This window comes from Eriocheir sinensis, unplaced genomic scaffold (assembly GCF_024679095.1).
Source record: "Eriocheir sinensis breed Jianghai 21 unplaced genomic scaffold, ASM2467909v1 Scaffold273, whole genome shotgun sequence".
In the NCBI taxonomy this organism is placed as follows: Eukaryota; Metazoa; Arthropoda; class Malacostraca; order Decapoda; family Varunidae; genus Eriocheir; species Eriocheir sinensis.
In genome coordinates, this window is record NW_026111580.1 from 1 (window position 1) to 72,089 (window position 72,089).

General features: G+C 44.8%; 1 protein-coding gene and 2 long non-coding RNA genes across 7 annotated transcripts; 2 read left to right on the top strand and 1 right to left on the bottom strand.

Annotated features, from left to right (window-relative positions):
* Positions 1–10,921: 10,921 nt before the first annotated feature.
* On the top strand, positions 10,922–24,931 carry LOC126991395 (uncharacterized). 5 transcript variants are annotated; one of them, XR_007745471.1, is made up of 3 exons: positions 10,922–11,505; positions 23,056–23,228; positions 24,547–24,931. It is a non-coding gene; the product is annotated as an uncharacterized LOC126991395 (long non-coding RNA). The 5 variants fall into 5 exon arrangements; XR_007745470.1 differs by lacking the exon at positions 24,547–24,931 and adding an exon at positions 19,081–19,223 and having other exon boundaries at positions 23,056–24,524; XR_007745473.1 differs by lacking the exon at positions 24,547–24,931 and adding an exon at positions 24,102–24,524 and having other exon boundaries at positions 23,056–23,396.
* A 1,020-nt stretch (positions 24,932–25,951) lies between these two features.
* On the bottom strand, positions 25,952–35,121 carry LOC126991396 (uncharacterized). Its single transcript, XR_007745474.1, has 3 exons — positions 34,987–35,121; positions 26,768–29,418; positions 25,952–26,277 (listed from the first exon to the last, which is right to left on the bottom strand). It is a non-coding gene; the product is annotated as an uncharacterized LOC126991396 (long non-coding RNA).
* Positions 35,122–35,649: 528 nt separating this feature from the next.
* LOC126991394 (uncharacterized) lies at positions 35,650–44,685 on the top strand. Its single transcript, XM_050850137.1, has 2 exons — positions 35,650–35,785; positions 40,655–44,685. Exons 1-2 carry the CDS (start codon positions 35,732–35,734, stop codon positions 41,843–41,845), a joined length of 1,245 nt encoding a protein of 414 aa, XP_050706094.1. The 5' UTR covers positions 35,650–35,731; the 3' UTR covers positions 41,846–44,685.
* The last annotated feature ends 27,404 nt before the right edge of the window (positions 44,686–72,089 follow it).

Here is a 72,089-nt window from a genome sequence, read left to right on the forward strand (position 1 = left end):
CTACTCAATTAACTGCTGGCTGCTAACACTGCTTGGAGGGGAACTCATGAAGGTACTGGTAGGTAAGTTTTCCTAATCTGAGGTATTTTCTGGTGTTTCCTTCCGACCATTTCCATGACTCTTCGTCTGCCCGGCCCAGCCTTTTCCCCTTGTGGCATTCATGAACCATGTCCACTGCGTTTGTTTACCGTTTACCGTTGATGAGGTTTCAGGCCCAGCTCCGCCGCTGATGCAGCGCTCGACTGTCTACTGTCTCTGCGTCACTACTGGACGCTAAGATCAGTGCCATTGCACTTTTTACAAGTGTCTGTGCTTTTGGCCTCGGGTTCATCATTCCTTTTTCTCTTCCTTGGTTCATCACCCACACCCACGCCAACACTTGCACCACAGAGGCGAGCACTGTTCCTTGCACCTGCTCTGCAATGTGTAAAGAAGATAAGCATGACCTCTATACCAGACAAGTTGCCACTCTGTAGTTGTTGTCCATTTCTACTCCTGCAAATCCCCTATCAGTTGCTGCCCTCGAGGTTTCTTTCATATAGTTAACTATTTCCACACCTTTCTGGTAATCTTCTCGACTTTCGTCACCTGAGTCTAAGGCTGGGAGTGGTGTGGACTCAACAGTGGCTGGCTGAGGGGCATTCTTCAGACACAAAATGAGGGTCATTACATCGGCTACAGTTGATGCAGTCACTCATTTGCTTGGTAGTAAATCATGGACCCCGCTGAGTGTTGTCCAAGAATAGGGGATAGGTGTTTGGAAGATTGTGTTGTGTATAACAGCAACAATAAACTATCAATCCATCAGTAATGAACAACATAAAGAGTGGGAGATAGCCCAGAGCCCTGCGGAACACCACTGTTTATAGGCGTAGGGGAAGAGAAGTGACCGTCTGTTAGTTAAGTAACACAAGGCCTCACTGTTGTGATTGTTTCTTGAAGTGACCACGTGGGCCAAGCGGAAAGCCATCTCTCTCTCTCTCTCTCTCTCTCTCTCTCTCTCTCTCTCAGGATAATCAAAATCGTTGTGTAAGGCAGAAATATATTATACAAACTTACACACACACATATATACACTCAGTGAAAAGAATGACGAAGTGGCTGAGAGATGTGGTGTGAAGGAGACACAGAGGAGAGAGAGGCAGAGAAGGCTGCAATGGTTGGGACATGTGAGGAAAGAGACAGGTGGCAGGGAAGGGAATAAGGAAGTGGCTGAGAGATGTGGTGTGAAGGAGACACAGAGGAGAGACAGAGAAGGCTGCAATGGTTGGGACATGTGAGGAGAGAGACAGGCGGCAGGGAAAGGAATAAGGAAGTGGCTGAGAGATGTGGTGTGAAGGAGACAGAGAGGAGAGAGAGACAGAGAAGGCTGCAATGGTTGGGACATGTGAGGAGAGAGACAGAGGGCGGAGTGCTGGGGGCGGTGGAGGGAATGGAGGAGCCCGGGAGGAGACCACTTGTAAGACCAAGGAGAGCATGGAGAGGAAGAGTGACACAAGACTTGGGAGTGTTGGAAATAGAGGAAGGATTAGCACCGGACCAGCAAGATGGAGGAGGACCATGGCAAGTCCCACCCCAGGAAAGGGAGAAGATGGACCTTAAGCCAAGAAGATGCTGATGACCTTTTCTAACTATCCCTGTCTTGATGCTGCTCCTCTTCCTCCTTTTCTTCCAGGCTTCCTTCTATTCTCTTCCTCTTCTTTCATAATTTCTTCCTTTCCTCCATTCCTTTTCTTTCTGTTCGTGCTTTTTCGTAATATTTTCTTGTTCATCTTTCTCTTCTTCCTTTCACTAGTCTTTTCATTCCTTTCTTTCTTTTCTGTTCTTGTTGTTCCTCCATCACTCTGTCTGTATCTATATCTTTGTATTCTATTTCTACTTTTTCTTCAGCCAGGGTGGGGTTGCCAAACACTGTCCTCCACCGCCACCGAATACAGCAGCACCACACAACACCTCAGGGGAAGTGGATCTTCATGTGCCTGGCAATAATCTGCTTGGTCTTGAAATGTTTTAGACAAACATCACACTTGAACTCTCTCAGATCAGAATGTGTGACAACGTGGCTGTTCAAAGTAGACTTAGAAAAGAACCTTCTGTCACACTCAAGGCATTCATGAGGTCTTTCACCAGTGTGTGTAGGTATGTGTCTATTTAGTTCACTCTTCACACTGAACCTTCTGTCACACTCAGGGCATTCATGAGGTCTTTCACCAGTGTGTGTAAGGGTGTGTGTGTTAAGGTGACTCTTCTGAGTGAACACTTTGCCACACTCTTGGCATTCATGAGGTCTTTCACCAGTGTGTGTAAGGGTGTGTTTTTTAAGGTCACTCTTCGTACTGAACACTTTGCCACACTCTTGGCATTCATGAGGTCTTTTACCAGTGTGTGTAAGGGTGTGTAATTTGAGGCTACTCTTCCTACTGAACACGTTGCCACACTCTTGGCATTCATGAGGTCTTTCACCAGTGTGTGTAAGGGTGTGTGTGTTAAGGTGACTCTTCCTACTGAACACTTTGCCACATTCTTGGCATTCATGAGGTCTTTCACCAGTGTGTGTAAGGGTGTGTGTATTAAGGCTACACTTCCTACTGAACACTTTGCCACACTCTTGGCATTCATGAGGTCTTTCACCAGTGTGTGTAAGGGTGTGTCTGTTAAGGCTACTCTTCGTACTGAACACTTTGCCACACTCTTGGCACTCATGAGGTCTTCCTCCAGAGTGTGTAAGGGTGTGTGTGTTAAGGTTACTCTTCTGAGTGAACACTTTGTCAAACTCTTGGCATTCATGAGGTCTTTCATTAGTGTGTGTAAGGGTGTGTATGTTAAGGTGACTCTTCTGATAGAACACTTTGCCACACTCTTGGCATTCATGAGGTCTTCCACCAGAATATGTGGGTGTGTTTGTTGAGGTCACCCTTCCCAGGGAGTCTTTTCCCACACTCTTGGCACTCATGCTTCCCTTCAGCAGTGTGTGCAAGGCTGTGTCTGGTGAACTTGCTCTTGGTTTCAAACCTTCTCTCACTCAAACTCTCCCTTTCCTTTATGACTGGAGATGCCAGCAGCAAGGTGGTGGTGGTGGTAGTGGTTCTCCTGAGCACCCTTGATCAGAGCATGCGAGGTGTTGTTTAAAGTTACGGCACTGAATTTTTTCTTTGGCACAAATATGATGAAGGAATTGCACTGTACTGTAGTGCATGGTCTGGCATTGATCCTCACAGGAGTGACAGGCTGCTCCTGCTGGTCCTGGCCCCTCAAGCTGCTGCTCAGGCTGCTGCAATACCCTACTATAACACTGCCCAGCCCTGCAGCCTCCACTGCAACAGAAGTCAGCGGCAGTGAGGACGCAGCACGGCACCCACCTCAGACCCTTGCTGCTGCACCAGCACCAGGGGTGGCTGTTGGGACAAAGATCACAGCCTCATAGAAACATGCTTCAAACTGAATACCAAAAGCATCTACAAATTCCATAAAATGTAGCAGAGCACAACACAGTTACTGGTTTTCAACCCCAATATTGTGACAACTGCATCAAAGAAACTGAGGCAAAATAGACCCAGAGCAGTGAACTAGCTGCCATTGACAACCTGGAGGCAACCATGCAGCAGGCAGCTGAAAAGCACCTTGTGGATATGGGAAGTGGAAAACAGAGACAGAACAATGCTGCAGAACAGCCACCACAGAAAAGGGCATCAAGGAAGGGAAAGAACAGAGCAGGGAAGTGTGCAGAGCGTCGCCGCTTTGAGAGAAAGAACAACAAGATAACGTGGATCAAAAACAAACAAAAAAAGAGAAAAATGAAATAAAACCAGACATTTAAACATGAAAGAATCAAATTGTCACCAACAAGATTAAAGGAGACAAAAACTCCGGAAACAAACAACCACGGAGACAAATAAACACTCTCGGAGGCCAAGAAGTAAAGAAGAAAGCTCCCTCTTGCTCTCCGTGAAGACGCAGCAAAGGTGCCGGACAAGGGGACCAGACCCAGGCTGTCCACTGCCTGGGATGCTGTGACCTCCATGACTACTAGAAGGCCTCTGGCTCAATAAAGAGACAAAATAATGCAAGCCCTTGTGCTGTACAAAGTCCACAGCAAAACAATGGATGCAACAAACACTTGCCAAAACAACAAGACATTAACAAATATTGGGGAGAATTCTGTAGAAAATTAGACCACACAGACCCCAAGGTCCAGACAAGGGTGTCTGTCCTTAAAATAAGTGATTCTACATTGATCAGATGGCTCCAAAACTTTGCATTTCCCTCTAGTTAACATTAAGTTCAAGGAAGTGACAGTCGAAGTTGTTGTTAAATTAGTCAATCGTGTTACACTGGACCACTGACGGTGGGAGCTTATTCCATTCTCGCACTACAATGTTGGTGAAGAAATATTTGGTGCAATCTGAATTTACTTGTCTACATTTGAGTTTTGTGCCATTCTTCCTCGTTCGCAAAGTGTCATTAATCATGAACAATTTTGATTTGTTCACATTCATGAAACCATTAAGTATTTTAAAACATTCGATCACTTTTCCTCGGAGGCGACGTTTCTCAAGAGAGAACATGTTAAGGGTGGAAAGCCTTTCTTTGTAGGATTTGTTGCGCAAGGAAGGGATCATTTTTGTTGCTCGACGCTGAACACCTTCTAGTTTAGCAATGTCCTTTGCATGGTGGGGAGACCAAAACTGTACCGCATATTCCAAATGGGGTCTGACTAAACTATTGTAGAGCGGAAGTATTACATCTTTATTCTTGAATAAAAAGTTTCTTTTAATGAAGCCCAACGTTCTGTTCGCTTTATTTGCTACATCAATGCATTGCTGTGAGAATTTGAGGTTTGACGTGATTTTGACCCCCAGGTCCTTGACGCATTGAACGCTTTTGAGTTTGACGCCGTGCATTTCATAATTGAACTTCTTATTTCTTGTTCCAACATGAAGGACCTGGCACTTGTCTACGTTAAAGGGCATCTCCCATCTATCAGACCAAGCTAAAATTTTGTGCAAATCCTCTTGGAGGCTTTGTCTGTCTTCGTCAGTGAGAACCGAGTTACCCATCTTTGTGTCGTCTGCAAATTTATTAATGCGATTATTGAGTCCAACATCCACAGCGGTGATGTAAATAATGAAGAGCACTGGGCCAAGAACTGAGCGCTGAGGGACACCACTAGTGACTGGCGCCCACTCTGAGTTAAATCCGTCAATCACCACTCTTTGTTGTCTGTTGCTCAACCAATTCGCGATTCATTGGTTTACTTGACCGTCAATACCTATTTGCTTTAATTTATAAAGTAATTTATGATGTGGGACTTTATCAACGCTTTCTAGAAATCAAGATAGACTATGTCCAGTGATTTGGTTACGTCATAAACTGAGAAGAGGTCGTTATAAAAGGTTAATAGGTTTGATAGGCAGGATCTTTTGTTATGGAAACCATGTTGTGAATCCCCAATTAATGAGTGGCTTTCAAGGTAACTCACAATTTTGTCTCTAATTATGCTCTTGAGCAGCTTACCTACAACTGAAGTTAGACTAATGGGCCTGTAATTACCTGGTATTTTTCTGTCTCCCTTCTTAAAAATCGGTGTCACGTTAGCCTTTTTCAAATCCGAAGGGACCATGCCTTGTCGCAAGGACATATAAAAAGTTGTGAGGGAGGAGAATTTCAATCTTTGTTTCTTTAAGCAGTATAGGATATATCCATTGGGTCTGGGACTTTTATTTGATTTAAGGGATTCGAGACCTTTAATGACTTCATCGGTAGTTATTACAAAGTTTGGCAATGCATGCTCGAGATTTACGTTAGCACTGTTGTCGTCACTGGTGTTGGTGGTAGTGGTGGGAGACTGCTTGTATTAAACATCCTAGAAAAGTAATTGTTTAAAAGGTTTGCAATGTGTTGGCTGTCAGACACTTGTGCACCATCACTGTTTGTTAAAGGTCCAATTCCACTTCTGATCGCCTTCCTATTTTTTATATAACTGAAGAAGGGTTTTGGATTATTTTTACAGTTGACTTCATATATACACTTTGCCTGACATACTAATCTTTTCACTCGCCGCCTGGCTTCATGGTAAAGTCTAATGTTTTTGGGCGTGCTTTGTTCTTTAGCCTGCAAAGCAATTTTCTCCTTAATCGAGTGTTTAATTTCGCTATTATTCCAAGGTGTGCTTTTATTAGTGTTACTTCGCTTCTCACACATTGGGACAAAAGTGTTCTGCTGAGTGAGTAAATAATCCTTAAAGTTTAGCCAGGCTTCCTTTACGCTGTCGTCACCTGTATTATTTGTCGGATTTCTACGAAATTATCTCTTGAAATTTAGCACCTTTTCTTTATTTTCAGTCACTGTTGATTGAGCTCTGATATCGACGCACACTGATCTATGATCGCAAGAACCAAGGTGTTCTCCTACCGTGACATTACTGACTAGGTTATCTTGGGTCGCTATAACAAGGTCAAGTATGTTATTTTGTTGAGTTGGTTCAGAAACCATTTGGCTTCAGTAATTTTCTTCTAAAAATTCGGTCATTTTATATGACTCGCCTCCTGTGCCTGACAGTGTCACCCAGTCGATATGGGGGAGATTAAAGTGTCCTAATGTCAGTGAGTCGCTGTTATTAAGTGACTGCATTAAAATGCTGTACATTTCATCATCTTCTTTGAGTGATTGCCCCGGAGGCCTGTAGGTGATAGATATGTTTAGATTGAATTTTGCAATGTTTACTCGCACGCACAAATGTTCAACGTTAGTCTCTTGGTGTTCCGTCAGTGGGTTGCAGAAAGTTTTTGATATAAGGGCGATGCCACCACCTCTACAGTTAACACAATCTTTTTTGAAGAGTGTAGCCATGTAGTAATTCACTTTATTATGGCCTTCCTAATATCTGCTGAAGAAATTACAACTTGTCAATATATATATATATATATATATATATATATATATATATATATATACATATATATATATATATATATATATATATATATATATACATATATATATATATATATATATATATATATATATATATGTCTATATATATATATATATACACACACACACACACACACACACACACATATATATATATATAGATATATATATATATATATATATATATATATATATATAGATATATATATATATATATATATATATATATATATATATGTATATATATATATATATATATATATGGTTATGTATATATATCTATATATATATATATATATACATATGCTGCTCCTAATAAAGAATCAAAAGAGCAGTTCAAAAGAGCAGCGTGCTCCATCTTTACTTCTCTGGTTGGTCCCAGTAGGGCAGGTAACTGTTTTATAGTGGTGCCATCCTGCTTGGCTAATCTCCTCCCCACCCGAGCTTCACTTGGTTCTCTTTAGAGTTTTGCTGGAGTCCGGTTGATGGGCAATCATGAGGGCAGCTTGTGGGTAGTCTTGGGCCCTCCAAACACTTAAATGAACTAAAGAAAAGCTAACATAAGGGACAAAAAACAGCAAGTGGCAGTAAAGAAGATAGCTGAAATATATACCCATTTTTCAAAGAACCACTTCACACACATACATAGATCATCCTCAGCCTTTTCTGATACAGTCAAGCCTCGGTTTACGAGTTTAATTTGTTCGGGAATATTCCTCGCACACCAAAACACTCATAAACCAAAACCAGTTTTCCCATTGATTTTAATGTAAATCCCATTAATGTGTCCCATACCTTAAAAATTATTTATATAAAAATCATTTTACATGTTATTCAATACAGAATTAGTTATTTTACTAACAAATAGCAATGATTAATAATATAAAACAAATCAATGTGTTACGGTTGTTCCGGAGACTCCCACAACCGCTGGCTACTCTCGAGGGGAAGGTTTAGGGTTTAGGAGCAGCAGTTTCCCTATTTTCGAGGCAGCGGAACTACGTTCGACCACCACCGTGAAGCTAACCCAACGTATCGTCCGAGATGGAGGGTGAGCGGGAGTCAGTCACATCCAGGAGGGCATACATACGCCTATGGCGATGACCATTTCCTGAGCTTCCTGTGGGTAACCCTGCCAGGTGGGGGTGGACATGGAGTTCACGAGGTCACTGTTGTGTTACTGTTGCACCACAGACCATTTTAGAACATCACTGTATGATAAGCAAGAACTTCCCGGAATGAAAACATCATCGTCATTGTTAGAAACAATTGAAACGATGCCATTTGTCAATATTTTGTAGAGGAAAAGGATGTCTTAACCATGTAGCAGCAAAGGGCCAAATTTGTGCCATGATATAACCCCCCCCATAACAGATGATACATAATCTGATCACAAATGCTTTGATATATACAGGTAGCTCTTGATTTACGTGAGTTTGGTTTACGCGTTTTTTAAATAATGCGGGGTCCAAAATCCACGTTTTTTTCACTTATACGCGATATTTTATGGAGTGTCAACCAGATGTCTCACGCAACTGGACTCACACGGCGCCGCAGCCACACAGCTGAGCTCAGTTCTTCCTGCGCGCCACTTGAATAACAATACAGTACCCACGCTACTCAACAACAACAATAACACCCTCGCTGCTGTGCTACCACGAGGGGAAGGGCAGCCAGAGGAGGAACCATGAGAGGGAGAGGAGTCAGTGATACAGTAGGCAATAAAGGTACAAATCTACCTCGTATTGGATTTACTACATTGTCTTGGAATTATGCGTCCTTTTCACGGACACAATACTCGCGTAAATCGAGAGTTCAGTAAGTTGTAGTTAATGTGCTGCTGTCTGCTGCCGAATGAAGGGAGGAGAGATGTGCTGACTTGCCGCTTGCCGAGCCGAGACTGGCCGAGTGACAAATGAGCTGCCAACTCATACTTTCCGGAACAACCCCAAAACCTTCTATTCGAGCCCGTTTGCATTATCAGTAATACTTAATTTTTGCTGTCGGACTACCAATAATTCCTAAACAACCCTTAACCTAACAATGCGTGACAGAGTGAGAAATAGTGTTGGTTCATCAATCATATGGACAAGATAGAGCGCTTTGGCGGATTACGGGAGGGAGGTGGAAAACAGTCTCCAGAATGGGGGGGCATTCAAGAACACCATACATCGCCAGATGACGCCTGAGGGTTGCAAACTCTCCACATTTTCCTAAAAATACGGAATGCCATTTGTTCTGTATTTGGCTGTCTGGATGGTAAAGCAGATAAAATTCAGTGTTTTCAAAATGTAAGGAGCGCATTTTTCGGTGAACCACAAAACCAGTCTATAAAATTATGTTTGCCAAGGATCATCCAGAAATAGGCGTAAAATTTGCATCGTAACATCTCTCCCCCCTTTCCTTTGCCTTCACCAGCAGCGGGTGTCAGTCATTGCCATCCGTTCCTTTAAATATGGATTGGTTCTGTACTGGAGGATGGGATGCTACATTCTTTAGTTGTTTTAGATCAAGGTGGCTGCAGCCCTAAGTGAGGCTCTCTTCCCATTGTTTTCTGCTCTGAGCACTCTCGTCCTGCAGCGAACAAAGGGAACCCACGCCCACGTCTTCCACTGGTACAAAGACATGCCAGTCCTCGTCCAAAGACCAACTTGGTTGGCAAGGCATTCTCCCCTCCCCTCTACGAGCCGTCACTTCAAGGACATAAGTGCTTGACCCTGATGGCCTCCATATAGCCAGTGTCCCCACCTTGGGGTGTGGCAACAAAAAAAAAAAAACATACCCGGCCTAAACCTTCACAAAACCCTTTGGGTAAAGGTGCGTTCTAAAAAAAATAATAATAACCACGCGTGGTGGACCTGGTCTAGCATGCGTGGGCTAATCGCTAACTAAACATACCATCACTAACCGTATCGTTGGCAACATTGCTCACCAACCAATGCTGCCGCCGCTGCCGACACCAAAACAGCGCGCATATGTATAATATGCCTTTCCACTACCTTTACCACTTTTTCTTTACCTTTAAGTTTTTCTGCCTTCATATTATGGTTAAGGGACATGTATTTCGTCCCTTAAGTATAATATGGAGGCATAATATCGTATTCTGGAGGCGCGTAGTGAATCTCTATAATTACCCGTGTATTTCGTCCCTTAAGTATAATATGGAGGCGAATATCGATTCTGGAGGCGCGTATTGAATCTCTATAATTACCCATGTATTTCGTTCCTTAAGTATAATATGGAGGCGTAATATCGCATTCTGGAGGCGCGTAGTGAATCTCTATAATTACCCGTGTATTTCGTCCCTTAAGTATAATATGGAGGCGTAATATCGTATTCTGGAGGCGCGTAGTGAATCTCTATAATTACCCGTGTATTTCGTCCCTTAAGTATAATATGGAGGCGTAATATCGTATTCTGGAGGCGCGTAGTGAATCTCTATAATTACCACATGTATTTCGTCCCTTAAGTATAATAAGGAGGCGTAATATCGTATTCTGGAGGCGCGTAGTGAATCTCTATAATTACCCGTGTATTTCGTCCCTTAAGTATAATAAGGAGGCGTAATGTCGTATTCTGGAGGCGCGTAGTGATTAATTACCAGCTCAGCCTTGCCCGCACACTCCTTCCTGATGGCCAGACACTCACCCTTGAGACGCGTCACACTCTCCCGCTGCCTCAACACAGCATTCTCCTCTTCTCGTGGAGCGTGTGTGTGTGTGTGTGTGTGTCAGGGTCACAGCAGCAGCAGGTCATCATCGGCACTGAGGAAGGTGTGAGGATCGGGGCGGCAGGAGAAGGTTAGAGGGGCTTTGTTTACACCAGCTCACAGATTTGGGTGTATAGAGTGCGCGGCGAGAAGCTCCAGTGACGCTGCTGAGCCTGCCACGGCGGCCATGTTGCAACGGGTTTACTGGGTTGGGGAAGGGATTGGGGTGGGAAGGAGGTGGGGTGGGTGGGTAGGAGGCAGGGGTGGACAGTGCCAGTGTTAAGTTACATCCAAGGTGCCAAGTCCTTTCCCTGTCCTAAGCAATGTTACGTAAATCTATCTACCTATCTATCTATATATCTATCTGTCTACCAATCTAATAATTTTTGCTTGAACTTGTTTACCATTCATAATTATTTTAGCATTCTTTTTCACATTCAATTCCCAGCCTCTATGAATCCCACTCTTTAAGGCCACACAAAACCCACAGCCTCCCTTCACAGGACTCCTGTGACATCAAGATCAAGGTCAAGATCAACGGAAGTAAACAGCAACGCTGCGGAGTCTGCCACGCCACCCACGCCCACACAGTGCCCCCACGCCTCCACGCCCACACAGTGCCCCCACGCCTCCACGCCCACACAGTGCCCCCACGCCTCCACGCCCACACAGTGCCCCCACGCCCACACAGTGCCTCCACGCCCACACAGTGCCTTCACGCCTCTACGCCCACACAGTGCCTCCACGCCTCCACGCCCACACAGTGCCCCCACCCCTCCACGCCCACACAGTGCCCCCACGCCTCCACGCCCACACAGTGCCCCCACGCCCACCCAGTGCCCCCACGCCTCCACGCCCACACAGTGCGTATTACAAGGTTATCTATTTCAAGCTTTTTGGGGGAGGTTCAGGTGATGGGTCAGTAATATTCCAGAATCACACCCAAGCTTACCCATGTCAAGTTTACCTGTTTCAAGCTTTTTGTTGCTGAGGTGACGGCTTGGTATTATTCCAGAATCACACCCAAGCTTACCCATGTCAAGTTTATATATATATATATATATATACATATACATATACATATATATATATATATATATATATATATATATATATATATATATATATATATATGTATATGTATATGTATATATATATATATATATATCAGGGTTGGTGATTTTTTTGATTTTTTTTAAAAAATCAAAAAAATAAAAAAATCATTGATTTTTTTGATTTATTTGATTTATTTGATTTTTTTGATTTTTTTGATTTTTTTATTAAAAAAAAAAATATATATATATATATATATATATATATATAAATATATAAATATATATATATATATATATATATATATATATATATATATACTGAGTGATTTGAAAATCTCCATAGGTTACTTTAAGTTTGAGTTTAGCGGTAAGTGTGAGCACAGTCAAGGATCCTGATACATACGTGTTCAATACTTGTTTGTAGTTGGTACAGGACCAGGTTTAGGACAGACAGAGTTGCCTGAAGTTATTTTCATGACAGCATTTTATATTATTACCACACAGAAGAATATCGAATTTTATTTGTTACGGTTTGTTGCTAACCTTATTATTATGATACATTGAATCCCAAGTTAGTAAAGACTAAAGGAGGCTGATTTTACCATCTTTGGAGCACATCATTTAACTTATGGAATACTTTTAGTAAAAAAAAAAAAAAAATCATGATTTTTTACTAAAAAAATCAATGATTTAATCAATTAATTAAATCAATTTGATTTAATCATTGCCAACCCTGATATATATATATATATATATATATATATATATATATATATATATATATATATATATATATATATATATATATATATATATATATATATATATATATATGGTAAAATTCTAGTGTTTGCCCATACCCTTTCCCCATACAAGCCTGGGGACCTGGTGGGAATGCGGGGTTTGGTGGGGGATATGAAATCTGTCGTGATTCAGTATTTTTTAGTGTGTGTGTGGGGATAAAACTCCCTTGATCTAGGATATTCCCTAAATTTAGGAATTTTTCCTCACACCACCACTAAAATAAGTGCTTACACAATTTAGTGTTTCCTATACGAAAACCACGCACTCAGTGGATCCCTGCTTGTTTTGGGAGAGAAGCGTCGTGAACCCACCAAACGATGCTCACCTCACCATCTGTCGTGGCACCGGCGCCATCAGTGCTCACATAAACCACCTCCACCACACTCATGCCCTCTCTAGTAGGTTGTCACCTCATCACAAGGTTTCTTTCTCCAAGTAGAGTCCGGCACCAAACACAGTGTATCTTCATTGTTTATCACTGACACAAGTAAAAACCACCAGCTAGCAGGATCCATCCAACGCCGCCTTAAACAGTATACTGCGCTTGTGCAGGAAGTGCAGGCTCAACCTCCTGCCTGAGCTGTTTGAGCACGTAAACTTACTGACCGATTTTGAATCTGCTTCACGGGCTCATATTCCCGGCATACAAGGTGATTGTGATATTGACTCAAGGCCCAGAATACGATAATATGCCTCCATATATCATAGTTAAAAAAACAAAGTACTTAAAAGTAAAGAAGCCGAATTAATCCCTTCCCCCAACGATCTTGGGGACCTGAACTCGGGTATTTGGTTGTGGAGCATATTTAAACTCATCCAACCGAACTTTATGACCCCTTTATAACGTATGGGCCAGCCCCTGACCCCCCTCTTCTTAAAGGTGCATGTTCTAAAAAAATAACGACTTGCGTGATGGACCTGGTCTCACATGCGCGGTAATACTAACTAAGTGTACCATCGCTAACCTAGCGCATCGTCGGTAATAGTATTAGGTAAAGGTGCGTGTTCTAAAAAAATAACCACGTGGTGGACCTGGTCTCACATGCGGGCTAATGGCCAACTAAGCGCACCATCGCTAACCCAGCCGCATCATCGGAAATAGTATTAGGAAAGGTGCGGTTCTAAAAAAAATAACCACGCGGTACACCTGGTCTCATGCGTGGGCTAACCGCTAACTAAACGTATTATCGCTAACCTAGCGCACCATTGCCAACCGGATTGTTGCAACGCTGCTCATATTGCAATGACATCGCCATGTAAACACATCGTCCGTATGTATAATATGCCCTTAAGTACAATATGGAGGCGTAATATCGTATTTTCGAGGTGGAGGATTTTCAATAATTACCTTATGTGGTTTCCGTACGTTGTAAAAAAAACGGAATGTATGAAATTTCCTCACATCTAAGTAATTGTAAAGAATTTCCCACATCTAGGGTATTTTTCAACCTCATAACTAAAAAACTATGCATTTGACGATTTCATGTTTACCGTATTCAAAGTCTCAATGGCCCCCTAGCCAATTTTAAGTTGCAAGGTGAGTATGGGCAAACACTAGAATTATATATATATATATATATATATATATATATATATATATATATATATATATATATATATATATATATATATATATATATATATATATATATATATATATATATATATATATATATATATATATATATATATATATATATATATATATATATATATATATATATATGTGTGTGTGTGTGTGTGTGTGTGTATATTCATTCATTCATTCATTCATCTATCTATCTATCTATATATATATATATATATATATATATATATATATATATATATATATATATATATATATATATATATATATATATATTCCTTGTTACTGGGGGTCATTTTGAAGGGATTTAGCCAATTAAAAAAATTATCTCAGTGTAATTGGGGCCACTTTGTATCATATAGGCGGTATCAGACCCGCACCTCCATGGTGATCGCTTCTGGAGTTGTATATAGGGATGCACGCTTTACGACACATCCCTACGCCACGGGTAACTTGCAACTCATTATAGAGCTGCTGGGCACTCTCTTCTCAAATGCTCTGAAACCCAGTTCCAGGTTGACCTTGGCTCATGGAGTCTGTGCTGTTCTGCACTGTGTCTCACTGACACGCTTCAGTGTCCAATGAAAATCCTGTAGTAAAGTTCTCATATATCCAGGTTTACCAAGTCGCTTGTTTGGTAAGTCAAGACACATATTTTGTAGACTATTCGTGCCTTAATGGGTAGCCAATGCAAGTCTATAAGCAAGTGTTATTCTCTCACGGGGGGGGCAGAGCCTTTATTAGCCTTTGCAGCTCTGTTCATGACAGAGTTGTAATTTCTTCAGCAGATATTAGGGAAGGCCATACTAAAGTGAATTACTCTGGCTACACACTTCAAAAAAGATTGTGTTAATCAGAGGTGGTGTTGCCCTTTACATCAAAAAAAACTATTTGCAAAACCCACTGACAGAACACCAAGAGACTAACGTTGAACATTTGTGCTATGGTAAACATTGCAAAATTCAATCTAAATATATCTATCACCTACAGGCCTCCGGGCAATCACTCAAAGAAGATGTTGAATGTACAGTGTTATAATGCAGTCACTTAATAACAGCGACCACTGACATTAGGACACTTTAATCTCCCCATATCGACTGTAATGGCGACACTGTCAGGCACAGAAGGCGCGAGTCACATAGAATGATTGGAATTTTTAGAAGAAAATTACTGAAGCCAAATGGTTTAACCAACTCAACAAATAACATACTTGACCTTGTTATAGCGACCCAAGATAACCTAGTCAGTAATGTCACGGTAGGAGAACACCTTTGGTTCTTAAGCGATCATCATAGATTAGTAAAAAGGCCGATATCAGAGCCCAATCAACAGTGACTGAAAATAAAGAAAAGATGCTAAATTTCAAGAGGTAATTTTCGTAGAAAATCCGACAACAATACAGGTGACGACAATCGTAGAGGAAGTTTGCTAGTTAAACTTAAGGATTATTTACTCACTCAGCAGAACACTTTGTCCCAATGTGTGAGGAGAAGTGAAGTAACACTAATAAAAAGCACACCTTTTGGAATAATAGTACAAATTAAACACCTTTCGATTAAGGAGAGAAAAATTGCTTTGCAGGGCTAAAAGAAAGAACAAAGCACGCCCGGAAACATTAGACTTTATCATGAAGCCAGGCGTGCGAGTGAAAAGATTAGTATGTCAGGCAAAGTAGATATGAAGAAAAACATTGCAGCCAACTGTAAAATAATACAAAACCCTTCTTCAGTTATATAAAAAATAGGAAAGGCGTATCAGAAGTGGAATTGACCTTTAACAAACAGTGATGGTGCACAAGTGTCTGACAGCCAACACATTGCAAACCTCTTAAACAATTACTTTTCTAGGATGTTTAACCCCTTCAACACGTAGGATAGCGCCAGTATGCTATCTGTGTTCTTAAGCGTCTGCCCATACCACATATCCAAGGATGTGCTGTACTCGCGCCCGTGCTAGCTTCGCAGAAATAGTAATACTTGAAGTTATTTTATCTCTATATTTATGCTTACATCTCTCAAATTATCAAATAAGTTATGTTCCTTTATGTGCAATTACATTTAATTTCTTCATGTTTTCATATATAACATGGCATGATGATTATATTTGAGTTTATGGTTGAAAACATTGTTATGTTCAATAAGCGACATTTGAAATTTTACACTTTTCAGTGATCTCGGATACAGTGGGGCGCTGTTTGGCCCGGCTTTAGTAGTAGAAGAGGAGTTAACACAAGCAGTCTCCCACCACCACTACTCAACACTATGATGACAACAGTGCTAACCCCAATCTCGCGGCATGCATTGCCAAATCTTTGCCAATAACTACCGATGAAGTTATGTAAAGGTCTGAACTTTCATAAAACAAATAAAAGTCCCGGACCCGATATCTACTGCTGCACACATTAGCTACAGGGGCGTCGGTGATGCGATGGTGTGGAATGTGGAGGGAGTGGACAGTGCTTGATTGGAAACAAGATATGAAAGACCAAAATTGTGTTTTAACTAAGCTAGAGTGAGGGAGGCCGCTGTGAGGGACGCGCAAGTTTGGCGTCCTGTCCGGTGTCCGGGTCCTATGTAAGGGGTCCTGGCTTGTAACTCCCAAGAAAAAGCTAAGATAATACGCATTTGAAAGATGTGTAAGTCTTAAAAGTGTTGAAATAATGCAACGTGTGCGTGTGTCTACCATTCCAGTGCTTGAACAGTGCCATACAGCGAAGGTGATGTGAGGACGAGTGGGATGACGTGCTAAATCCTTCTCGTGTCAGACCTTATAATGCCGAAAATATAGATACGCATACGCTGAACTACCATGTAATTTAAATTGATACATACTGTAAACTGAACATACTTAATTACAGAAACAGAGCAAAGTGTATAGAAAAGTGAGTATGATTGATGGTTTTTTGGTTTAAACCAGCGGTGTCAAACTCATGGCCCGTGGGATAGTCATAAATGGCCCGCGGTATCACGGTAACTTCAATCTTGTCAATGTATTTTCTACCCTTGTTGGCCCCCATGACGGCACTTCAGAGCATGAATGGGCCCTCCAAGGGTTTTGAGTTTGACACCCCTGGTTTAAACCGCCAACCCTGCTGTACATAATTAAAATCTTACATATAGTTAAAACCACAATACTGATAAAACTAACAAAGATACACACAAAAGAAAAAAAAAGGTTTTATTAGTTGGTTTAAACCACTGTTTTTTTTTATTATTGGTTTAAACCATTTGGTTTAAACCACCAACCCTATATAGTTTATCTATCTATCTATCTATCTATATCTATTTATATCTATCTATCTATCTATCTATCTATCTATCTATCTATCTATCTATCTATCTATCTATCTCCTTCAAATTGGAACAAGAAATACTAGATATTCAAATTACAGAAATGGGTGGCGTTAAACTCAAAAGCGTTTGATGCGTTTAGGACCTGGGGTCAAAATCGCGTCAAACCTCAAATTCTCACGCCAATGCATCGATGCAGCATAACAAAGTGAACAGATATGTTGGGTTTCGATAAAAGAAACTTTTTATTCAGAATAAAAGATGTAATACTTCCGCTCTACAATAGTTTGAATGGACCCATTGCGCCGGAATGCTCCAATTTACGGTTTTGTTAGCCAGACCCTGATTGGAATATGCGGGTGCATGTTTGGTCCTCCCCACCATGGTTAGACATTGATAGAATTAGAAGGTGTTCAGCGTCAGGTAACAAAAACGATCCCTTCCTTGTGCAACACCATACAAAGGACATTCCACCCTAACACTGTTCTGAGAACGTGGTGTAAAACAAATCTTACGAAAGGCTTTCCACCCTTAACATGTTCTCTTGAGAAACGTTGCCTCCGAGGAAAACTGATCGAATGTTTTAAAATACTAATGGGTTTGAATGTAGACAGAACAAAATTGTTTATGATCGATGACACTTTGCGAACGAGGAAGAAATGGCATAAAACTCAAATGTAGATTAGGCAAATTCAGATTGCACCAAATATTTCTTCACCAGCATTGTAGTGCGAGAATGGAATAAGCTCCCACCGTCAGTGGTCCAGTGTAACACGACTGACTAATTTAAGAACAAGCTCAACTGTCACTTCCTTGAGCTTAATGTTAACTAGAGGGAAATGCAAAGTTTTGGAGCCATCTGATCAATGAAAAATCACTTATTTTTAAGGACAGACACCCTAGTCTGGACCTTGGGGTCTGTGTGGTCTGATTTCCTACATAATTCTCCCCAATATTTGTTAATGTCTTGTTGTTTTGGCAAGTGTTTGTTGCATCCATTGTTTTGCTGTGGACTTTGTACAGCACAAGTGCTTGCATTATTTTGTCTCTTTATTGAGCCAGAGGCCTTCTAGTAGTCATGGAGGTCACAGCATCCCAGTCAGTGAACAGCCTGGGTCTGGTCCCTGTCCGCACCTGTGCTGCGTCTTCATGGAGAGCAAGAGGGAGCTTTCTTCTTTACTTCTTGGCCTCCGAGAGTGTTTATTTGTCTCCGTGGTTGTTTGTTTCCGGAGTTTTTGTCTCCTTTAATCTTGTTGGTGACAATTTGATTCTTTCATGTTTAAATGTCTGGTTTTATTTCATTTTTCTCTTTTTTTGTTTGTTTTTGATCCACGTTATCTTGTTGTTTTTTCTCTCAAAGCGACAGCGCTCTGCACACTTCCCTGCTCTGTTCTTTCCCTTCCTTGATGCCCTTTGTTGTGCTGCCTGTTCTGCAGCATTGTTCTGTCTCTGTTTTCCGCTTCCCATATCCACAAGGTGCTTTTCAGCTGCCTGCTGCATGGATGCCTCCAGGTTGTCAAGGGCAGCTAGTTCACTGCTCTGGGTCTATTTTGCCTCAGTTTCTTTGATGCAGTTGTCACAATATTGGGGTTGAAAACCAGTAACTGTGTTGTGCTCTGCTACATTTTATGGAACTTGTAGATGCTTTTGGTTTTCAGTTTGAAGCATGTTTCTATGAGGCTGTGATCTTTGTCCCAACAGTCACCCCTGGTGCTGGTGCAGCAGCGAGGGTCTGAGGGTGCCGTGCTGCGTCCTCTCTGCCGCTGACTTCTGTTGCAGTGGAGGCTGCAGGGCCGGGCATCAGCCTGAGGGGCCAGGACCAGCAGGAGCAGCCTGCCACTGCTGTGAGGATCAGTGCCAGAACATGCAGTACAGTACAGTGCAATTCCTTCATCATATTCTGTGCAAAAGAAAAAATTCAGTGCCATGACTTTGAACAGCACCTTGCATGCTCTGATCAGGGGTGCTCAGGAGAACCGCTACCACCACCACCACCACCACCTTGCTGCTGGCATCTCCAGCCATAAAGTAAAGGGAGAGTTTGAGTGAGAGAAGGTTTGAGACCAAGAGCAAGTTCACCAGACACAGCCTTGCACACACCGCTGAAGGGAAGCATGAGTGCCAAGAGTGTGGGAAAAGACTCCCAGGGAAGGGTGACCTCAACAAACACACCCACACACTCTGGTGGAAGACCTCATGAATGCCAAGAGTGTGGCAAAGTGTTCAGTACGAAGAGTGACCTTAATAGACACACCCTTACACACACTGGTGAAAGACCTCATGAATGCCAAGAGTGTGGCAAAGTGTTCACTCAAAAGAGTCACCTTAACAGACACACCCTTACACACACTGGTGAAAGACCTCATGAATGCCAAGAGTGTGGCAAAGCGTTCACTCAGAAGAGTAACCTTAACACACACATCCTTACACACACTGGTGAAAGACTTCATGAATGCCAAGAGTGTGTCAAAGTGTTCAGGAAGAGTTACCTTAAACACACACCCTTACACACACTGGTGAAAGACCTCATGAATGTCAAGAGTGTGGCAAAGTGTTCACTCAGAAGAGTAGCCTCAAAGTACACACCCTTACACACACTGGTGAAAGACCTCATGAATGCCCTGAGTGTGACAGAAGGTTCAGTGTGAAGAGGGAACTAAATAGACACATACTTACACACACTGGTGAAAGACCTCATGAATGCCTTGAGTGTGACAGAAGGTTCTTTTCTAAGTCTGCTTTGAACAGCCACATTGCCACACACTCTGATCTGAGAGAGTTCAAGTGTGATGTTTGTCTAAAACATTTCAAGACCAAGCGGAATATTGCCAGGCACATGAAGATCCACTTCCCCTGAGGTGTTGTGTGGGGCTGCTTTATGTGGTGGCGGTGGAGGACAGTGTTTGGGAACCCCGCCCTGGCTGAAGAACAAGAAGAAAGAGAAGACGAAGAGAGAAAGACAGACATGGAGGAACAACAAGAACAGAAAAGAAAGAAAGGAATGAAAAGACTAGTGAAAGAAAGACAGTGACCTCAACACACACACTGGTGAAAGACCCCATGAATGCCAAGAGTGTGGCCAAAGGTTTAGTATGAAGAGTGACCTTAACAGACACACCCAACACAGCCAACAAGCACCACTACAGTGAACAGTGCTGTCTGCCCCGAGCCACCTTGCCCCAGCACAGTGCAGCAGCCAACACCACAGTGAACAGTGCCGTCTGCCCCGAGCCACCTTGCCCCGGCACAGTGCAGCAGCCAACACCACTGTGAACAATGCCGCCTGCCCTGAGCCACCTTGCCCTGGCACAGTGCAGCAGCCAACATCACAGTGAACAGTGCCGTCTGCCCCTAGCCACCTTGCCCCGGCACAGTGCAGCAGCGGTGACTCAGGCCGCCACAACAGACCATCAGCACGATTATCAAGGGGACGCTGTGTGAGGGTTTGTCAAGTTTCCCTGCACTCCACAAGAAACCCGGCCCAGCAGAGACCACTGGGGCAGAGTGCCGGCCTGGGAGCTGTGATGGCTTGTTGGGGTTGCTGCCCCGAGGGAATTCTTCCACAAGAAACCTGGCCCAGCAGAGACCACTGGTGCAGAGTGCCGGCCTGGGAGCTGTGATGGACTTGTTAAACCCGGCCCAGCAGAGACCACTGGGGCAGAGTTCCGGCCTGGGAGCTGTGATGGCTTGTTAGGGTTGCTGCCCCGAGGGAATTGATGGCAGAATATGTAATGGGTCAAGGTAGGAACACTCCAGTGGTGCTTGTCAAGCCTTGTATTGTTGGCCAGTGGCCGGGTGATGGACGGGCAAGTGGCTCCAGCAGGGAAGGCTGAGCACTGTTCTGGGGCTGAGGGGAGATAAAGGCACAGACAGTACAGCAGTGTGCCGCGTGGGACACTCTTGGCAGAAACACCCAGAGAAAAATGAAGAAGAAGGAAGACCAGAGAGGGAGGAAGGAAGGCATGCTGGGCCTCAGAGGTCTGGAGAAGAATGAATGAAGAGTGAGTAGCGTAGGATGAATGAAGAGGAATGAAGAATGAAGAGGAAGAAGAAGGTGCCGGCACTCTGCGGGTGAGTGCCCTGCCCACAGGCCTGGAGAGGGGCCGTGTGCCTGCTGGACGCCGCCTGTAGGGCACCCTTGTCCGAGGAAGCTGCTGCCTGCACCCTCGGCCAGGCCCACAGACACACCACAGCGGGCGAGTGATGTTGCTGCTACACACACACACACACACACACACACACACAGAACAGCTAAACTAAGTGAAGTGGAAGATTGTAAGGAAATATATATAAAGAAAAACAGAAATGTTAATCTATTCCCTGAGACTCCATCTGGTCCTACAGCTTTCCCCTCTTCCAAGTTCCAGTTCTATATCTCCTCTTTGTATACTGAGACTTCTTCCATGTGAACATTTGTCTTGTTTTCTTGTGGCTCGTTGATTCTTTAGTAAAAACTTGCCGGAACTCTTTTTTTTAGTAACTCCGCCGTGTCTTGAGGATCAGCGGTTGTCACACTCCCGTCGCTCAGTCTGTCAATTGTTTCTCTTGGTTCAATCTTTCCATTTATGAATCTGTAAAATAGTTTGGGTTGTTCCTTACACTTTTCCACAATATCCTTTTCATATCCCTTCTCTTCTTCCTTCCTTATTTTCACGTATTCATTTCTCGCTGCCTTAAAATCTTCTTTATTCCTTTGGTTTTTATTTCTTTTTAGTCTTTTCCTTGCTTTGTCTCTTTTTTTTCTTTTGCCTTAGCACACCTTGCATTAAACCAGTCCTTTTTCCCTTCTCTTTGGGTCTGTTTCTGGTACAAACTTCTTGACCCTGTTTTATACGCCTCCATAAAGATATCACACTTTTCCTGCACTTCACTTGTTCCCATTAGCTCATCCCAGTCCAGCTCTCTGTAATGTTTCCTGAGGTTTTCCACGTCTGCCTTCCTATAGTGTTCCTAACTGATGTAGATTCCGAGATATTGGCAGTTAGAGTTGTCACTGAAAATTGAATATTTTTGTTGGAAAGTTTTTAGTTAAGTGCAAATTTCTCAGGAGCTAGAGGGTTATGAACACTGCCAGTTGTAGGTGTTGTAGGTGAGTGTTAGGAGCATCTTGTATTAGAATCTTGTGTTCCTAACTGATGTGCTTGCCGAGATATTGCCAGTTGAGGTTGTCATTGAATTTTGGATATTTTTGTTAGAAAGTTTTTAGTTAAGTGCAAATTTCTCAGGAGCTAGAAGGTTATGAACACTGCCAGTTACAGGTGTTGTAGGTGAGTGTTAGGAGCATCTTGTGTTAGAATCTTGTGTTCCTAACTGATGTGCTTGCCGAGATATTGGCACTTGAAGTTGTCATTGAATTTTGGATATTTTTATGTTGGAAAGTTTTTAGTTAAGTGCAAATTTCTCAGGAGCTAGAAGGTTATGGAGACTGCCGTTATAAGCATTGTAGGTGAGTGTTAGGAGCATCTTGTGTTAGAATCTCGTGTTCCTAACTGATGTGCTGCAAATTTCTCAGGAGCTAGAAGGTTATGAACACTGCCAGTTACAGGTGTTGTAGGTGAGTGTTAGGAACATCTTGTGTTAGAATCTTGTGTTCCTAACTGATGTGCTTGCCGAGATATTGGCACTTGTATTTGATGCACACACATACACACACTAACTCTGTGATGGTTCTTTCAGGGAAGGAGCTGAGATGAGACCAGACTCAGCCCTCCAGTGAGCCCAGGAGACCACCAAGGGGACACCCACGTACCTCATCACCACGCATGGTGACTGTGGGTGAGTGAAGCAACCCACCCCAGTGTATGCTCAGGCACAAGGCTACGTCAGGTCAGGGGCTGCCTCAAGAACAGGTACTTCCCCTCACTGATTCTCTCCATGTTTCCTCCGTTTTTCCCTTCTTTCCTCTCTTCCTCTTTTCCTTCTATACCAAAAAGTAGTTTAATCTTTCCTCTTCCTCCTCCTGTCTTCCTCTTCTTCCTCCTCCTCTTCGTTTCCCTGTTCTCTCCACTTTTATCAAGGTCTGTGTATTTCTCCAGTGTAATTTTGGTGGTTTCGTTCATTTCCTCTTCCAAGTTCAACTCCATTTCTCTCCCTTTTCCTTCCTCTCTTCCTACGTCAAAAAATAATTTACTTTCCTCTTCCTCCTCCTCTTTGTTTCCCTGTTATCTCCACTTTTATCAAGGTTTGTGTATTTCTCCGGGATTAATTTTGGTGGTTTTGTTCATTTCCTCTTCCAAGTTCAACTCCATTTCTCTCCCTTTTCCTTCCTCTCTTCCTACGTCAAAACATAATTTAATCTTTCCTCTTCCTCCTCTTGTCTTCCTCTTCTTCCTCCTCCTCTTTGTTTCCCTGTTATCTCCACTTTTATCAAGGTTTGTGTATCTCTCCGGGATTAATTTTGGTGGGTTCGGTCATTTCCTCCTCCAAGTTCAAGTCCATTTTTCTCCACCTCTTCTTCCTATCCTCTTATACCAAAAAATAGCTTAATCTTTCCTCTTCCTCCTCCTGTCTTCCTCTTCTTCCTCCTCCTCTTCGTTTCCCTGTTATTTCCACTTTTATCAAGGTCTGTGTATTTCTCAAGTGTAATTTTGGTGGTTTTGTTCATTTCCTCCTCCAAGTTCAAGTCCATTTTTCATTCCTCTCTTCCTCCTATACAAAAAAATAGTTTAATCTTCCCTCTTCCTCCTCCTCTTCGTTTCCCTGTTATCTCCACTTTTATCAAGGTCTGTGTATTTCTCCGGCATAATTTTGGTGGTTTCGTTCATTTCCTCCTCCAAGTTCGACTCCATTTTCTCTCCCTTTTCCTTCCTCCTCCTCTTCGTTTCCCTGTTATCTCCACTTTTATCAAGGTCTGTGTCTTTGAAAACTTTGCAGAATGGACGAAAAAAAACACCAGAAATTGCTTGAATATTTATTGACCAAACTGACTCTTCTTGCAGAGAGAGAGAGAGGGGGGGGGTCCCTTATGTGTCTGGGGGGGCATGTGTCTGTGGGGGTTGTAAACACACTGTGGGGACACCCTGTGGGGCCTGAGAGAGAGAGAGAGAGAGAGAGAGAGAGAGAGAGAGAGAGAGAGAGACACACACACACACACACACACACACACACACACACACACACACACACACACACACACACACACACACTCTTGGCACTAAACTCTGCCAGACTCTTGCAGGGAAGGAGACAGAGACGAGACCACTGAGCTGAGGAGACCAGTCAGGCCTTCAAGATGCTCCCTGGATGCTGAGGAGACAAGATGAGACTGAGACAAGTCCTGTTGGGGAGAAGATGGAGGGAGATTAATTGAGGCAAGGAAGGGCAAAGAGAGAGATGGAACTCTCTCTCTCTCTGTGTTCCTATAAAAGAGAAGAGTAATAAAGTTTGGAAATATATATTACAATGGATGTATTTAAACCTATTACTCTTCTTCTCTCGCTCTCTCTGCCCACCAGTGAGCTATTGTATTCTTCCCCTCCCCTCCCAAGATGCCGCCTGGATGTTGGGGAGAGAGAGAGGATGAGATGAAACTCTCTCTCTCTCTCTCTCTCTCTCTCTCTCTCTCTCTCTCTCTCTCTCTCTCTCTCTTCTTTTTAATGAACCTTATACACCTTTACATTATTTTTTTGAGAGAGAGAGTGTTCCAGCTTCCAGTCCCTTGCTGAGCTGAGTGACCAGACAGCACTAACCAGTCAGCCATTGCCCTGAAAAGATATATGGTGGTTAGGTCCCGGTAGATTGTGGTGGAGTGGTAGAAATCGTGGTTGAATGTCAGGTCTTGGGTTGACATTTTGGGGTTACAGAGTTGAAAAAGTTTTGAACAAGTCGAGTTTTTCGGTTGATGACTGATGGTTGAATTGTGGTAGACTGGTAGAGGGATGTTGGGCGAATGATTGTGCGGTGGTTAGACCCTGGTAGACTGGTAGAAATCATGGTTGAAAGAGAAAATAGTAACTTACCACATATCAGCAACTTTCCGTCCCAGCTTCCATCAGTTGTGAGATGATGATAATAATAATAATAATAATAATAATAATAATAATAATAATGATAATAATAATAATAATAGTAATAATAATAGTAGTAATAATAATAATAATAATAGAAGTGATAGCGTGGACCCAATCCTCACGCTACCACTGGATTTTTCAGTCACCGCCGAGTGGCTTAAAACTACCCACATGCTGTCCTGAAGACCACCCATCAACCCGGACTCTAGAGGAAGCCGCCCAAGCGAATCAGTTCCGGGGCAGCATGAGCCAATGCAAGATGGCGCCACTATAAACACTACGCCTCGCGCCAGGCTGGGCTGACCATCAGGCCCCACCTGGAAGAAGCCTTGGGCCGACCATCAGGCCCCACCGGAAGATGCCTACCATATATATATATATATATATATATATATATATATATATATATATATATATATATATATATATATATATATATATATATATATATATATATATATATATATATATATATATATATATATATATATATATATATATAAAATTCATCTCTATTTTCTTATTCCAGAGAGAGAGAGAGAGAGTTACCTCCACATCTGAAAAGGAAAAATCTATAATCTTCCTCCTCCTCTTCCTCTCTCACACACACACACAAAAAAAATAATAATAATAAATAAATATATAGATAAATAGATACAAAAAATAAAAAAAATCCCATCTCAGTTACACCCCAAAGTTATGACCACAGCAGCAGCAGCAGTCAGGCGCAGAATTATAGTCACAAGTTATCGTGTGTGTTGTGCCAAGTCCCTGCTGGTGAGCCTGGCATCCGACCCTCACACCAACCACCTCCCAGGGCCAAAACAGAGCTGGGTTGGGTTCATGGTACAGAGGAAGGGTCACACTACCACCAGGGTCACACAACTACCTCTGGAAATGCCCACAACTCCTAGGAAAGCCTGGTGAAATGTGTGTTTCTTTAGGTTCATGGTACAGAGGCAGGGTCACACTACACCAGGGTCACAAAACTACCCCTGGAAATGCCCACAAATCCTAGGAAAGCCTGGTCAAATGAGTGTTTCCTTAGATTCATGGTACAGAGGAAGGGTCACACTACCACCAGGGTCACACAACTACCCCTGGAAATGCCCACAACTCCTAGGAAAGCCTGGTGAAATGTGTGTTTCTTTAGGTTCATGGTACAGAGGCAGGGTCACACTACCACCAGGGTCACAAAACTACCCCTGGAAATGCCCACAACCCCTAGGAAAGCCTGGTCAAATGTGTGTTCCTTTAGGTTCACAGTACAGAGGAAGGGTCACAAAACTACCCCTGGAAATGCCCACAACTCTTAGGAAAGCCTTGTCAAATGTGTGTTTCGTTAGGTTCACAGTACAGAGGAAGGGTCACAAAACTACCCCTGGAAATGCCCACAACTCCTAGGAAAGCCTGGTCAAATATGTGTGGCGGTCGAAATGTGGGCCGTGAGAGAGAGAGAGAGAGAGAGAGAGAGAGAGATAATGTTCCATAATGCTTTCAGACTCAGAGCAAAGTGAGGATGACTCATTTTCTCGACAGCAACACTCGCCTCAAAGTGAATAAGTTAACATGTCACCCGAGTAATACGTTCACCCGGATCACAGTCTGTTCACTCCAGGACGGCAATGAGTAATTTTTTAAATTTTTTTCTTTCTTTTACAGCTAAGGAGACAGTTCAAGGGCGTAAAGAAAAATATATATAAAAAAAGCCCGCTACTTACTGCTCCTGAATAGAGGTCAAAGGTTTGGCGCCCGAGGTCACATGTTGCCTCCTGCCCGGGGTGGCCTCAGAGCACGCTGCATCCCGCCTCAACGCTGCGGCAAGTGACGTGTGAACAGATCGTCGCCAGCACATGTTAACCCGGTGGTGGTGGCAGCAGCAGGCATCATGTTTCTTAATGGTCCCTCCAAGCGAGATAAATGGGAAAAAATCATCACTCACACAAACCATTTCATAATATATATCAAAGCATTTGTGTTCAGTTTATGCATCATCTATTTTGGGGGGTTTATAACATGGCACAAATTTGTCCCGTCGCTGGTACACGGTAAAGCCACAAATTTGGCCCGTCGCTGCTACACGGTAAAGCCACAAATTTGGCCCGTCACTGGTACACGGTAAAGCCACAAATTTGGCGAGTCGCTGCTACACGGTAAAGCCACAAATTTGGCCTGTCGCTGCTACACGGTCAAGCCACAAACTTGGCCCGTCGCTGGTACACGGTAAAGCCACAAACTTGGCCCGTCGCTGCTACCAGGTTGATATGCTTGCTTGTATGAGATCACTTGAACAGCTGGCTGTCATGTGCTTCAAGATACCATAAACTTAACTAACCTAACCTAACAAAACCCTAAACAGTTACTACAGGTCTTGACTCAGAAAATTCATCTATGCTTCCTTGCTAATGAGATTTTCTATAAAACAAAGTGAGGTCATTCTGTGTTGATTTATACCATAAGGTGCTGGCTGTCATGCACTTCAAGATACCCTAAACTTAACTAGCCTAACCTAACAAAACCCTAAACAGTTACTACAGGTCTTGACTCAGAAAACTCATATATGCTTCCTTACTAACGAGACATTTTATACAACACAGTGAGGTCATTCTGTGTTGATTTATGCCCTAAGGTGCTGGCTGTCATGTGTTTGAAGATACCCTAAACTTAACTAACCTAACAAAACCCTAAACAGTTACTATAGGTCTTGACTCGAAAAATTCATACATGCTTCCTTACTAACAAGACTTTCTATGCAGCAAAGTGAGGTCATTCTGTGTTGATTTATACCATAAGGTGCTGGCTGCCAAATGTTTGAAGATACCCTAAACTTAACTAACCTAACCTAACAAAACCCTAAACAGTTACTATAAGTCTTGACTCAGAAAATTCATATATGCTTCCTTACTAACAAGACATTTTATATAACAAAGTGAGGGCATTCTGTGTTGATTCATACCCTAAGGTGCTGGCTGTCATGTGTCTGAATATACCCTAAACTTAACAAAACCCTAAACAGTTACTACAGGTCTTGACTCAGAAAATTCATCTATGCTTCCTTACTAACGAGACATTCTATACAACACAGTGAGGTCATTCATTGTCGATTTATACCATATGGTGCTGGCTGTCCTGTGTTTGAAGATGACCTAAACTTGACCCAACTTAACCTATCAAAGCCCAAAGCAGACACTATAGGTCTTGACCCAGAAAATTCATCTATGCTTCCTTGCTAATGAGACTTTCTATACAACAAAGTGAGGTCATTCTGTGTTGATTTATACCCTAAGGTGCTGGCTGTCATGTGTTTGAAGATACCATAAACTTACCTAACCTAACAAAACCCTAAACAGTTACTACAGTTCTTGACTCAGAAAATTCATACATGCTTCCTTACTAACGAGACGTTCTATACAACACAGTGAGGTTATTCTGTGTTGATTTATACCCTAAGGTGCTGGCTGTCATGTGTTTGAAGATACCATAAACTTAACTAACCTAACAAAACCCTAAACGGTTACTACAGTTCTTGACTCAGAAAATTCATACATGCTTCCTTACTAACGAGACATTCTATACAACACAGTGAGGTCATTCTGTGTTGATTTATACCATAAGTTACCAGCTGTCCTGTGTTTGAAGATGACCTACACTTGGCCTAACTTAACATATCAAAGCCAAAAGCAAACACTATAGGTCTTGACTCAGAAAATTCATCTATGCTTCCTTGCTAATGAGACTTTCTATGCAACAAAGTGAGGTCATTCTGTGTTGATTTATACCCTTAGGTGCTGGCTGTCATGTGTTAGAAGATACCCTAAACCTAACCTACCTTAACAAAACCACAAATAGTTATTATACATCTTGGCTTACAACTACTACTACTACTACTACTACTACTACCACCACCAATACCTTATAAGCCAGGGGCAGTGTCTTGCTGTGCCTTCTCAGGTTGTCGTAGCCCTGGGCGGGGCCGGGGAGTGTTCCAGCCTGGGCACCACCAACAACTTGACTCCCACAGCCGCCAGGTCTGAAAAAGTTTGGACGTTTTGTGAGCTAGCTCTAAAAATATTAAAGATAGCTCTACGGGGTTTGGTGTGTGTGTGCGTGGATAGTTGCCACACGTACACACAATCTCCCAGTGATGCACATGAAATACACCCGGAGAAAAACACACACAAACACACATGAATATCAGGGACAGTATGAAAGAAATAGGAAATATGCATGGAAATGATTGGACGTCTTGTGAGCTAGCTCTAAAAATATTAAAGATAGCTCAGCAGGATTTTGTGGTCATGTGTATCAATAATTAACCGTGTAGCAGTGACGGGCCAAATTTGTGGCTTTACCGTGTAGCAGTGACGGGCCAAATTTGTGGCTTTACCGCGTAGCAGCGACTGGCCAAATTTGTGGCTTTACAGTGTAGCTGCGATGGGCCAAATTTGTGGCTTTACAGTGTAGCAGCGATGGGCCAAATTTGTGGCTTTACCGTGTAGCAGGGACTGGCCAAATTTGTGGCTTTACAGTGTAGCAGGGACTGGCCAAATTTGTGGCTTTACAGTGTAGCAGCGATGGGCCAAATTTGTGGCTCTACCGTGTAGCAGCAACGGGCCAGATTTGTGGCTTTACAGTGTAGCAGCAACGGGCCAAATTTGTGGCTTTCCCGTGTGGCAGCGACAGGCCAAATTTATGGCTTTACAGTGTAGCAGCAACGGGCCAAATTTGTGGCTTTACCGTGTAGCAGCGACGGGCCAAATTTGTGCCATGATATAAACTCCAAAAATAGATGATGCATAATCTGATCACAAATGCTTTGATATATATTATGAAATGGTTTGTGAGAGGGGTGATTTTTTCTCATTTTTCTCGCTTGGAGGGATCATTAAGAAACATGATGCCTGCTGCTACCGGGTTAATGAACACACACACACACACACACGTAAGTATGCGAGCGTGTGTGTAATGAGGAGTGCACCTCACGCCAGCAATGCAAATCTAATGGTAGTAATGTGAGCAGAGCCGGAGCCAGCACAGCGTGTCAGGGATTTGCCATGTTTTTTTTTTTTTTTTTTTTTTTTTGACATGCACACCTGTAGCGCCGGCAGGCTCTCTTGAGGGGCCTGAATGGAAAGTAAAAAGTTTTGTTTAGTCTGCGCAACATCTGTGGTCATATGCCGGAAAGAGACAGAAGGGGAAGGAATTATAGGAGAAGGGAACAGATGGAAAGTTTGGTTTAGTGGGCGCAACATCTGTGGTCATATGCCGGAGAGAGACAGAAGGGGAAGGAATTATAGGAGAAGGGAACAGACCCCAGGAGACAGGACACAACATCTGTGGTCATATGCCGGAGAGAGATAGAAGGGGAAGGAATTATAGGAAAAGGGAACAGACCCCAGGAGACGGGACACAACATCTGTGGTCATATGCCGGAGAGGGACAGAAGGGGAAGGAATTATAGGAGAAGGGAACAGACCCCAGGAGACGGGACACAATATCTGTGGTCATATTACAGAGAGAGATAGAAGGGGAAGGAATTATAGGAAAAGGGAACAGATGGAAAGTTTGGTTTAGTCGGCGCAACATCTGTGGTCATATGCCGGAGAGAGACAGAAGGGGAAGGAATTATGGGAGAAAGGAACAGACCCCAGGAGACAGGACACAACATCAATGGTCATATGCCGGAGAGAGATAGAAGGAGAAGGAATTATAGGAGAAGGGAACAGATGGAAAATTTGGTTTAGTCGGCGCAACATCTGTGGTCATATGCCGGAGAGAGACAGAAGGGGAAGGAATTATAGGAGAAGGGAACAGATGGAAAGTTTGGTTTAGTCGGCGCAACATCTGTGGTCATATGCCGGAGAGAGACAGAAGGGGAAGGAATTATAGGAGAAAGGAACAGACCCCAGGAGACAGGACACAACATCTGTGGTCATATGCCAGAGAGAGATAGAAGGGGAAGGAATTATAGGAGAAGGGAACAGACCCCAGGAAACGGGACACAACATCTGTGGTCATATGCCGGAGAGGGACAGAAGGGGAAAGAATTATAGGAGAAGGGAACAGACCCCAGGAGACGGGACACAATATCTGTGGTCATATTACAGAGAGAGACAGAAGGGGAAGGAATTATAGGAGAAGGGAACAGACCCCAGGAGACGGGACACAACCCCCGATTAATACCTGGTACCCATTCACTGCTGGGTGGACAGGGGCGTAGGGTATCAGAAAAGCAGCCCAAATTTTTCCACTCCGCCCGGGAATCGAGCCCGGGCTCTCTCGATCGTGAGCAGAGTGTGCTAACCACTGTACCACGAAGCCCCCGGCCTGGATGGAAGTCAGCCCCAGCCCATCATGGTGCAGGCAAGTGTTTATAATGGCGCCATCTTGCCAAGGCACAGACAGCAACACATGGCCGGCCAGCTTTGCCTCGGCCTGCATGGAGCGTGGGCGGCGCGAGTACGACTTGTGCAAAGTTACCAGTTAGTGAAACATTGAAGGCTGAGAGATGCACAATTGTTACCAGTTCCCGTCGGAGTAGGTAGGAAGACACCTACCGAACGGGTGCAAGCCACTCCCGGTGAGGTATATATGGGAGGTGAGAAGGGAGCTGAAGCCCTCCAAAGACCCTTCCCATGTCCTCACTAACCGTTTCCCTATTGTCTCACCAACACCGGAGAGTAGCTCAGCATGCTCTCTAAAGACAGATCCTCTCTTTATCCACACCACACTACATTCACACAACATATACACCTTTTCCCAAAATTAAAATTTCAAAATGGCGCACATACACCAAGCCTCGGAGTCCCCGCCTGGGGGGAGGACCACAAATTCCCCCAGGGAGGACTCCCCTTCTGGCTGCCGATCCGAGAGGTGTCTTGATAACTCCTCGAACCTCTTTCTTCTCAATTTCTGCATGTAATGTGTATATTATAACATAATGTGAATGTGTGAATGTATGTCGTATCGCCATGGCCCAGTGGCGCCAGGACGTTACACACAGACGCTACGTTGTGCTTAGGAGGTGCTCCTGTAAAAATAACCCGAAATCTTTCTTCAGTTACATAAACAACAGAAAGGCGATCAAAAGTGATATTGGACCTTTATCAAACAGCGACGGTGCACTAGTGACTGACAGCCAACACATTGCAAACCTCTTAAACAATTACTTTTCCTCGGTGTTTAATACTAACAGTCTTCCTCTCGCTACCACCAACACCAGTACTATTGTAAATCTCGAGCATGCATTGCCTAATTTTGAAATAACAACCGATGAAGTCCTTAAAGCTCTCCATTCACTTAAAACAAATAAAAGTCCTGGACCTGACAAAGTATATCCAACTCTGCTGAAAGAAACGAAGAGCGAAATACTCTCCTCCCTCACAACCGTATTCAATATGTCCTTGCGACAAGGCATCGTCCCTTCAGATTGGAAAAAGGCTAACGTGACACCGATTTTCAAGAAAGGAGACAAAAAAGTACCAGGTAATTACAGGCCCATTAGTCTAACTTCGGTTGTAGGTAAGCTACTTGAGGGCATAATTAGAGACAAAATTGTGAGTTACCTTGAAAGCCACTCATTGATTGGGGACTCACAACATGGCTTCCGAAACAAAAGATCCTGCCTATCAAACCTATTAACCTTTTATAACGACCTCTTCACTGTTTATGACGTAACCAAATCACTGGACGTAGTCTATCTTGATTTCCAGAAAGCGTTTGATAAAGTCCCGCATCATAAGTTACTTTACAAATTAAAGCAAATAGGTATTGACGGTCAAGTAAACCAATGGATCGCGAATTGGTTGAGCAACAGACAACAAAGAGTAGTGATTGACGGATTTAACTCAGAGTGGGCGCCTGTCACTAGTGGCGTCCCTCAGGGCTCGGTCCTTGGCCCAGTGCTCTTCATTATTTACATCAACGACGTGGATGTTGGACTCAATAACCGCATTAGTAAATTTGCAGACGACACAAAGATTGGTAACTCGGTTCTCACTGACGAAGACAGGCAAAGCCTCCAAGAGGATTTGCACAAAATTTCAGCTTGGTCGGATAGATGGGAGATGCCCTTTAACGTAGACAAGTACCAGGTCCTTCAAGTTGGAACGAGGAATAAGAAGTTCGAATACGAAATGCGCGGCGTTAAACTCAAAAGCGTTCAATGCGTCAAAGACTTGGGGGTCAAAATCGCGTCAAACCTCAAATTCTCACAGCAATGCATCGATGCAGCAAATAAAGCGAACAGAATGTTGGGCTTCATTAAAAGAAACTTTGTATTCAAGAATAAAGATGTAATACTCCCGCTCTACAACAGTTTAGTCAGACCCCACTTGGAATATGCGGTACAGTTTTGGTCCCCCCACCATGCAAAGGATATTGCTAAATTAGAAGGTGTTCAGCGTCGGGCAACGAAAATGATCCCTTCCTTGCGCAACAAATCCTACGAAGAAAGGCTTTCTATCCTTAACATGTTCTCTCTTGAGAAACGTCGCCTCCGAGGAAAATTGATCGAATGTTTTAAAATACTTAATGGTTTCACGAATGTAGACAGATCAACATTGTTTATGATCGATGACAGTCTGCGCACGAGGAACAATGGCGTAAAACTCAGATGTAGACAAGTAAATTCAGATTGCACCAAATTTTTCTTCACCAACGTTGTAGTGCGAGAATGGAATAAGCTTCCACCATCAGTGGTCCAGTGTAACACGATTGACTCCTTCAAAAATAAGCTCGACCGTCACTTCCTTCAACTTAATATCAACTAGAGTAGAAATGCAACGTTTTGGAGTCTTCTGATTAATGTAAAATCACTTAGGTTTAAGGACAGACCACCAAGTCTGGACCATGGGGTCTGTGTGGTCTGATTTTCTATGTAAATCTATGTAAATCCTTGCCGTGGGAACGGTGCTGTTTCAGCAAGCATGCTATCCGCTGGCCGCTCCTGTACCAAGAGAAGCCGGCAGATCAGGGCGGGCGGCGGACGAGAGCACAGGACTTCTCGGAGTGTGCGTACGACTTACGACTTGTCCACAAAATACTGTAACTATTCTGTGAATATATTTAAAAAGCAATACAACCATTTAATCAACCAGAGAGAGAGACAGTAAATTAAGTGAACTCAAAGTGAACTTAACGGCTCCGCTCGGCCAACACATAACCCACATCACTTAACTAAAAGGCTATTGTGTTGTCTCACGACTTCTATCAACTGGAGAAAGCAGGCAACGGTACACCAGACCTCACGTGAGATAACAGTTCGCGCCTTAATCAAAAACACAAAAAAAACAGCTAACAAAAAGGCTAACAAAAGTGGTGAACAGCGGCTTCCGGACCTTCTCCGAAGTGTTCTATGTGTGTTATCTCTCTCTCTTAACACTTAACGGTGGCAAGTGTCGTCAAGGGGCAGACAGGAAAGTGTGTAGGAACGCTGACACAAGCAACGCCATTCCCCCTTGGCCCGTCCGAGTCGAGTCAGCACACTCCACCACACCACCCCGCGCGCCCACATCGCCCACTGTCGGGATCCTGCTTCCCAATTCTGGGACGCCCACTTGTCTGCCTACGACACAGTCATTCGTGGGTGGGCGCTTACCTTCGCCTTGGTGGAGATCTTGGTGGAGCGTGGTCGCTCCTCCGCCCCTTCCTCACCGCTGCCAGCCGCTGCTGGGCACTGCCGGCGGTCTCTCTGGCCGCTCCAAGGACGCGGGGACAGCCAGCCAAGGACGAGGACAGCCAGCCAAAGACGAGGGCGAGCCAGCCGAGGACGAAAGAGTGCCACGGGCACAATCTTCACACTTTTTTTTTTATGGTATTCACATGCATGTAGCTGACACACCACTAATTATATTAATACACCACTTGTTGATGACATTTTAGGTGATTTTTTTTTTAACGTGCTTTGTGTGTTTCCGTGTGGAGCCGTATCTAGTTTCCCTTAGGCCGTTGATTTTTATTCAGGTGTAGAGGGATGTTTAATATTTTTCCTGATTTGTGAACATTGTTTGCATTTTATATATAATCATTCATTTTCCTTTCTCCTTTCTTTTGTGTGTTATATTGCACAGTGGGGAAGTTTTTATCATGCTAGGTATTCACTCATTGTTCTTTTCCCTCTTTTTAATGCGTTTTGGAAGCATCTGAGGCGAGTGAGCACACACTTAGCGGTGATACTTTTTCTTTTCCCATATTTTTACTCATGAAGCCATATTTTCCTAATGCCTTTTTTTAAATGGCAGGTCAGCCTGATAAAGAGGTAGAAATTTTGGCCAAGGAGTTCCAGAAGTTGATGCAGGATGCCGAGGATGACAATTCCCGTGTTCTAAGGAGCGGGTCAACTCATGACAGAGTTCCTCCTCCTCCTCCTCCTTCTTCTCTCCCGCATGATAACAAAGGTAATATCTTGACTAACCAAGAATTCACAATGGCTACTAACACTATTAAACTTTTGCCGACTACGGCATCAGTCAGAGCTTTCGCAGGCAATGAACCGGATTACAGTGCGAGAGACTTCATCCTGCAATGCGAGGATGTTATGAACAACTCATTTGTGTCAGAACCGGGTGATAAAATCTCCTTCATTAGGTCTAGATTAAAGCCGGGGACAGAAGCATCAGCTCTTATGTACACCAGCGCGTTCATGGAACCGCAACAAACCAAGGATTATGCCCAGTTTCGGTCACATTTTCTGGAGTCTTTTGGGGAAGATGTTAGGCACAGCCTCGTCAAAGGTGTTAATGTAGCTGTGACCAAATTGATTTCAGCTGTGGAGAGTAAAGAGCTTTTAGCCGGACAAGTAGACGCCTATCGGTTGTCTACTGATATGGGCGTCTATCTGAAAGCTGGTGGCTGGACTGAGGGAGAGAATATGTCTCTATCCAATGTTCTCAAATTTTTTGAATTTTTTGTATACATGGCTGTCATCAAGGGCCAGTTTCGAAAAGGTTCTTTATCCCTAGCCTACGGCCCCGCTGACAAGTTGCACGACTTCATGCTTAAAATAAAAACTAAGATGGAGGAGAAAGACGGAGCGCCAGTCCCCGCTGTAGCCTCTGTCGACCAGAAGGCCGCTAATGTTAGCGCGTCCTCATCAGTGGTGGCGGCCACCACCGAAAAGCCTAAGCGCCACTGTTCGTACTGTCAGCGCGACGGTCATACGGTTGACTATTGTCTAAAACGTCAGCGGGATCGCAAGGCTACTAGGGAGAAGGGAGGCTCGCCGATGTCAGGCAAATCTGCTTCTCAGAAGACCCCGGCCGCTTCAAAAAGTCGAGCCGCGGGCTACCACACTGGCAAGTTCTGTTTTGTCCACGGTGCTGGTAGACACACCACAGAGGAGTGTTTCTCTGTGCTCCAGTTAAAGAAAGAGCGAGCAGGAAAGTTCGTGAAGGGGTCGGGGGAAGCCGAGCGCCCCCCCAAAACCGACCCAGGGTAGCAACCCGGGGGGGGGGGAGGATACCGAGACTGCAGTGCAGGCTGACAATAGTAACTTGTATGAATCTGTTGTGGCCGCGTGCAGTCAGCCTGAAATTATGGCGCTTAAAGTCAAGCTGGGTCCGCTACAAGCGTCATTTGCGGTCGACACCGGCGCGGCGGTTAATGTGTTGTCTGAAAGGACATACTTAGCTTTGAAACGCGCGTCGCGGGGAGGCCGCTACCAGCTACGACCCTCGGACCTGAGCCTTTGCGGTGTCACCGCCGACAGGCTTAACATCCTTGGGTGGGTGAGTTTGCCAGTGAGTTTGGGACGAAACACCCCTGTCATGCGTTTGGATTTTTACGTGACGTCAAACTTTTCCCTGCCGTCTGACGGTCTTCTTGGGTTGTCGTCACTGAGGTCTAACCGCATGGTAATACTTCCAGATAGTAATACAGTAAGGTTTCAAGGGAGGTGTTTCAAGGCCATGGATCAACCTGTGCGCCTCGCTTCTCCCTGGGAAAGAAGAGAAATACCCAGCAAGGGTCGGGAAAGTGTTTCTCCTGAGTCGGTGGTGCGTACCGTGCCCACTCTTTCCACGGTGCCGGTGCATGGCGCGGGCACCACCTCACTTCATGGTCAACCACCAACACCAGCTGACGTTTGTAGGGGATGGAAAAATGTCAATGCGATAGTCGTGGGGAATCACGAAATCCCTCAACGAACCGCAATGCACGTCCCTGTGTCAGTCCCTAACGCCACCGTAGGTTGTGACATCTGCCTAGAAGGGCCTAGTCGTGTCAACACGCTAGCGATAGAGTCCACCCTTAACACGGTGCGCGAAGGAGGTAGGACCGTAGCTTTAGTGGTTAATGCCACTGGCGGTCCAGTGAAACTCAGAAATGGAGTCATTTTGGGTCGCGCTTTAGCGTTCGACGGACAGGTGTCCCCAGACCCTTTAGAGTTAAAGCGGCCTTGTATCGGCGCAGTGGGTCAACCCGCCGCCGGCGACACATCTTGTCAGGCCTCATCTGTCGATTCTTTAGTCAAAGTGGTCGATTATCCCGAGCTTAAGGGCCCGCTTCTGAAGCTTTTACATCAGTATCGTGATGTCATTGCCCTGCCCGGTGAACCTTTAGGTGCGACTGCTGCGACAGAACACAACATTAGGGTTAAACCCGACACCAAACCGGTGTACATTCCTGCGTACAGACTCCCACACAGTCAAAGGCAGGTTGTAGATGAACAGGTTAAAGATATGTTGGACCAGGGTGTTATTCAGCATTCCCGGTCTCCGTGGAACTCGCCCTTGTTTCTAGTCCCTAAAAAGGACGGGAGTTTCAGGCCTGTCATCGATTTTAGGAAAGTAAATGAGGTGACTGAGGATGATAGGTACCCTCTGCCTGTTTTAGGTGACTTGTTAATGTCCCTGGGGCAAGGGAATAATATTTTCAGTAGTCTTGACCTTTTAAGTGGGTACTGGCAGGTGCCGATGGCAGCTGAATCCAGAGAGATTACAGCCTTCAGTACCCCTAGCGGTCATTTTGAATGGTTAAGGATGCCATTCGGCCTCAAAACCGCACCCATTACTTTTCAGAGGATGATCAACACATTGTTCTCAGACATGATAGGCAAAAAAGTCTATGCATATTTAGATGATTTAATCATCTGCAGCAAGGATGGCACCAGTCACCTAGCTAAACTAGAAGCGGTTCTGCTTAAACTCAGAGGCGCTGGCCTTAAGGCCAAGCTGACTAAATGTGAATTTTTAAAGGCGAAAATCACCTTTTTAGGCCACACTGTTGATGGAGATGGTATCCACACGATGGACGATAAAATATCGGCCATAAAGAATTTTCCGCAACCCAAGACCGTCGAAAACGTTCGGTCTTTCCTTGGGTTGTCCGGCTACTATAGGCCTTTCATACAAGGTTTTGCCAAAATTGCTTCGCCTCTAACGCAACTCTTAAAGAAAGAGGTACCTTTTCATTGGAATGCCCCACAACACAAGAGTTTTACAGACTTGAAGTCACCGTTAATCAACGCTCCAGCCTTGGCATTCCCGGACTACAACGTCCCTTTTACACTTTTTACAGATGCCTCAGCCCTGGGTCTTGGTGCTGTTTTGATGCAACCGGACGCTCGCGGTAAAATCGCGCTATTGCGTACGCAAGTCGTACTTTAAACCAGGCTGAGTCGAACTATTCAGTGACCCACCAGGAAACCCTAGCGGTTGTTTGGGCTCTTAAACATTTTAGGGATATTATCCTTTACGGACCACGCGCCAGTCACCGAGCTTTTTAAAGGTAGAAACCTCACCGGTCGCCTCGCACGGTGGTATCTGACTATCCAGGAGTTTGGGCCAACCTTTAAGTATTTACCTGGCCGCGCGAATGTCGTCGCGGATTCACTGTCTAGGAACGTACCTGTTGGCTCAGTGGCAGAAGCGCTTACTGAAATTCAAAATTTCAGTCTTAAGGATTTAGCAGCAGCCCAGCGTCGCCATGACGTTTGGGGTAAGGTAATATACGCTCTGGAGTCGGGTGACGAAACAAGTCTCCCGCCACTACCTGTGTCTTTTTCACAATTCTTCTTGTCACAGGACGGTGTCCTGTGCCGCTACTGGCCCCGCAAAAAGGAGTCTGTTGCACAGTTTGTGATACCGGAGTGTTATGTACCGGCGGTGCTGAACTTAGTTCATAACGCGATCATTGCTGGTCACCCGGGGAGGGAGCGCACACTAACAGCGGCCCGAGCGGTCTATTTTTGGCCAACTATGCGTGTAGATATTGACGCGTATGTGGCTAAGTGTGTCAAGTGTGCCCAACATAAAGGGACGGTGCCTAGGCCTGCGCCGATCCTAGAATACCCGCCCCCTGCCCGGCCTTGGGATGTAGTTTCTATTGACTTGCTACAGCTTCCCGCCAGCCACCAGGGCTCTAGGTACCTCTTAGTTTGTGTAGATCACTTGTCTCGGTACGTTGTTCTAGCCCCAGTGCAAGATAAATCTGCTAAGTCCATTGCTCATGCCCTGATAACTCATCTCATTTGTCCGTATTCCACACCTAGAGTGTTGTTAAGTGATAATGGAACCGAGTTTCGAAATTAACTTTTAGCAGAAATATGCAAACAGTTTGCCATTACACAATATTTTACAGTCAGTTATCACCCAGCCAGCAACGGCCTTATTGAGCGCGCGAATAGGAAGATTTTAGATGTCTTGCGCCCGGTCGTTAGCGGACTTCAGCATACATGGGAGGACTGGCTAGCATATGTTGCAGCAAGCATAAACAGCAGTGTTTGTGAGTCAACGGGACAATCTCCCCACTACATAATTTTTGGGGTTGAGAAGAGACTCCCGTATGACCTGCTTGGTAGTTCTCATTCACCTGTATATAATGTAGATGATTATTCTAAGGTTCAACTCAAGGTTTTCACAGACATTCATAGAGAAGTCAGAAAGAGACTACAGGCTACATCTGAGGCTATGTGCTTGCAGCAACACAAGCGTGCCGCCCCTGTTTCCTTGAAAGTGGGTGACTTTGTTATGATTCCAGTCCCAGAGAGACATTCGAAGTTGTCCCCTAAATTCGTGGGCCCATGCCAGATAGTTAGGCAACTAGGTGGTCACAAATTTGAGCTTTATGATCTCATTTTTAATTCATACGAAATTGTGCATAGTGATCGCCTCAAAAAGACAGACGCCCAGCCTGAGGTCATCGATTCGACTTTAGTTGAACCAGCGAGAACCGCCTGTTTGCCTCAGCCTGACGATGCTTTGTCTATCTTTCCAACACACGACTATAACCTGCGTCCTCGCCAATAAGGGTTTTCTGCTTGGTTCCAGGAAATGTTGTCCCTCACCTTCTACTTCCTTCTGCGCTCCGTTCTGGCTGCAGACCCTGCGCACCTCAAGCCGGGGGCCCTCTCTGCTCATTTGGGCCGGGTTTCTCTGGTCGAGGATGTCCTGTGGGTCCAGTACCCGTTTACTGCTCTGGTGGAAATACCAGGCACACTGAGGACAATAACGGAACAAGTGACTGGGGTTGTGTTGCAGATGGATATCAGTGCTCCTGAAGACGGTCTCCTGCGTCTGATGCATGACCGCATAAAGTACTTGAATGATACTCTAACCCTGGCTTTGGAGAACTACGCAGCTCTTTCCTTTCCTAACCGTACTAAACGGGGCTTGATCGATGGGATTGGGCAACTTTCCCGCATGTTGTTTGGAACCGCAATGGATGAGGATGTGGAGGAACTGCGGGATAGGTATAACCGTTTGGCTTCACTTGCTGCTACTCAACACAAAACCATTAGGATGAATTCCTTACACATTTCCAGACTTGAGCATGCAGTACAGGATATTGCTTCTTATTCCCGAACCTTAGGCTCTTCCATTAATGAGTTGTGGACCGGCATGGCTAATATGTACCAAATGGAACTTGTTCTACAAACCTTGCCTGCCTTGGAGAGTGCAGTCAACTCTATCCTCCATACTAATGCTCTGGTGATACAGAATGTAGTGGATGCAGATTGTGGTAGGGTTACCTCTTCTCTTTTTCCTGTCAGGGATTTGCAAAAGGCTTTGAAAATAGGAGTAGAGAACCACCAACTAACACCTTTGTTTGACATGCATGCCATACACCATTACTATCCCTTGCTTGAGTCATTCCTGACGTCGGAAGCTATAGTGATTCACGTTCCCTTCAGGTCAAAGGATGTGTTTGAGGTTTATCAGCTGGAACCTTTCCCTTTCTCAGTCAATAACTCGGTGATGGTGCTTCACTTACCTGCCACAGTGGTCTTAATTCGTAATGATCTATCGCTTTATGCAACGGGCCAGCCGTCAGACCTAGGGTCCTGCAAAACAGAGTATCACAATCTCTATTTTTGCTCAGCGTCACTCTTTGCATTCCTCCCGTTGACAGGTGGTATCTGCGAGGTGGTGCTGACCCAGTCGGATGCTTCTAAAGCTCTAGAGACTTGCCCCTATCGTCACGTCGCCCCTAAATCGCTTTTCCACAGGAGGTTCTCCTGATTTCACTACTTCTTTTTCACACTACCAGTGTTTGTGACAGTGGTCTGTCCTGAAGGTTCAACTTATAGAGAGGTTGCAGGTCACCTGGCGGTACGGGTGGCTTGTTCCCTACGTTCTGTCAATTTGACAACCTTTCCGGAGACGCTCCATCATGGATTTGCGGCCACAAATGCCATCCCAATCTATCCTATTGACAGTTTAGTGAATCTCACCTTTTCTAGGATGAAGTATGTGACAAATAGCCTTTCCGAGCTAACCTTTTCAAATTTCTCGGAATTGGAGTCAGCTGTCCATGACTCTCTACCGGTTTACCTTGCCCCATATGTACATTACCCATCACTGATCTTGCCGGTGGTTCTTTTTATCATCATTGTCATCCCCCTGTTCTGCCTTGTTAAGCGGGCTCTGACTTTGTACAACCATCTTCAGGCAAGAGTTGCCCCACCGCGCTGAGTTCGTACGCATTGTGACTCGAAGATTCAGTTTGTATCAAATCTTCTTCACCGTTTTTTTTTTTAATTTCTTATTACTATTCCAAATAGCTCCGTTACCATGTATCCTAATGACAATTTAGTCAATTTGTTTTTTTTAGGATGTATTTTGTAAATAACTATTCGAGCTATTGTTTTGTTTTCTCGGAATAGTGCTGAGCTTCCACGTCCACGACTCTAGCCCTGTTTACCTCGCCCTGTATGTACTTTGCCCATTTATTGTTACTTCCATGATTATTTTTCTTGTCATTGGCATTTCCCGATGTTGTATCGTTAGGCGGGCTCTGCCTTGTATATATTTTTTTTTACATGCAACCATAATAGGCCCTCGTTTAACTAGTACACATTGTGCGACTGTAACATGGGTAGGTACACTGATTTTAAGGGTCGGGTGAGCCGCGGGGTCGCGACTTTTTCCGTGACCGAGCGATGTAATGTGTATATTATAACAATGTGAATGTGTGAATGTATGTCGTATCGCCATGGCCCAGTGGCGCCAGGACGTTACACACAGACGCTACGTTGTGCTTAGGAGGTGCTCCTTGCCGTGGGAACGGTGCTGTTTCAGCAAGCATGCTATCCGCTGGCCGCTCCTGTACCAAGAGAAGCCGGCAGATCAGGGCGGGCGGCGGACGAGAGCACAGGACTTCTCGGAGTGTGCGTACGACTTACGACTTGTCCACAAAATACTGTAACTATTCTGTGAATATATTTAAAAAGCAATACAACCATTTAATCAACCAGAGAGAGAGACAGTAAATTAAGTGAACTCAAAGTGAACTTAACGGCTCCGCTCGGCCAACACATAACCCACATCACTTAACTAAAAGGCTATTGTGTTGTCTCACGACTTCTATCAACTGGAGAAAGCAGGCAACGGTACACCGGACCTCACGTGAGATAACAGTTCGCGCCTTAATGAAAAACACAAAAAACAGCTAACAAAAAGGCTAACATGCAACATTCGCGGTCTTCGCTCTAATTTTCATTCTGTGGAACATCATCTCTCCTCCTCTAAACCTCACCTTCTCTTCCTTACCGAAACACAGGTTTCTGAGGCTACTGACAGCAATCTCTACTCTGTTCCCTCCTACTATCTCTATCCTAAATTTCAATCCAAAGCTGGATGTTGCGCCTACGTGCGCAACGACATCACTTGCTCTCGTGCCCACGACCTTGACTCTTCTGAATTTTCCACCATCTGGCTAAGACTTCATTGTCATTCTATTACTAAATACATATGTGCTGTTTATCTCTCACCTAACTCTACAAACTATGTAAAATTCTTTGACTATTTGAATTCTAAAGTGGAGCACATCTTGACCCACTCTCCCTTCGCTGAAATCTCCATCCTAGGAGATTTCAATGTTCACCACCAGCTTTGGCTTTCATCCTCTTTCACTGACCATCCTGGTGAACAAGCCTACAACTTTGCTATCCTCAACGACCTAGAGCAGTTGGTCCAGCACCCTACACGTATTCCTGACCGTCTTGGAGATCGGCCCAACATTCTAGACCTCTTCCTTACCTCAAACCCTTCTGCTTATTCTGTCAAACTGTTTTCTCCGTTGGGCTCCTCCGATCACAATCTTATTTCTGCATCCTGTCCTATCGCTCCTGTACACCCTCTGGACCCACCGAAGAGGCGATGCTTCTGGCATTTTGCTTCAGCTCGGTGGGACGACCTGAGGATGTACTTTTCCGATTTCCCGTGGAATGATTATTGCTTCCAGGATAGAGACCCCTCTGTGTGTGCTCAGCGCATCACAGAGGTGATTGTCTCTGGAATGGAGGCATACATCCCTCGTTCTTTCTCTACTCCTCACGCTAAAAAGCCTTGGTTTAATCACGCTTGTTCTCGTGCTGTCAATGATAGAGAGGTAGTTTGACCAGGCAGGGTGACAGCACGGAGGCACAGTTTTTAAGGACAATAGGAGGCACTCCATCAGGTCCATAAGCCTTCTGAGGATTGAGGCCAGAGAGGGCATAGAAAACATCATTTTGAAGAATCTTTATAACAGGCATAAAGGAGTCAGAGGGGGGATGAGTAGGAGGAATATGCCCAGAATCGTCCAGAGTGGAGTTTTTAGAAAAAAGTTTGAGAGAAGAGTTCAGCCTTAGAGATAGATGAGACGGCAGTGTTGCCGTCAGGACTGAGGAGTGGAGGGAAAGATGAAGAAGTGAAGTTGGAGGAGATGTTTTTGGCTAGATGCCAGAAGTCACGGGAAGAGTTAGAGAAAGCAAGGTTTTGACATTTTCTATTAATGAAAGAATTTTTGGTTAGTCGGAGAATAGATTTGGCACGATTTCGGGCAGAAATGTAAAGTTCATAATTAGCATTAGTTTGAAGGCTCTGGTACCTTTGGTGAGCTACCTCTCTATCATTGACAGCACGAGAACAAGCGTGATTAAACCAAGGCTTTTTCGCGTGAGGAGTAGAAAGAACGAGAATGTATGCCTCCATTCCAGAGATAATCACCTCTGTGATGCGCTGAGCACACACAGAGGGTCTCTATCCTGGAAGCAATAATCATTCCACGGAATAGGAAAAGTACATCCTCAGGTCGTCCCACCGAGCTGAAGCAAAATGCCAGAAGCATCGCCTCTTCGGTGGGTCCAGAGGGTGTACAGGAGCGATAGGACAGGATGCAGAAATAAGATTGTGATCGGAGGAGCCCAACGGAGAGAACAGTTTGACAGAATAAGCAGAAGGGTTTGAGGTAAGGAAGAGGTCTAGAATGTTGGGCCGATCTCCAAGACGGTCGGGAATACGTGTAGGGTGCTGGACCAACTGCTCTAGGTCGTTGAGGATAGCAAAGTTGTAGGCTTGTTCACCAGGATGGTCAGTGAAAGAGGATGAAAGCCAAAGCTGGTGGTGAACATTGAAATCTCCTAGGATGGAGATTTCAGCGAAGGGAGAGTGGGTCAAGATGTGCTCCACTTTAGAATTCAAATAGTCAAAGAATTTTACATAGTTGGTAGAGTTAGGTGAGAGATAAACAGCACAGATGTATTTAGTAATAGAATGACAGTGAAGTCTTAACCAGATGGTGGAAAATTCAGAAGAGTCAAGGTCGTGGGCACGAGAGCAAGTGATGTCGTTGCGCACGTAGGCGCAACATCCAGCTTTGGATTGAAATTTAGGATAGAGATAGTAGGAGGGAACAGAGTAGAGATTGCTGTCAGTAGCCTCAGAAACCTGTGTTTCGGTAAGGAAGAGAAGGTGAGGTTTAGAGGAGGAGAGATGATGTTCCACAGAATGAAAATTAGAGCGAAGACCGCGAATGTTGCAGAAATTGAGAAGAAAGAGGTTCGAGGAGTTATCAAGACACCTCTCGGGTCGGCAGCCAGAAGGGGAGTCCTCCCTGGGGGAATTTGTGGTCCCCCCCCCAGTCGGGGACTCCGAGGCTTGGTGTATGCGCGCCATTTTGAAATTTTGATTTTGGGAAAAGGTGTATATGTTGTGTGAATGTAGTGTGGTGTGGATAAAGAGAGGATCTGTCTTTAGAGAGCATGCTGAACTACTCTCCGGTGTTGGTGAGACAATAGGGAAACGGTCTTGCTGGAAGTATGCCTTCATACAGCCTGTACCTAAGAAGGGTGACCGCTCCAATCCCTCAAACTACCGTCCTATAGCTTTACTTTCTTTTCTATCTAAAGCTTTTGAATCAATCCTTAACCGGAAGATTCAAAAGCATCTTTCCACTTCTGACCTTCTATCTGATCGCCAGTATGGGTTCCGCAAGGGGCGTTCTACTGGTGATCTCCTAGCCTTATTAACTGACTCTTGGTCATCCTCTCTTAGCCGTTTCGGTGAAACTTTTGCTATTGCGCTGGACATATCAAAAGCTTTTGATAGGGTCTGGCACAAATCTTTGCTTTCTAAACTACCCTCTTACGGTTTCTATCCTTCTCTCTGTACCTTTATCTCCAGTTTCCTTTCTGACCGTTCTATTTCTGCTGTGGTAGACGGTCAATGTTCTTCCCCTAAATCTATTAACAGTGGTGTCCCACAGGGTTCTGTCCTATCTCCCACTCTTTTTCTGTTGTTCATTGATGATCTTCTTTCCAAAACGAACTGTCCTATCCATTCCCACGCCGATGATTCCACTCTGCATTACTCAACTTCTTTTAATAGAAGACCCACCCTTCAGGAACTTAACGACTCAAGGCTGGAGGCTGCAGAACGCTTAGCCTCAGACCTTACTATTATTTCCGATTGGGGCAAGAAGAACCTGGTGTCCTTCAACGCCTCAAAAACACAGTTTCTCCACCTATCCACTCGACACAATCTTCCAAACAACTATCCCCTATTCTTTGACAACACCCAGCTATCACCTTCCTCAACACTAAACATCCTCGGTCTATCCTTAACTCAAAATCTCAACTGGAAACTTCATATCTCATCTCTTACTAAATCAGCTTCCTCGAGGCTGGGCGTTCTGTACCGTCTCCGCCAGTTCTTCTCCCATGCACAGTTGCTGTCCATATACAGGGGCCTTGTCCGCCCTCGTATGGAGTATGCATCTCATGTGTGGAGGGGCTCCACTCACACAGCTCTTCTGGACAGAGTGGAGGCTAAGGCTCTTCGTCTCATCAGCTCTCCTCCTCATACTGATAGTCTTCTACCTCTTAAATTCCGCCGCAATGTTGCCTCTCTTTCTATCTTCTATCGATATTTCCACGCTGACTGCTCTTCTGAACTTGCTAACTGCATGCCTCCCCCCCTCCCGCGGCCCCGCTGCACTCGACTTTCTACGCATGCTCATCCCTATACTGTCCAAACCCCTTATGTAAGAGTTAACCAGCATCTTCACTCTTTCATCCCTCACGCTGGTAAACTCTGGAACAATCTTCCTTCATCTGTATTTCCTCCTGCCTACGACTTGAACTCTTTCAAGAGGAGGGTATCAGGACACCTCTCCTCCCGTATTTGATCTTCCTTTCGGCCACCTCTTTTGTTTCTTTTTTAGGAGCAGCGAGTAGCAGGCTTTTTTTTTTATTATTGTTTTCTTTTTTGTGTGCCCTTGAGCTGCCTCCTTTGTTGTAAAAAAAAAAAAAAAAAAAAAAAAAAAACAATAGGGTAGGCGGTGGCTGAGGGATAGCGTGCTGGGCCCACATTCACCGCGTGATGGACAACATGGGTTCGAATCCCCACGCTACCACCTGCGATTTTTCAGTCACCGCCGAGTGGCCTAAGACTACCCACATGCTGTCCTGAAGACCACCCATCAACTCGGACACTAGAGGAAACCGTCCAAGTGAATCAAGAAGTTCCGGGGGGCAGCATGAGCCCGGAGAAGATGGCGCCAATATAAACACTTGCTTGCGCCATGACAGGCTGGGGCCGACTACCATCCAGGCCGCTCAAGAGAGCCTACCGGCGCTATAGGCATAGTTGTAAAAAAATAAATAACAATAATAAATATAATAATAATAATAATAATAATAATAATAATAATAATAATAATAATAATAATAATAATAATAATAATAATAATAATAATAATAATAAATAAATAAATAAATAATTAAAAAAGAAGGTCTTGTGTGATTAATCCTGCTTCACTCGCAACGGTGACTACAAAATATATATATATATATATATATATATATATATATATATATATATATATATATATATATATATATATATATACATATATATATACATAGAGTAAATCCTGGATATAACAGACCTGCTTAAAATGGATTCCGGATATAACACACAAGGTCAGGGGGTCAGAAATCGACAGGGGGCGACTGAGAATGTTTTTTGAATGAACAGCGCCCGGTAAGTACAGCAGCGTCTGGCCACCTGGCCTCCTGCCTCTCAGTCTCACTAGCACAACACAGTTATCCCGCCCGCACCCGTGAATACCTCCGTGCTTATCGCTTATTCTGGTCCTAAGATTTGGAATTTTGTGCCAAATCACATTTAACTATTACCAACATTGCATACATTCAAGAAACATTATAAGCAGTATATTCTTGGTCAGTATTGATAAACCTACCTGTATCTAGTGTATATAAGTAGATTATTATGTTCTATGAGGGGTAAATATGTATTATGTAATGAATTTCTTTTTTTTACATATGTATGTATTGGCAACTGAACAAAAACAAAATTACAAACATGCTTCCCAAAAAGCACGATCTGGTTTAAATGGGCAGCTTACAAATTACTAAAGTCATTTTCCCTTATTATAAAGCCATACGTATTTTGTAGGCATAATAAAGTGTTTCAAGTGTTTACCTGCTGCCCCTTCCCTGGGTTACTGTAGTCTGCCCCATCCCTCCTGCCTGTACCTGCTGCCCCATCCCTGGGTTACTGTAGTCTGTCCCATCCCTGGGTTACTGTAGTCTGCCCCATCCCTGGGTTACTGTAGTCTGCCCCATCCCTCCTACCTGTACCTGCTGCCCCATCCCTGGGTTACTGTAGTCTGCCCCATCCCTGGGTTACTGTAGTCTGCTCCATCCCTGGGTTACTGTAGTCTGCCCCATCCCTGGGTTACTGTAGTCTGCTCCATCCCTGGGTTACTGTAGTCTGCTCCATCCCTGGGTTACTGTAGTCTGCTCCATCCCTGGGTTACTGTAGTCTGCTCCATCCCTGGGTTACTGTAGTCTGCTCCATCCCTGGGTTACTGTAGTCTGCTCCATCCCTGGGTTACTGTAGTCTGCTCCATCCCTGGGTTACTGTAGTCTGCCCCATCCCTGGGTTACTGTAGTCTGCTCCATCCCTGGGTTACTGTAGTCTGCTCCATCCCTGGTTTACTGTAGTCTGCTCCATCTCTGGGTTACTGTAGTCTGCTCCATCCCTGGGTTACTGTAGTCTGCTCCATCCCTGGGTTACTGTAGTCTGCTCCATCCCTGGGTTACTGTAGTCTGCTCCATCCCTGGGTTACTGTAGTCTGCTCCATCCCTGGGTTACTGTAGTCTGCCACATCCCTGGGTTACTGTAGTCTGCCCCATCCCTGGGTTACTGTAGTCTGTCCCATCCCTGGGTTACTGTAGTCTGTCCCATCCCTGGGTTACTGTAGTCTGCTCCATCCCTGGGTTACTGTAGTCTGCCCCATCCCTGGGTTACTGTAGTCTGTCCCATCCCTGGGTTACTGTAGTCTGCTCCATCCCTGGGTTACTGTAGTCTGCTCCATCCCTGGGTTACTGTAGTCTGCTCCATCCCTGGGTTACTGTAGTCTGTCCCATCCCTGGGTTACTGTAGTCTGCTCCATCCCTGGGTTACTGTAGTCTGCCCATCCCTGGGTTACTGTAGTCTGCCCCATCCCTGGGTTACTGTAGTCTGCTCCATCCCTGGGTTACTGTAGTCTGCCACATCCCTCCTGCCTGTACCTGCTGCCCCATCCCTGGGTTACTGTAGTCTGCCCCATCCCTCCTGCCTGTACCTGCTGCCCCATCCCTGGGTTACTGTAGTCTGCCCCATCCCTCCTGCCTGTACCTGCTGCCCCATCCCTGGGTTACTGTAGTCTGCCCCATCCCTGGGTTACTGTAGTCTGCCCCATCCCTCCTGCCTGTACCTGCTGCCTCATCCCTGGGTTACTGTAGTCTGCACCATCCCTGGGTTACTGTAGTCTGCCCCATCCCTCCTGCCTGTACCTGCTGCCCCATCCCTGGGTTACTGTAGTCTGTCCCATCCCTCCTGCCTGTACCTGCTGCCCCATCCCTGGGTTACTGTAGTCTGCCCCATCCCTCCTGCCTGTACCTGCTGCCCCATCCCTGGGTTACTGTAGTCTGTCCCATCCCTCCTGCCTGTACCTGCTGCCCCATCCCTGGGTTACTGTAGTCTGTCCCATCCCTCCTGCCTGTACCTGCTGACCCATCCCTGGGTTACTGTAGTCTGCCCCATCCCTCCTGCCTGTACCTGCTGCCCCATCCCTGGGTTACTGTAGTCTGTCCCATCCCTCCTGCCTGTACCTGCTGCCCCATTCCTGGGTTACTGTAGTCTGTCCCATCCCTCCTGCCTGTACCTGCTGCCCCATCCCTGGGTTACTGTAGTGTGCCCCATCCCTCCTGCCTGTACCTGCTGCCCCATCCCTTGGTTACTGTAGTCTGCCCCATCCCTCCTGCCTGTACCTGCTGCCCCATCCCTGGGTTACTGTAGTCTGCCCCATCCCTGGGTTACTGTAGTCTGTCCCATCCCTCCTGCCTGTACCTGCTGCCCCATCCCTGGGTTACTGTAGTCTGCCCCATCCCTGGGTTACTGTAGTCTGCCCCATCCCTGGGTTACTGTAGTCTGCCCCATCCCTCCTGCCTGTACCTGCTGCTCCATCCCTGGGTTACTGTAGTCTGTCCCATCCCTCCTGCCTGTACCTGCTGCTCCATCCCTGGGTTACTGTAGTCTGCCCCATCCCTGGGTTACTGTAGTCTGTTCCATCCCTCCTGCCTGTACCTGCTGCTCCATCCCTGGGTTACTGTAGTCTGCCCCATCCCTGGGTTACTGTAGTCTGCCCCATCCCTCCTGCCTGTGCCTGCTGCCCCATCCCTGGGTTACTGTAGTCTGCCCCATCCCTCCTGCCTGTACCTGCTGCCCCATCCCTGGGTTACTGTAGTCTGCCCCATCCCTCCTGCCTGTACCTGCTGCCCCATCCCTGGGTTACTGTAGTCTGTCCCATCCATCCTGCCTGTACCTGCTGCCCCATCCCTGGGTTACTGTAGTCTGCCCCATCCCTCCTGCCTGTACCTGCTGCCCCATCCCTGGGTTACTGTAGTCTGCCCCATCCCTCCTGCCTGTACCTGTTGCCCCATCCCTGGGTTACTGTAGTCTGCCCCATCCCTGGGTTACTGTAGTCTGCCCCATCCCTGGGTTACTGTAGTCTGCCCCATCCCTCCTGCCTGTACCTGCTGCTCCATCCCTGGGTTACTGTAGTCTGTCCCATCCCTCCTGCCTGTACCTGCTGCCCCATCCCTGGGTTACTGTAGTCTGCCCCATCCCTCCTGCCTGTACCTGCTGCCCCATCCCTGGGTTACTGTAGTCTGTCCCATCCCTCCTGCCTGTACCTGCTGCCCCATCCCTGGGTTACTGTAGTCTGTCCCATCCTCCTGCCTGTACCTGCTGCCCCATCCCTGGGTTACTGTAGTCTGTCCCATCCCTCCTGCCTGTACCTGCTGCCCCATCCCTGGGTTACTGTAGTCTGTCCCATCCCTCCTGCCTGTACCTGCTGCCCCATCCCTGGGTTACTGTAGTCTGTCCCATCCCTCCTGCCTGTACCTGCTGCCCCATCCCTGGGTTACTGTAGTCTGTCCCATCCCTCCTGCCTGTACCTGCTGCCCCATCCCTGGGTTACTGTAGTCTGCCCCATCCCTCCTGCCTGTACCTGCTGCCCCATCCCTGGTTACTGTAGTCTGCCCCATCCCTGGGTTACTGTAGTCTGCCCCATCCCTGGGTTACTGTAGTTTGCCCCATCCCTGGGTTACTGTAGTCTGCTCCATCCCTGGGTTACTGTAGTCTGCCCCATCCCTCCTGCCTGTACCTGCTGCCCCATCCCTGGGTTACTGTAGTCTGCCCCATCCCTGGGTTACTGTAGTCTGCCCCATCCCCCCTGCCTGTACCTGCTGCTCCATCCCTGGGTTACTGTAGTCTGTCCCATCCCTCCTGCCTGTACCTGCTGCCCCATCCCTGGTTACTGTAGTCTGTCCCATCCCTCCTGCCTGTACCTGCTGCCCCATCCCTGGGTTACTGTAGTCTGCTCCATCCCTGGGTTACTGTAGTCTGCCCCATCCCTGGGTTACTGTAGTCTGCCCCATCCCTGGGTTACTGTAGTCTGCTCCATCCCTGGGTTACTGTAGTCTGTCCCATCCCTCCTGCCTGTACCTGCTGCCCCATCCCTGGGTTACTGTAGTCTGTCCCATCCCTCCTGCCTGTACCTGCTGCCCCATCCCTGGGTTACTGTAGTCTGTCCCATCCCTCCTGCCTGTACCTGCTTTCCCATCCCTGGGTTACTGTAGTCTGTCCCATCCCTCCTGCCTGTACCTGCTGCCCCATCCCTGGGTTACTGTAGTCTGCCCCATCCCTCCTGCCTGTACCTGCTGCCCCATCCCTGGGTTACTGTAGTCTGCCCCATCCCTGGGTTACTGTAGTCTGCCCCATCCCTGGGTTACTGTAGTTTGCCCCATCCCTGGGTTACTGTAGTCTGCTCCATCCCTGGGTTACTGTAGTCTGCCCCTCCTGCCTGTACCTGCTGCCCCATCCCTGGGTTACTGTAGTCTGCCCCATCCCTGGGTTACTGTAGTCTGCCCCATCCCCCCTGCCTGTACCTGCTGCTCCATCCCTGGGTTACTGTAGTCTGTCCCATCCCTCCTGCCTGTACCTGCTGCCCCATCCCTGGTTACTGTAGTCTGTCCCATCCCTCCTGCCTGTACCTGCTGCCCCATCCCTGGGTTACTGTAGTCTGCTCCATCCCTGGGTTACTGTAGTCTGCCCCATCCCTGGGTTACTGTAGTCTGCCCCATCCCTGGGTTACTGTAGTCTGCTCCATCCCTGGGTTACTGTAGTCTGCTCCATCCCTCCTGCCTGTACCTGCTGCCCCATCCCTGGGTTACTGTAGTCTGCTCCATCCCTGGGTTACTGTAGTCTGCCCCATCCCTCCTGCCTGTACCTGCTGCCCCATCCCTGGGTTACTGTCGTCTGCCCCATCCCTGGGTTACTGTAGTCTGCCCCATCCCTGGGTTACTGTAGTCTGCCCCATCCCTGGGTTACTGTAGTCTGCCCCATCCCTGGGTTACTGTAGTCTGCCCCATCCCTCCTGCCTGTACCTGCTGCCCCATCCCTGGGTTACTGTAGTCTGCCCCATCCCTGGGTTACTGTAGTCTGCCCCATCCCTGGGTTACTGTAGTCTGCTCCATCCCTGGGTTACTGTAGTCTGCCCCATCCCTCCTGCCTGTACCTGCTGCCCCATCCCTGGGTTACTGTAGTCTGCCCCATCCCTCCTGCCTGTACCTGCTGCCCCATCCCTGGGTTACTGTAGTCTGCCCCATCCCTGGGTTACTGTAGTCTGCCCCATCCCTCCTGCCTGTACCTGCTGCCCCATCCCTGGGTTACTGTAGTCTGCCCCATCCCTCCTGCCTGTACCTGCTGCCCCATCCCTGGGTTACTGTAGTCTGCCCCATCCCTGGGTTACTGTAGTCTGCCCCATCCCTGGGTTACTGTAGTCTGCCTCAGCCCTTCTGGTGGAATATTTCCATCCTTGTTGGTCACATTCAAATGAAGGACATATTCACACCACAGGAAAGTCTTGTGCATCAATCCAGGACGTAAATGTGATGGAAAACAGCCAAGTGTTTGTGAGTGTCATTAACAACACAGCGTAAGGGGTTGCCCATTAGGTAGGTTAGGTTAGAATAAGACAGGTTTGGTTAGTTTAAAATTATTCAGCAGGTGGTGTGTGGTGGAAAGAAAAGTTTGGAAAGTTTGGTTTATTCGGCGCAACATCTGTGGTCATATGCCGGAGAGAGACAGGAGGGGAAGGAATTATAGGAGAAGGGAAAGTACAAAGTTTGGTTTAGTTGGCGCAACATCTGTGGTCATATGCCGGAGAGGGACAGGTGGGGAAGGAATTATAGGAGAAGGGAAAGTTTGGTTTAGTGGGCGCAACATCTGTGGTCATATGCCAGAGAGGGACAGGAGGGGAAGGAATTGTAGAAGGGAAAGTTTGGTTTAGTGGGTGCAACATCTGTGGTCATAAGCCGGAGAGGGACAGGAGGGGAAGGAATTGTAGAAGGGAAAGTAGAAAGTTTCGTTTAGTGGGCGCAACATCTGTGGTCATATGCCAAAGAGGAACAGAAAGGGAAGGTGTGTGGCGGTGGAAGCACTGTGGAAATACACGGCACAAGACATGACAGGGCGGCAATGTTGCGAGAAATACCTCCTGGCAGAAATAAGTCACTCTGGCGTCCACTGTACTTTCCTGCCGTACTGGACTTGAGGAAATATATTGAACCGTTACAAAAAAACGTACTTCTGGCACTAAAATAACCGTACCGTGATATCATAGCGACACACTACTTGCCCTGCCCCCAGTGTGCCACGCCCACACACAGGCCATTTAAATCCTTTTGATGGAGCATTTAAACATACGGCAGACAAAAGACACCACCACCCTTGGCGTACTCTCCCCTTAGGGTTATGGAATCCTACACAGCTTAAGGCAGACAGAAAATTCATCAATGCTTCTTTACTAATGAGACTTTCTGTACAGCAAAGTGAGGTCATTCTGTGCTGGTCTGTGCTACAGGTTTCTGGCTGTCTTGTGTGTTTTGAAGTTACTATAAGCCTTGACTCAGAAAATTCATCTATGCTTCCTTACTAATGAGACATTTTATACAACAAAGTGAGGTCATTCTGTGCTGGTCTGTGCTATAGGTTTCTGGCTATCTTGTTCTTGCAGACACCCTAAACTTACCCTGATCTACCCTAACAAAACCCTAAACAGTCACTACAGGTCTTGACTCAGAAAATTCATATATGCTTCCTTGCTAATGAGACTTCCTATACAACAAAGTGAGGTCATTCTGTGTTGATGTGTGTTATAGATTTCTGGCTGTCTTGTGTTTGAAGACACCCTAAACTTAACCTGATCTAACCTAACAAAACCCTAAACAGTTACTATAAGTCTTGACTCAGAAAATTCATACATGCTTCCTTACTAAAAAGACATTTTATACAACAAAGTGAGGTCATTCTGTGTTGATTTATACACTTCAAGATACCCTAAACCTATCTAACCTAGCAAAACCCTAAACAGTTACTACAGGTCTTGACTCAGAAAATTCATACATGCTTCCTTACTAACAAGACATTTTATACAACAAAGTGAGGTCATTCTGTGTTGATTTATGCCACAAGTTACCAGCTGTCCTGTGTTTGAAGATGATCTACACTTGACCTAACTTAACCTATCAAAGCCCAAAGCAAACACTCTAGGTCTTGGCCCAGAAAATTCATCTATGCTTCCTTGCTAATGAGACTTTTTATGCAACAAAGTGAGGTCATTCTGTGTTGATTTATACCCTAAGGTGCTGGCTGTCATGTGTTAGAAGATACCTTAAACCTAACCTACCCAAACAAAACCACAAACAGTTATTATACATCTTGGCTTATAACTACTACTACTACTACCACTACTACTACTACTACTACTACTACTACTACTACCACCACCAATACCTTATAAGCCAGGGGCAGAGTCTTGCTGTGCCTCCTCGGGTTGTCGTAGCCCTGGGCGGGGAGTGTTCCAGCCTAGGCACCACCAACAACTTGACTCCCACAGTCGCCAGGTCTGAAAAAGTTTGGACGTTTTGTGAGGTAGATCTAAAAATATTAAAGATAGCTCTACGGGGTTTGGTGTGTGTGTGCGTGAATAGTTGCCACAAGTACACACAAAATCCCTGTGATGCACATGAAATACAAACGGAGAAAAACACACACAAACACACATGAATATCAGGGACAGTATGAAAAAAATAGGAGATATGCATGGAAATGATTGGACATCTTGTGAGCTAGCTCTAAAAATATTAAAGACAGCTGAGCAGGATTTTGTGTTCATGTGTATCAATAATTAACTGTGTAGCAGCGACGGGCCAAATTTGTGGCTTTACAGTGTAGCAGCGACGCGCCAAATTTGTGGCTTTACCGTGTAGCAGCGACGGGCCAAATTTGTGGCTTTACAGTGTAGCAGCGACGCGCCAAATTTGTGGCTTTACCGTGTAGCAGCGACGGGCCAAATTTGTGGCTTTACAGTGTAGCAGCGACGCGCCAAATTTGTGGCTTTACCGTGTAGCAGCGACGGGCCAAATTTGTGGCTTTACCGTGTAGCAGTGACGGGCCAAATTTGTGGCTTTACCGTGTAGCAGCGATGGGCCAAATTTTTGGCTTTACCGTGTAGCAGTGACGGGCCAAATTTGTGCCATGATAATAGACCCCAAAAAATAGATGATGCATAATCTGATCACAAATGCTTTGATATATATTATGAAATGGTTTGTGTGAGGGTGATCTTTTCTCATTTTTCTCACCTGGAGGGACATTAAGAAACATGATCCCCGCTGCTACCACCACCGGGTTAATGAACACACACACACACACACACACACACACACACACACACACATGTACGTATGCGCGCGTGTGTGTAATGAAGAGTGCACCTCACGCCAGCAATGCAAATCTAATGGTAGTAATGTGAGCAGAGCCGGAGCCAGCACAGCGTGTCATAGGGACTTGACATGTTTTTTTTTATTTATTATTATTATTTTTAATTTTTTTTACGTGTACGCCTGTAGTGCCGGTAGGCTCTCTTGAGGGGCCTGGATGGAAAGTTGGAAAGTTTTGTTTAGTGGACGCAACATCTGTGGTCATATGCCGGAGAGAGACAGAAGGGGAAGGAATTATAGGAGAAGGGAACAGACCCCAGGAGACGGGACACAACATCTGTGGTCATATGCCGGAGAGAGACAGAAGGGGAAGGAATTATAGGAGAAGGGAACAGACCCCAGGAGACGGGACACAACATCTGTGGTCATATGCCGGAGAGAGAGTAGGGTAAGGAATTATAGGAGAAGGGAACAGACCCCAGGAGACGGGACACCACATCTGTGGTCATATGCCGGAGAGAGACAGAAGGGTAAGGAATTATAGGAGAAGGGAACAGACCCCAGGAGACGGGACACCACATCTGTGGTCATATGCCGGAGAGAGACAGAAGGGTAAGGAATTATAGGAGAAGGGAACAGACCCCAGGAGACGGGACACAACATCTGTGGTCATATGCCGGAGAGGGACAGAAGGGGAAGGAATTATAGGAGAAGGGAACAGACCCCAGGAGACGCGACACAACATTTGTGGTCATATGCCAGATAGGGACAGAAGGGGAAGGAATCATAGGAGAAGGGAACAGACCCCAGAAGACGGGACACAACATCTGTGGTCATATGCCAGAGAGGGACAAAATGGGAAGGAATTATAGGAGAAGGGAACAGACCTCAGGAGACAGGACACAACCCCCGATTAATACCTGGTATCCATTCACTGCTGGGTGGACAGGGGCGTAGGGTATCGGAAAAGCTGCCCAAATTTTTCCACTCCGCCCAGGAATCGAGTCCGGGCTCTCTCGATTGTGAGCTGAGTGTGCTAACCACTGCACCACGAAGCCCCCGGAAAAGAAGGCAACAGACATGAAGGATGAAGTCTCCCAGGCATTGAATGGCATTCAAATAATTGATTCACGACTCACTAATGGAGGTAACATTGTCATGAACTTTGATAATGAGAACACAAGGGCTGAGGCTGCTCAAAAACTGGAGTCTGTTGAGCAAATTAGTACCAAGAGTGTTAGAAAGATGAAACCAAAGATGCAATGTGCATAAAGAGGAGACCAAGGAAAAGATAAAGGAGACCATCTTAGACCACAATGAGTTCTTATACATAATTGAGGGTGTTGAGGATAAGATTGAGATGGTTTTTAGCAAGCATGCGGCTGGCGGCACGATGCACTACATTCTGAGGTGTGACCCAACTGTGAGAGAGCTGAGTCACAAGAATCATGACAAGGTGATATTAGAATGGGAAATATACACAATGAGACAGATACCATGCAATTATATGCTATCATTGTCAGAGATACGGCCATCTTGAGGCCAACTGTACTGCTAAGAGAAATGGGGAAGCCCCAAAATAATGTTTCAAATGCCTTGGCAATCATCAATCACAGGAGTGTGCCATGGCTGAGAAGAAATGCATAAACTGTGTGAGGTACAAGATGCCTGTAATTTGATACACTGGCTATTTATTTCGGGCCAAAACATTGTGCTTTTTCATTTGGAGATAATTTTTTTTCTTCAGAAACTACTACAAACTGACTTATTGCAATTTCATCATCCGCCGCCACAGCCGCAAAATAGCTCGCAGAGGGTTTAGGGTGGGGGAACATATTTAAACTATCCCAACCGAACTTTATGACCTAACAGCTAACGGCCCCCTGCACCCCCCCCACATGTATATGCGACTTATTTCTGCGAGGAGGTATTTCTCGCAACACCAGCTGCACCGCCGCCGCGCCCGTCGCCAGAGCAGTCAAATGTGGCGCGCGTAAACAGTGTTAGCCGTAATTGTTTCGTAAAACTAGAGAAATACAACAGTAGCAGTAGAACACTGTAGAATTAATATAACCTTACCAGGCGAGTGTGGCCCAAATTATTGAGAGTCGTACGCTATTCCTCCCATGCCCGGGCCCACAACACCGTGGCCCGCAAAAAAACACTAACTTTTAAAATCGGTAGCAGTGTTTCTGTCAATTTGCGATGCATATGTATGGGGTTCAAAATACATGGAATAATGATATCTAACCCATGGCTAGGGTGACAAGTACCGCAGTGAGATGGGCAACTCTCTCAACACATATCTAACTAAGCAGGGCCGCGGCGATGTAGTCACTCACACGAGCCCTGGTGTGGAGGCATGTGGGTAAAGATTCGTTTTAGGTCTGCGCCAGCATCTCATTACCTACCTTATGAAACATCACTATCTCTTCATATATCTTTTCTACAAACCTTCAACAGTCATGGAAACGCTTTGAAAATCCAATTCAAGGATTTTTTTTTTACTCTTGAAAATAGGGGATAATGTTTACGAAAGCACGTTGCCTCCTCTGGCGGCGGCCGCGGCGACGCTGCAGCCGGTGCTGCGAGAAATACCTCCTCGCTGAAATAAGTCACATATACATGTGAGGGAGGGTCCAGGGGGGGCTATGCTACCCCTGGTTAGAAGGGGGGGTCGAGGAGGGCGCAACCACCCCCTCTGCAAGCTATTTTACGGCTGCGGCGGCTGCAGCGTCGCCACGGTCGTCGCGCTTTCATAAACATTATCCCTTTTATTTTCAAGAGTAAAAAACGAATCTTTACCGGCATGTGGGCCTCACAGGCTGCCCCGTCCTCCCGAGGAAGGCGCAGGTGAGGCGGGTGACAGCTTCCTGCCGTGAGGGTGGACGCCTGCCGCCGCCAGCACCGTGGGCAGGTCAGGGTGGGCAGCACGGCTAGGGCACGGAGGTGTCGTGGGAGCAGGTGGCGTGGGGGGCAGGACAGCAGGTGCTTGATGGGGCAGTGAGGGGCGGGGCCGGGCGGGACGTTCCCTCACCCATGGCTGTGTGGGCAGGAGTTGGTGCGGTGCTGGCCATGGTGCGGAGGGGGTGGTTCACCATCTTCTTTTGACCTGTAACGCTTTGAGTCAGGTCCTCCTCCTCTCGTTCCTCCCTTCCTCTTATTCACACCTTCCTTTTCAGTGTTAGGTAATTTTCTAACCTGAAATAAAGTCACAATTATCTTCACTTATTCAGACATTTGTGCCCTTTTCTCCCAGCACTGCGCGAGGAACCTTAACATGGCCGCGGGAAGAACACTGGGGCAGGCGGCGGGCCTAACAATATTTACCTCCTCATCAACAATTATTCACTATTTATTAACTTCAAAGGCAACAGCGTAACATAAACAACTCTATAACTATTTATTAAGTGTTAAAAACTATATGGCTTAGTGTGGAGGGACGAAGCAGGAGTCTAGTTATCTATAGTCTAGTAACTATAGGTTAGGATCAAAAGGGGGGAAACTCACCCAATGGACAGTTACAACGATTTAGCTAAAACAGTGAAAAAGAACACGAGTATGGCAAAACGTAATTATGAGATTAGAAATGCCAGGGAAGCAAAGACCAATCCAAAGGGCTTCTTTCAGCCTTATAAGACCAAGGTTAGGGATAAGATAGGGCCGCTTAAGTCAGGAGAAACACTGATTGATAGAGATGAGGAAATGAGCGAGGCGTTAAATAGGTATTTCTTAACTGTATTTACCAAAGAAAGATTAGATGATATACCTCAGGGAGAACAGATCTACAGGGGAGAAGAGGTAGAAGGATTAACCGACATCAACATCAGTAGGGAGCTCGTGATTAGACAGATAGAAAGACTTAAAGTCACCAAGGCGCCAGGGCCAGATGAACTTTTCCCCAGGGTAATAAAGGAATGTGAAACTGAAATCAGTGGGCAGTTAACGGAAGTATTTAGGAAGTCGCCAGACACAGGGGGTGCCTGTTTCAAGGAGGCAGGCACACGTTATTCCAATATTTAAGAAGGGTGACAAATCTGCTATGGAGAACTATAGGCCAATCAGTTTGACGTCAGTTATAGGTAAAATGATTGAATCAATAATAGCTGATAGTATTAGGGACCATATTGACAGACATAATTTAATTAACGACAGCATGGGTTTACTAAAGGAAAGTCGTGCCTCACTAATCTTATATCCTTTTACAATAGAGTATACGAGGCAGCTGACAATGATGAGAGCTATGAAGTAGCTTATCTTGATTTTAGTAAGGCCTTCGATAAGGTACCTCACCAGAGACTGTTGAATAAAGTCAGGGCTCATGGGATAAGAGAGAAGGTATTTGACTGGATTAAGGCGTGGATTAGCGACAGGAAACAGAGGGTTACCATTAACGGTAAAAAATGTGAATGGGGTAATGTTACCAGTGGGGCTCCTCAAGGTTCAGTTTTAGGCCCGCTTTTATTCATTATCTACAGCAATGACATAGACAATGGGATAGCTAGTGACATAGGTAAATTTGCAGATGACACCAAAATAGGACGCACTATTAGGGCAGGGGAGGATGCTAGAGCACTGCAGGAGGATCTCAACAAACTGTCAGCTTGGTCAGAGAAATGGCAGATGAATTTTAACATCACCAAGTGTAGCGTGCTTAGTGTAGGAACACGCAACCCATTACACGGGTATAGTTTAGACTCCACAGCGATAGGCAGATCAGAGCGTGAAAGGGATTTGGGAGTGTTAGTGAACTCTGACCTAAAAGTAAGGAAGCAATGTATTAGTGCGAGGAATAGGGCTAACAGGGTATTAGGCTTTATTAACAGGATGGTAACCAACAGGAGTGCAGAGGTCATCCTCAGACTCTATTTAGCGTTAGTTAGGCCACACTTAGATTATGCTGTCCAGTTTTGGTGCCCACACTACAGAATGGACATCAACTTGCTAGAATCAGTTCAGAGGAGGATGACCAAGATGATTCAGGGGCTGAGGAACCTCCCATATCAAAATAGGCTGAAACATCTAAACTTACATTCACTAGAGAGACGAAGAGTGCGGGGAGATCTGATAGAAGTATTCAAATGGGTCAAGGGTTACAACAAAGGCGATATAAGTAAAGTACTGAGAATTAGCCAGCAGGATAGAACTCGCAGTAATGGATTAAAATTAGAAAAGTATAGATTTAGGAGAGATATAGGCAAGCATTGGTTTAGTAATAGGGTGGTGGGGGAATGGAACAGATTCAGAAATCACATAGTTAGTGCAGGGACGATAGCTTGTTTTAAGAGTAGACTGGATAGCTACATGGACGAGGACGATAGGTGGCAGTGAGATGTGGGTGCAGTAAGGTGACGGGGTACTGGATGCGTGCTTCGGTACCGCCGGTATAACGAGGAACAAGCCTCTACCTGTAACCCCTGTAACTACACCTCACCCACCGTGAGTAGTGGGGGGGATTCTGGAGCTGCCCTGTGTAGGCCACCCGGCCTCTTGCAGTTTCCCTATGTTCTTTTGTTCTTATGTTCTCTCTCTCTCTTTAGGGTGGCTGTAAGCCTCCGGAACATTTGAAGGAGCAATGCCAGAGACCTAATCATGGTATGGAGTACATGTGTCTGGCAGTGCCTGGACTCCTCCTAGCGCTGAGTGTCTCCCATATGGACACCCGGGACAGCCGGCATTTGTAACATAATTTTCAATAGGAAATAACCTTAACCCTTTCAATACAGTGATGCAGACGTCGGCATCACAGTATGGAAAGGGTTAGGAGGAAATGGAAGAGGATTAATCCTCTTCTAAACCTCTAAATCCTCTTCCATTTCCTCTTAAGAGGTTTAGAAGAGGATTAAGAGGAAATGGAAGAGGATTAAGAGGTTTAGAAGGGGGTTAATCCTCTTCCATTTCCTCTTACCCCTTTCCATACTGTGACGCCGACGTCTGCCTCACGTACTGAAAGGGTTAAATATCTTATGCTCAGCCACCACAGCGTTGGCATGGTACTGTTTGAGGTCAGCTCCTGTCTTACACTATTTTGTACACTACAGGTTATGATCACCAGCAGTTCTTTCATTTAGTCATAGTAGCAAAGAAGTCAGTATCATGGACATGCTGGCAGATTAAGTGATTTTCACAAATATCATTATAAAGTTCATTTAGCTTATTTCAGGTTGAAAGTATATGATGTGTGTGTGTGTGTGTGTGTGTGTGTGTGTGTGTGTGTGTGTGTGTGTGTGTGTGTGTGTGTGTACCAGAAGAAGGAAGGAAGGAAGGAAGGAAGGAAGGAAGGAAGAAGGAACTGAGAGAGGAGGAAGAAGAAGAAGAAGAAGAAGAAAAAGAAAAAGAAGAATAAGAGAGGAGGAGGAGGAGGAGGAAATAGAAGAAAGAGGAGAAAGAAGGAGGAACAAAAATAAGAAGGAAGGAAGGAGGAGAATAAGAGGAAGAAAGAGGAGGAGGAGGAGGAAGAAAGAAGACAGGAGGAGAAAAAAGACCACAAGAAAGAACAGACGTAAAAGAAAGAATAAATAATAATAATAGTAATAGTAATAATAGTAGTAATAATAATAATAATAATAATAATAATAATAATAATAATAATAATAATAATAATAATAATAATAATAATAAACAATTAAACATGCACTTACTTTGTCATTGTTGTTGTTGTTCTTTTTTTTCTTGTTTTCTATCTTTCTTCCTTTCTTCCTTGCTATCTGCGAAAGAAACATAGGAAACTTAAACCAATATCCTCTCTCTCTCTCTCTCTCTCTCTCTCTCTCTCTCTCTCTCTCTCTCTCTCTCTCTCTCTCTCTCTCTCTCTCTCTCTCTCTCTCTCTCTGTACTACTACTAGAATAATAACAATAATAACAATAATAATAATAATAATAATAATAATAATAATAATAATAATAATAATAATAATAATAGTAATAATAAAACTTTTGATAAGGAAAGGAAGGAGAAGAGGAGAAAGAATGATAATAAAAAGAAGAAAAAGAACAAAATGAAGAAGTCGAACATGAGGAGGAGGAAGGAGGAGGAGGAGGAGAGGAAGAAGAAGAAAAGAATGAATTTGCATACACTTCAATTCCTCTCTCTTCTCCTCCTCCTCTTCCCCTTCTTCCTCCTCCTCCTCTTCTTCCCACTTGTCACAATCTCCTTTGATTTTATAGAGATCAAGTGGAGGAGGAGGAGGAGGAGGAGGATTTACCATGATGATGTTTTTTATAGGCAAACACACACACACACACACACACACACACACACATACTGTCTCAGAGAACATGTCACCGGACAAACACATCAACAGGATAACGGGACAAACTATGAACTTGCTGAGGAACATAAGGACATCATTTGTGTATTTGGACGAGATGATGAAGAAATTAATAGTTACAATGATAAGGCCAAGGTTGGAGTATGCAGCAGTGGTCTGGTCTCCTCATGAAAAGAAGAATATAAAAAAGCTGGAAAGAGTACAGAGAATGCGCAACTAAGATGGTACCGGAACTTAGGGATCGGACTTACGAGGAGAGACTCAATAGCATGGGGCTTACGACCCTGGAGAGAAGAAGAGAAAGAGGAGACCTGATAGCGGTGTACAGGGTGGCGAGCAGGGTGGAGAATCCGGAGTGTGTGTGGAGCGAGAGAGAAACGAGAGGAAATGGAAAGAAGTTGAGGGCGACCACGTGTAGGCGAGATGTGAAAAAGTTTTGCTTCCCAAACAGAAGCATTGAGCTATGGAATGGACTGGAGGAGGAGGTGGTTTGTGCAAGAAACATTCAAGATTTTAAGAAAAAGTTGAATAAGAGAGGATATGGAGACGGGACAGCGCCAGCGTAGCTCTTTTCCTGTATGTCACAACTAGGTGAATACACACACACACACACACACACACACACACACACACACACACACTGCATGAGGTAATGGGACAAGCCATACAGTCAGCGACAATTAGAGGAGTTCTGTCCCCCCAAAATTGTCAGTGATCGCTCGCTACTTTAACTAAAACAGAGTCAAGGCCTGTTGATGCCATGAAGACTCGCACACTTTAAAATCTCTCACGTGATAAGTCATGATGCACGGTGCCTATAGTCTACAAGACATTGATCCCAAGTGTTTATGCTAACATATTTCAGGTGAAGTGGTGAGAAACACTCTACCATTCAGTTATTACAAGCTAAATACTCGCACCCAAGCTTACACCATTCTCGCATTTTTGTCTAATCTCCGGCCGCATGTATAGCTTGAACCATTTTACCAATAGATTCCACGAAGACTTATGGTCAATCTGGAAAGTACCAAACAGAATGTAGTCAGTAGAACTCGTGGTAATGAGATATTCAAAAGGCCAAAACCCGCACAGTACCGAAAGGAGCCGTTGAGGGGCCGAACTCACTCTCACCAAGACTTCGTACCTGTCAAGTCTTACGTTTTTTGCGTATGTCTTACGTAATTTCGGTGATTTTCAAGTTTTACAATGTAAGTTGAAAATCTTATTTTTTTTCTCCGCTGGCGTTTTTTTTTTAACATGTTTGTTTTAAACAATTTGAAATATATCGTACGTGCCATATTTAAATTCATGTGAGCGTGCTGAGTAACGGCTACTGTTACGGTTAGTGTGTGTGTGTGTGGGGGGGGGGGGGGGGGGACCTCGTGCACCCTGCTTGAGTCCGTCGGAAGTTCCATACCTGTCAAGTCTTACGTCTTTTCAACACAAACTTATGGTCTCAAACGCAAAATCTTATGGCAAGACACCACAGTAGCTTGACAGGTATGAGACTTACCAACACAAAGGGCTGTAGCTGTCTAGGACACTGGGGAGAAAGAAACAGTGGAACACCTAATTGTAGAATGTAGCAACTACGAGGGGCAGAGAGGAGAGTTAGTACCAGAAGAAGTGATGGCCGTGATGAGCCGATGAAAAGCGATACAGGTCAAAAGATGAAGAAGGTTTGTTTTGGTTTGGAATGCCAAGTGGTATAAATCTTCCTCCAAGGTATAAATACATAATGAACAAGTAAAGTCTGTGTTCGTGATTTATTAATTGCTTTAGTGTATCAAGTGCCTAAAATTGAGAGTACAGAAGTTTTGGTAGACCAAAAAACAACGAACAACAGGTCGTAGATTCAGGCTGCTTTGCAACCTAAGTTTCATAATTTCATTTATCATAACACTGCAACTCTGTCAAAGATTACTGAAGAAAATGTTCTTAATATTCATAACAATGTCACTCACCCTCTGGTTTATAGCCTTTGACTCTTTCCAGCAGGGCCTGTTTCTTGGCTTAATAATAATAATAATAATAATAATAATAATAATAATAATAATAATAATAATAATAATAATAATAATAATGATAATAATAATAATAACAGTAAAAATAATCAAGCAGTCCTACCTTAAGATGAATCAGCTGTTGGGTGTGAGTGGCAAAGTCTGGGCAGGAGTGAAGCAGATGGTGTCTGGCTCCTGAGGTACAGCTGTGAGTGGCTGGAGCAGTGAGTGTGGCAGCCACCCTCCACAGCCTGGGTCACCACACACCTGCAGGCCATGACAGGGGTTACCAGGAGGCATATTCCCCAAGTCTGTACTCTTGAGCAGGGCAGGATAGGTGAGGTTAGGTTAGGGAAAGTTAGGTAAGGTTTGGTTGGAGTTACTTAAGGTAATTTTGGGAGGGGGGAATCACAATGAGAGTATTTTCCAGAACAGCCCGTGGTTAGCTGCCAAGTTACAGCCGAGCGTCTTCACTCAGGGACCACATACCCGCAGAGACTTGGGGAACATGCGACCAGGAGTGCTCAACTAGCAGGGGACAAAACAGATGACCATTCTCTTCCTCTCAATCTTTATTTGAATATTCTCCTTCCTTCCTTTCTCTCTCTCTGTCTCCATCTTTATTTGTATATTCTACCTCCTCCTCCTCCTCATCCTTTATTTATTTTCCTCTTGTTCCTAATCTTTTTTTTATATATATTTCTTTCCTTCCTTCTTTCCTTTCTCTCTCTGTCTCCATCTTGGTATTTGCATATTCTCCTTCCTCTTTATTTTCCTTTCATTTCCAGTTTTTTTCTTTATATTTCTTTCCTTCCCTTCTCTTCCTTTCTCCCTCTCTACATCCTTATCCATATTCTCCTTCCCTCCCTTCTCTAACTGACATTCCTTTTCCTTCTCTTCCTCTAAGTCCTGTCACTCTACACTTTCCCTGCTCTTAACATAGGCTGAAAAAAAGAAAGTTAACCCTTCCCTAAACTGCACCAGACACCTTAAGTTGACAGACATTTCAAACTGCATATCAAAAGTTCACTCGTTGGCAGCAGGGTAAAATAAACTGAACCTTACCTTGCTACATCATCATCCTTCTCTCTCAGCCCATCATACCCTACCATGAGATCCATCCATCAGGCTGTAGCAGTCATGGAGGGCTTTACTTTGTCACCACCAACTTGTGGCACTGGCCAGCCAAGCAGTTCTGTGCAAGGCTGGACCCCATCCTGACCAGGCAGTCTTGCAGGGCGGACTGGCTTGACGGGTCCTGTGGAAGGGAGGGTTTGGGGGTCACTCATGCCTTGGAAAAATAAAGAATTAAATGTTCTTACGTCAATATTGTTATATATAATGATATCCCATTACAACTGTTTCCCAAGGCCACTGAGAAGATTATCCAGGATTTCATGGGTGATTTTCCCTTTCAAGATGCAGAAGTCAGGTCAAACTATAACCAGCATCACAAAACACTCCGTGGAAAGCCAGCAACTTATACGAGAGGATTCTCAAACAGGCGTGCCAGGCTAACATTACAAGTGTTTCCTAAGGCCACAGAGAAGATTGACCAGGTTTACATGGGTGATTTCCCCTTTCAAGGTGCAGAAGTCGGGTCAAACTGTCACCAGCATCACAAAACAGTCCGTGGAAAGCCAACAACTTATATGAGAGGATTCTCAGACAGGCGTATCAGGCTCTCATTATGACTGTTTCCCAAGGCCACAGTGAAGATTATCCAGGATTTCATGGGTGATTTTCCCTATCAAGGTGCAGAAGTCAGGTCAAACTATAACCAGCATCACAAAACAGTCCATGGAAAGCCAGCAACTTATACGAGAGTTTCAGCTTCTATTATGACTGTTTCCCAAGGCCACAGTGAAGATTAACAGGGCTTTCATGGGTGATTTTCCCATTCAAGGTGCAGAGGGCGTGTTAAAACTATCACCAGCATCCCAAAACACCCCATGGACACCCCAACAAGTACTATGAGAGGCTTTTCAAATAGGTGAGCTGAGGTGCCCAGACATTTAGTACAGACCTTTGTCCCCTGTGATAAAAATAATTTGTTGGGAGTAAAATTTAACGTAAAAATTCAAATCCCTTGCAAACTAATAAATGAGTATATCAAATGTAGGGATATATATATATATATATATATATATATATATATATATATATATATATCTATATAAAATATATATATATATATATATATATATATATATATATATATATATATATATATATATATATATATATATATATATATATATATATATATATATATATATACACCTTTATGCCTTGTGTGTGGGGCAGTACATACACACACTTAGGAACTTATGTCAGCCCTCAACCTCAACCCCAAGCCTAGATATAACTTCCCCAAGCCCTGTTTCACTCCCCCAGCTTCTCTCTAAGCTATTTCACTGTACCTCTGATACCTCAAGCCCTGTTTCACTCCCCCAGTTCCTCTCTAAGCCATTTCACTGTACCTCAGATACCTCAAGCCCTGTTTCACTCCCCCAGCTTCTCTCTAAGCCATTTCACTGTACCTCAGATACCTCAAGCCCTGTTTCACTCCCCCAGTTCCTCTCTAAGCCCTGTTTCACTGTACCTCAGACACCCCAAGCCCTGTTTCACTCCCCAAAGCCCTCCCTGTTTCAGTCACTCTGGGTAGCGTCATCTACTCACTTGGTGCCTCCGAGCAGGTGTTCATGGAGACGACAGCAGCACTCACACACTCAATGAAGAACACCTGTGAGTTCTGGTCCCCTGTTTCTGCTTGTTCATCTCCTGAGAGCCCAGCACCATCCTGGAAGGGGTAAAGGGGGTGGTAACTGACTGATGGTGAGAATTATTAGGGTATAAGTAGTGGTGAAGGAGGGCCAGATTCTTAAACATTTTGACGCCCAGACACACACACACACACACACACACACACACACACACACACACACACACAATGACAAGGCTTTCATAGGAGTTGTGATTATTTCCAAGGGTAGTTTCTTAGCCCAGTAGCAGCGACAGCTAGGCCAAATGCAACTGTGTGTAGCAGTGACAGGCCAAATTTTTGCCATGATTTAAACCCCCTAAATTAGATGATGCATAAACTCATCACAAATGCGTTGATATATATTATGAAATGGTTTGTGTGAGGGGTGATTTTTTCTAATTTTTCTCGCTTAGAGTGGCAGATCCACACAGCAGAGCTTTTTCCACTGGGCTATCAGAATGGTGAGTCTGCATGTGTGTGTGTGTGTGTGTGTGTGTGTGTGTGTGTGTGTGTGTGTGTGTGTGTGTGTGTGTGTGTGTGTATGCTAATTCATGTTTGTCAGTAAGAGCATGGCACTCCAGCAATTATATCATTTTTTAGGACAAATTTTGACTAATATTATCCTTTTTGGTAGCCTGAACTTTTGGCCTAAGGAAAAGAAAATAACTGAACAGAGAATTGAAGCAAGCACTCCACCCCTTACCATGGTCCCCCTCATCCAGTGTGCTGTACTCCTCGCCCTCGGCCTTGCTCAGCGCCCACGGACACCTCCCCATGGCCGCCAGGGTCCACAAAGTCCAGCATCTGTGTGGCAAAGTCCAATTAGTATATCGGTGGGAGATTTAGCACCGGAGAGTACATCACCTTACCCTAGTGTTGGGTTTGCTAAGTATTATAAGGATTCTTTATCCTGTGGTGTATGATCAGAGTTTGATATTTATATAGCAAGGTTTAATTAATACAGTGAGAGGTTATTAAGTGCTAGAGTGTATCATAGTACTTCTTCACCTTACCCTACTGAAGTGATATGCTGGAGTTTGCCAAATATTATAAGGTTTATTTATCTCGTGTTATGACTGTCATTTGTATAGCAAGGTTAACTTAGCACAGCCATGGAGAGAGAAGAAGGGGTAGAAAAAGATAAACAGCTTCAATTTGTGCACATGTTACAAGTTGAGGAAATGGAAAAATAGCAAGAGGTGAGTGACTGCACACCATCAACAACATCATCACAAAAGAAAAATAAACGACACAATAAAACAAGGAAAAGAAACAATACAAAATAAAGTCCAATCCTTCCATCAAAGGAAAAAAAAACTAAACTGGAATCCATTTTGACAGTTGGGGAGGTCAGGCCAGGTCAGGTGATGCTAGGTCAGGTTAGAATGGTTCATTTCCATTGTTTTTTGAGCCGTTGTATTTTATTTCCGTTCAGCTCATTCCATTTTATTTATTGTGCAATGTTGAACAGCTTATTCTTCACCTTGTCTGCATCATAGTGTGAGGTCAGACTTTGATATTTCTGTTATATATACTCCATCTTATTGACTTATTCTAGTCTGTATATATTCTGTGAGGCTTGTCAAGGGTTTACTTTTCTGTGTAGTGTGAGGTCAGAGCTTTCATTAATTCTCCATCTCTTCATAATATTTTATGCATACATCCTGTTCTGTTTGTTATGTGAGGGTCAAGGGATTACTTTTCACCATGTATGTTGTGAGGTTCAAACTTATGGTGGTTTTGATTTGTCCCAAACTCACAACACAGAGATGAATATGAAGCCCTTAAGCCTCACAAAACAAGTAGACTACAACATGTCAATGAAATAGAATATAATACATTAAAATAAAATCTGTAATATTTGTTTCACAGAAATCACTTATTTTCAGAAGGGGAAAGGAAGGGGGTGCCCACAGAGTCCATGCCGTGAGATGCTTGGGGTGGGGAGGAAGGGGGCTTGCAGGGGGAAGAAGCCCTGGGGTGGGCAAGGCGACGCACCCCCAGCGTATGCCCACCAATGATTAATTGACTGATTAGAGAGGAGGGAGGGGAACAAAAATCCTGATTTGATGTAACTAACTAACCTAACTATTCCTGAAGCCTATCATATTGCTACCAATTCAATCCAGCCTATCCCAAGCCTGTCAACAATTTAATCTAACCAAACAATCTATCTTAACCCAACCTGACTTGACTAAGGCCGGGTTCCCACTATCCCGTTTTGATGGTGGCTGTAAATGTTAATGACGGCAAAATGGCTTGACAGAAATGGCAGCCGGAGAGCTTGGCTCCGTCACGGCTCTTATTGACAACTAAAGCCTGGACCACATGGACCACAGCGACTCCTTGATTGGCGCCCTTGTACCAGCTGCTGGGTCAGCAGACAGGCCAGCTACTAGGAGGAGGCCAAGGTTCTGGACATGCCAACAATTATATTTCAAGCCTTGAAATTATTGTTAATTAAATGTTACAGGCAACACAACCAGAGGTGGGCATTCCGCTAAGAAGGTCCGCTAATCGCTAATCCACTAATTAGTGAGCTAAAAAAAATGTTAGCGGATTAAAAAATTTAGTGGATTAGTGTTAGCGGGTGCCAAAACTGTAAGTCCGCTAATCGCTGATTTCCATTTCCTCTCCTCTACTTTCAGTACTTTCAACTGTATATTTCACACACACACACACACACACACACACACACACACACACACACACACACACACACACACACATTATAATTAGTCTATTGATTTATTCTATGAAAATAAAACTTAAAACTTTGTATATAAGTTAGTTTTACTATTCATTGGAAATTATGTTTTTGCAGATTTAACAAAAGAAAAGTTAACAGACTCTTGGTGACTTGATTTAAAAAAAAAAAAAAAAATAGCATTAGTGGCCCATCAAATACACATGTTTGGCCACAGTCTCCCCAGCACCAGTGGATTAGTTTACACCTGGGTGTTGTATATGTGTTGTTGTCACACTTATGGTTCTCAACGAAAATTATTCATCACCACATGTAAATAACATAATGAAATTATATTTGAATTATAATTATACTGAAATTTAACTGTATATTATTTTGTATCAAGTACAGTAAACCGTGGACATAAAGGACTAAAGGTGAGTAACTTAGTCCGTTGATTTTGAAAGTCCATTATAAGCGGCAGAAATTTAAAAAATACTTATAATAGCTGTGAACCTAAAAAATGTAGGAATATATTTTTTTTATGGTGTATGCTGTGTACTCTTTGTCTGTATAGTTGCACAGCACACTTGGCGAGGCTGCTGGCATTAACATGCAGTGCGGGACGGGGCGGGGTGGGTCACTACGCGGGCCTGTGGTAATGGGGCGCCCCAGTGGCAAGTGCATAACAGGCATTGAAGTCATTAATTTAGTGATTTCCGTAAAAAAATACCATGTCCATATTAAACAGCATCATATTTTGTCCATGAATAAGCAGTTAACATCTCCACGTTAGTAGGCTACCCTCTCGTAAACAATCCCCTATGTCCTTGTCAGCAGAGGCGGGCCGTGACAGTGACAAGGTGTGTGCTGATCGGGCTCCGTGCGGGATTGGCAGTGCTGATGATGGCTGCTGG

Bases quoted from the DNA above. Each gene is read 5' to 3' on its own strand.
- LOC126991394 (XM_050850137.1), top strand. From the start codon at position 35,732: ATGACAGAGTTCCTCCTCCTCCTCCTCCTTCTTCTCTCCCGCATGATA. The intron at 35,786-40,654 runs GTAATATCTTGA...GCTTGGTTCCAG, and splicing joins TCTCCCGCATGATAACAAAG to GAAATGTTGTCCCTCACCTT.